This window comes from Hakea prostrata, chromosome 10 (genome assembly GCF_041222555.1).
Source record: "Hakea prostrata isolate BN-2017 chromosome 10, UWA_Hpros_2, whole genome shotgun sequence".
NCBI lineage: Eukaryota > Viridiplantae > Streptophyta > Magnoliopsida > Proteales > Proteaceae > Hakea > Hakea prostrata.
The window spans coordinates 26,644,960-26,717,048 of NC_142609.1; the positions used below are offsets into that span (position 1 = coordinate 26,644,960).

Genomic DNA, 72,089 nt, shown 5'->3' on the forward strand with positions numbered 1-72,089 from the left:
CATTCCGACTTCAAACGAGGAAGTTATGGCCAAAGCAGTCTGTACAATTCCGTACTGACTTGCTTGGTCGACTGGGCCAGTCTACCAAGCACTCGACCAAAGGAGTCAGTAGCTTCGTTTTTCGCCCGAATTGATTCGTTTGCTCTCTGATCTTTTAGGCATCTTCCCTAATGTTGTATCTATGATTGTTAGGAGTCTATTTGCTAAGTTTGGAGTTGCTCTCTTTGGTTTTGGATCATATTCTTCGATAATCAGGTAAGGACAGTTAATTCCTTAACTACATAGATTACTTGTTCTCTGGTTTCTACCTTATGAAACTATGAGATTACTTACTTGTTATTATAATTTAATTCTGATCTCTTCTTGTGAGATCGGTAGCACTTGTTTATATTATCTTTTTCATTTTTCATGTTATATGAATTACCTATTATTGCCTAATCTAATTTTGCTTTTACATTCTCTTGTATATGATGAACTGTTGGTTGTATATGTTATGACTGATTTGAGAATGTGTTTGCTTAAGTTTGGTTTGGGATTGGGAAGTTGTCCTTTTGACACTTCTGTCCTTGGACATCGGAGGGAATAGTATGGGATGTTCTCCTAAGATGCCCATCGACGCTTTCCCGAATCAATGGATGTCATACCTAGGGCTGTCTAGTAGTGTTTGGCTAGGATATACCCCTTTTATATCAGACCCGAATCAGAAGGGTATTGAGACCGAACGACCCGTGGTAGCAATGGGGATTCGTGGGCGCTCAAGACCGGTGAAAAGATCCGTGAGAGGACATGGATCACATTGTGGATACTCGAAAGAGGCCATTTATTGGAGGGTTGCATATGGCTAGACTTGGGCTCATGGGCCCTCAAGACCGGTGAAATGATCCGTGAGGGGACATGAGAGCTTCCCATTTTCCATATGTGGATAACCAATAGGGTTGATGAGTCCGTAGTCAGGGACTATTAGGACTCTAGTGGAAAGGATACCGGAAAGGATCGTCAGGGACGAGGAATGGAAGTATCTGGACCTAAGTTGATGTAACTGAGTAGATGACTTGCATTGGGCTAGGCTTTTCCCTGACATGCGCCAGTACTTATGCCAAATGGTTGTGAGAGAGTGTGTTGACTTAACCCCCTGCCATGGTTTGTCTTGAGGGATGAAGGACCCATTACCAACCGGCTGCTCAAGACCGGTGAAATGATCCGTGAGAGAATCCAAGATATCTTAAATGGTTGAGGATGTGAGCGGACCTTTCCAAAGAAGTACGGTGCTATGACTTAAAGCATGTCTACCATAGAGACCAGCATACATAGAGTTAGATGCATACATTCATTACTTGTTTCATCTTGCATTGCATCATGTTATGTTTTGCCACATGTTATCTATGATGTTATGGATTAACTTGCCTTGCGAGTTTCTTGAAACTCATTCCTTTTTGTACATTTTCTTGTTAGATTATCCTGCAGTCTGAGAGTATTATGATGAGCGATGCAGTGAAGCACAAGCCGATGAAGCATATTACACGCAAGGTGCGGCAACGATCAAGCTTACTCTGATGATCCCTCGGCGGATCAAGCTGCGTACTACTTTTGAGAACGGCATAGAGTTAGAACGGATTCATTGGATTGATGAAGTCCATACTTATGAAGACGTTATCTATAAACTTGAAGACGCTTAATCTTAGTTTATTTCTTAGTACATTTGTTTCAGTTGTAATCCCTTTTGATTTTCATACTACGTTCCGCTATTTTTGGTAAAGTGAGTTTCCGCCTCACTTTACTCCTTTTTGATATCATTGGATATCTGGTATCTTTCCGCACTCGATTATCTTGATTGTTCATTTCTTGTTTTGAACCTTGTTTATAATATTAAAACTTGATTTATTTCCTATTTATGATTATGTTATTGTATATGTGGGAGGATGATTTCCTCGATACTTGATCTTGGGCTGTGGATCACACTCCCGGGTATGCCAGTTAGGGTACCGGCTGGGGGGATGTGACAGAGTGGTATCAGAGCCCAAAGTTCAAGGAAATCCTAACCACAGAAAACAGTAACAAAACATTCCTGAGTCATAGATCCAGAAGTGACTCATCTACTCTTAGAAGTGAATAATAGAACACTTGTATTAGAAACTTGTTTAATGAAGCATAACTGAATATACTTGAATAATGCACAATAATTATATTTGAACAAATATCATATAAGCAATAAAAGAAAAGTGCATAACACACAATAATAAAGGGAAACAAAATAACTTCATTAACTTTAAGAAAAGTTTACATATGAAAAGCATAAAGGGAAATCCTAAGTACAATCTATCTAGGTGATCTCCTCTGATCTCTGTATGCTCTGAAGTCCTCGGCCATCAGAGTAATATGTGACTCTATCCTATCTTGCCGTGACTCCATCCTCTCATATATCTGCTCCTGTCTGACCTCCATCCTCTCTAGCATGGAAGTCATCAATCTCATCTGAGCACCTAAATCAGTAGTCTCTAGAACTGTATGTGAAGGGCCTCCTGTCTCGAAGTGTGGTGACCTGGGAATCTCATGATGCTCAGGAACAGCCTCATGCATCTCTGTATCCTCTGCCTGATCATCAGAATCTAGAGCAGCATCACCCTCATCTGCTGGAGCCTCCATCTCATCCTCATCCTCATCTGTATCCTCCTCACCATCTGGACCCGAGGATCTTACAGTCTGAGTGAGCCTCATCTGCCTGATTGTCCTAGTCCCAATGGCATATCCTAGTGATCTAGTAAGCTCCACTGTATCCTCCAAACTAACCCCGAAGTGTCGGAAGATCAATGTCAGTAATCTCCCGAAGCAAAGGTTCCTCATACCAGGACGTTCCACCAGATCTATCATGACCTGCTGGATGATGTAGGACAGGTCTATTTGAAAACCTGTGTAGATGCGATAGATGATTACGGCCTCCATCACTGAAACCTGATCGTGATGTCCGGCCTTCAGCATGATGTTTCGGCCAACAATGCAACCGATGATCCTAGTTGAATCTGTCATCTGTCCACTGCGTCTCGGAAGGAAGCACCCTATGTCATCCCAGAGAGTGGCGCATATCTCATGAAGCTCATATGGCATCAAGAATCGGTCTATCTCTGCTGCCCTGACGGGTATCCATAAGCACTGTCGTGGATAGTATGGTACATGGAGAATGTGTGCCAGATCCCTAATAGAGAAGCGGATCTATGTATCTCTGACCCTGCTCTCGATAATGAGTCTGAAAGGACGACCCTGTCCTCTAGCCTCCTCGATGGATGTAAGGTTGCTGAAGAACAGACCTCACTAGCTCAGGATAGACGGGTAAGTCTGCCGTGAATAGATGAGTCCATGCCTGAGTGTCGAATCGTTGTCGAATCCGGAAGACCCGAAGCTCTCGCAAGTGAAGAAGTCTCCCGTACTCTATCTTGCAGTATTCGAAGTAAGCCTCGTACAGGAACTCTGCCTGTGGTGTGTCGAAGAGATCAAGTCGGTTAACCTCTGCTCTAGGTTGAGCTGGAACTCTACCTCTGCCTCGCCTAGCTCCAACTATCCTGCCTCTGCCTCGTCCACCTCTCTGCATGGTGTGATGTCTGTTGAAAAAGATGAGAGACATTGCATGTTAGTATTATTTCGAAAATTCTGCTAGAAGGGCATTTTCGTAATTTTCATCAAAATTGGAAATTTGGGGAAAATGTAATTTGAGCATACTAGCATGTGCACAATACTTGGAATTGCATGTCTATGAAAGTTATTTGAAGAAAATCGATCAAAATCTCAGTCTAAAGTTGAAAATTCAGCAAGAAGGAATTTGGGGATTTTGCATTCTAGGTCAAATTGGATTTTTGAAAATTTTGAAATTGGTAAGATCAAAGTACATGTTCATATTCTCAGTATCATTTTGAGTGTGTAGCAATTGATCTCGTGCGAAAACTCCAAGCGGTTTGAAATAAATCGAAGTTTTTCTAAAGTTAACGATTTCGGTACGAAAGTGATATGAGAAGTGCAAGATTGTTGTAGAACTTGTTGTTTAAGCATAGTATTGTGCTAAAAACCTAGGGAACATGTTTCTAAGTGTTCCTAAGCATGATTCCTTGCATTAGACACAAGCAACACATGGTTTTTGAATAAATTTCAAGTTTGAGAAGATGAAAATGAGATGGGAATGAAGATTTACCTTGTGTGAAGTTGTTGAGTGTTGTAGTGTTGTTGTTGAAGCACCAAACTACTTGGAAAATACTTAGGAATGCCTTGGTACCTCTCCTCTAGAGTCCCCTCTCAAGTGTGCAAGGTTTGAAATGAGTTTGTTTGGGTTTTTGGCACTTAAAACCCTGATTTTCGCGTGCTGTGAGCTTTGGTCGATTGACTGGTCGACTGGGCACTCGACCAAGAACTCGACCAAAGGACCCAGTAGCCCTAAGTGCTGTTGGATTTTGGAGAAATGTGATTTTTGTCCTATGATTGATTGTTTGATGACTAAATGGATGTATTTAAGCATGATTTAAGAGTCTTAATCATTTGGACTTGTGGATTATGTCGAACCTTCAAAATTCGTGTTTTTGACATTTCGGTTTTTGCAGAATGGTTACATTAAGAAGTGGTCGTGGTGACTCCAGTGGTCATGGAAGTGGTGAGATACCAATTGGTGGTCATGATCAGCAGACTAACACTGATGACCAAGGTACTCGTGATGTTCCCGGTGCTCCGAATGCCAGAAGTTTTCGTGATATTGCAAATATTATGGGTAATATGATGCAGCGACAAGCGGCTCGGTTCAACCGAGATGTTGACCGGTTTCATGACTCGCACAATGAGACTCGTGCTAGTGTCAATGGAAATCCTAATGCCGCAATTCGAATGCGGGTGGATTAAGTTGGAACTCCTCATACTCGTTTGATGGAGAGTTTTACGAAGATGCAAGTTCCTAACTTCTTTGGAGTATCCAAAGATATCTTGTTTCCTAACAAGTGGCTACGTGAGTTGGAGAAAACTTTCCGTCATTTGCAATGTACGGAAGCCCAGAAGATTTTGTTTGCCGAGCAGAAGTTGCAACATGAAGGCGACGCTTGGTGGACTTCCACCCGGCTTGTTTTGGAAGGTTTACATCTTTGGCGTTGTGTCGTGGGATTTGTTCAAGGAAGCTTTTTGCAAGAACTACTTTCCGGAAGGCTGTGAAGGATGCGAAGGAAGCTGAGTTTATGGCTCTTACTCAAGGATCTTTGTCGGTGTTGGAATACCAACAGAAGTTTGAAGAGCTTCACTTCTTTGCTCCAGACTCTTTGAAGGTTGATATTGCTAAAGCAAAGAAATTTTTCAAGGGATTGCGACCTGCAATCAGGGCATACCTCACCATTCAGCCTATTGAAAGTTATTCCCAGGTGGTGTATGTCACGCCCTCACAGCCGGTACCCTATCTGGCATACCCGAGAGTGTGATCCACACCAAAAAGGGGGGGGGGCGAGCCCCCACCCCCAAAAAAAAAAAAAAAAAAAAAAAAAAAAAAATCATAACATGAGTGCGGAAGATAAATCATAGATTCAATAAAGAAAGAATGAATCATAACTGAATCAGAATAATAGATATAATCAGAGTATCAAACAGACAAGTAAAGTGAAGCAAAAATCCCACTTTACATCCAGCGGAAAAGTAGCTCTAAGGAATAAACTAGACAAAATCTAATCCCAGTAACAAGTACATTGGGTAACTAAATTGTTCTCCACTTTATAGACAACATCCTTGTAAGTGTAAATCTCATAAATAGCACAAGGACGCTTCCACTCAATGGTCGGACTAAGCATCGTACGGAGCATAACCACTCGCGGGATCTTCAGAGTAATTGTGGTAACCGCAATCACCTTCCTGGAGATATGCCTCTTCGCCTTGCGCTTCTTCATAGGGACCGTCATAGTACTCGGTACTGCGGGATAGTCTAACAACATTGTACAATAAAGGAATGAGTTTCAAAGAAACTCGGTAAGGCGATTAAAATCCATAATAACATAAATGGCGAGAATTCAGAACAAACACAAATGCAATATGATATGAGACAAACAATGAACGAATGAATCTAACTCTATGGATGCTGGTCTCTATTGGCAGACATGCTTTAAGTCATAGCACCGTACCTCTTTAGGAAAGTCCACTCACATCCTCAACCATTTAAGATATCTTGGATTCTCTCACGGATCATTTCACCGGTCTTGAGCAGCCGATTGGTAATGGGTCCTTCATCCCTCGGGACAAACCTTGGCGGGGGTTAAGTCAACACACTCTCTCACAACCATTTGGTATAAGTCTTGGCGCATGTCGGGGTAAAACCTAGCCAAATGCAAGTCTTCTACTTGGTTACATCAAGTCGGATCCGGGATACTTCCATTCCTCGTCCACGACGATCCTTTTCCGGTATCCTTCACACTAGAGTCGGCGTATCCTATGGCACCAACCAACTCGGACTACGGACTCATCAACCCTATTGATCATCCACATATGGTAAACGGGAAGCTCTCACGTCCTCTCACGGGTTGGTTACCGGTCTTAAGCGCCCGTGAGCCCAAGTCTAACCATATGCAACCCTACCAATAAATGGCCCCCACAATGTGATTCCTGTCCTCTCACGGGTTGGTTACCGGTCTTGAGCGCCCATGAATCCCCATTGCTACCACGGGTCGTTCGGTCTCAATACCCCTCCGATTAGGGTCGACATAACAGGACATCCTAGCCAAACACTACTAGACAATCCTAGATATGTCATCCAACAGTTTAGGAAGGTGTCCAGAGGGCATCTCCGGAAACATCCCATAATATTCCCGTAGTAGTCCAAGGACAGAAGTGTCGAAAGGACACCTCTCCTTTCCAAAACATACTTAAGCATACACATGCATCAATTCATATCATCACATATATGGTAACCTCATATATGGAAAGAAATCAATAATTACAATCACTTGTATAACATTGGTAAATAAATCATACATGAATCAATTCAATATGAATAAGTAATGCTACTGTAATCAAAGTTATGCAACAGTAGTATATCATTGTAAGAATCTAATTTAGGAAACATATTAATGATATTCAAATATAGAAACTATATTCATGCTATCTATGTAATTAAGGAAATAACCATCCTTACCTTTTATAACTCAAAGGAATCCTAAGAAATCAAGTAAGATCTTGGCAAACTTGAGAAGAAGGTCCTAAACAAGTATATACAACATATTAGGAAAGATCCCTAACAGCAAAGATATCAAAACATCCGAAGCAGACCAAATCTGGAGTTCTTTGTACTCATTGGTCGAGTGGATTGGTCGAGTGGTCGATCGACCAATCAGTCGACCAATGCGACGATAACCTATAAAATCGAGTTTTAAGATATGAAATCCGAATTTGGTGGTTCAAAAGGATACTAATCAAGGGGTAGACTACATCGGTAGTATTCTAACATATAGGGGACCTCAAAACACCAATCAAATCAAGATATCAAGATCCAAATTAGGAAACAAAAAGTTACCATAATTAACTCAAACATGGATCTTGATGAATTTGAAATAGAAAACAAAGACAAGAACAATAGGAGGATGGATCATTGCTTTTGGTAATGAAAACATGAGAACATACATAGTCTTCATGGAATAAGGCTTAGAAGCATAAATCTAAATAAGGAAATAAAACCTACCATATATGTAACTATCATGCATCATGAAGAACACATAGTATGGTAGAAGAGAACATCTAGAAATCTATAGATTATGGATCATGGAAAGAAACACAGTAATTACTACTAACATGATCAATCAAAAGAAGATCCAAAGAGATCGGAATTCAGATTAGAAGTTTAACAGAGATTAAATCATGGTTTGATCATGAATCCTTCAAAAGCTTGCAATGATCATGGTTAAGATCATTGTTCTAGCCTTAAATCCTTAGGATGATCATGAGAACATGTTCGAGAGATGTTTGCAACGAGAGAATGCAGCATCTCTTCTACTGTCTCAACTCAAAAAGGAAAGAAAAACAAAGATGGAGGAGAAGAAGAGAGAGTAGACATACCTTTTGATGCAAAAAGAAGAGTTCCGACGAAGATCCGTCAAGAAAACACCAAGGATGCAAGAGAGATGACTTGCGAGAGGTCTTTGGTTCGTTCCGAGAGGTTTGGAGGCAGCAAATACGAAGTGGACTCGAGGTTGGACTTAAATAGAGCAAGAACAACCTAATTGCCAAAGACAGACACTCATTGGTCGAGTGGATTGGTCGGCAGCCCGATCGACCAATCGATCGACCAATCTTGGCTGACAAGACCAAAACGAGGGAATTGAAGGTCCAGATCAAATCCAATCCTAAAGGGGTTTTGCACACAAGTCAAGTGACTTACCTAATAGGTAGAAATGCCTTCAAACCAAGATAGAGAGCACTCCAAGTCCATCAACTAATTAGATCTTCATCGAGGATTCGGTTTCCATAAATAGAACCTCATCATCAACTTTCATGGATTCAAAGCCGGACACCAAGTCCTCTCTTGGGATGGCCCAAAGCTGACTTCTTACTTTACTTCGGGTCATCGGACCTACAAACAACAAGGTTTCCGGGTCAAGGTTAGGGCTGGGTTTCACATTCTCCCCCCTTAAAGAAATTTCGTCCCCGAAATTGAAAGCGTACTGTGCTTCCAAAGAGGTAAGGAAACTTCTCCTTCATATCTTCTTCCTTCTCCCAAGAAGCTTCTTCAGGGGGTATGGTTCTTCCACCGAATCTTCACCAAAGGAATGGCGCGATTCCATGTTGCTTGTCCTTCCTATCCGGGATTTCGGCCGGTTCTTCATCATAGGTCAAATCAGCACTAAGTCCTTCGGGTGCTTGCTGCAAAATGTGTTCCGGATTCTCTATGTATTTTCGGAGCATCGAAATATGAAACACATTGTGCACACCAGCAAGAGGCGGAGGTAATGCTAATCGATACGCAACAGGTCCAACCTTTTCCAAAATCTCGAAAGGTCCAATGTAACGAGGGCTAAGCTTTCCCTTAACATTGAATCTCATCACACCCTTCATTGGTGAGACCTTGGGAAAGACTTTCTCTCCAACTTGAAATTCCAAATCGGTCCTTCTCTTATCGGCATAAGATTTCTGTCTTGGTGGGCGGACTTAATCCTTTCTCTTATCATATCTACCATAGCACTTGTAGCTTCAATCATCTCTGGACCTAAGACTTTTCTTTCCTGTCTCGAGTCCGGTACAAAGGTGTCCTACAAGTACTACCATACAAAGCCTTGAATGGAGCCATGCCTATTGTGGCTTGATAAGCTGTTGTTATAGGCAAACTCAACCAAAGCTAGGTGTTCATCCCAATTGCCACCCATATCCACCACACAAGATGCTGAGCATGTCTTCCAATGTCTGAATTGTCCGCTCGGATTGTCCATCGGCTTGTGGATGATGAGCTGTACTCAAGTTCAATTGGGTTCCCAAGGCCTTACTGCAAACTATTCCAAAACCTTGAGGTGAACCTAGGATCACGATCCGAAACAATACTCAATGGCACACCATGCGGACGAACCACATTATCCACATAAAGCCTGGCTAGCTTATCCGAGTATGAGTGATCTTCATAGGAATGAAATGGGCTGATTTGGTCAACCTATCAACAATCACCCACACGGTGTCATTGCCTTTACTTGTCAGAGGCAAGCTAGTCACAAAGTCCATGGAGATATCTTCCCACTTCCAACTAGGAATAGGAAGAGGCTGAAGTAATCCAGATGGAGGTTGTCGAACGGCTTTCACACGTTGGCAAGTCTCACACTTGGCAACAAAATCATCAACATCCGCCTTTAGACCAATCCACCAGAAATGTTCCTTCAAGTCCTTGTACATCTTGGTGCTTCCCGGGTGTCTGATAAAGTGACTGGTGTGCTTCCTTCAATATTTCTTTCTTAACTTCTTCGTTTGCGGGCACACACGGTCTTCCTCTAAACAACAAAGCACCATCCATGGATATACCAAAGTCGGGGTCCGACTCGGGATTCGAAGAAATCTTCTCAACTTTGGTCAAAAACTCTTGATCGGAACTCTGTGAGCAACAATCTTATCTCTAAGACCAGATCTTGCCGTCATGGCGAAAGAATAAAATCAGAATTCTCAGGAACGATTTCCAAATCAAAACTCTCAATAGAAGACCACAATGGTAAACTCAAAGCATTCAAATCCAAAGTCTTCTTCTGGTTCTTCCTACTAAGAGCATCGGCAACAACATTTGCTTTCCCAGGATGATCTTGAATATCACAATCATAATCGGAGACTAGTTCCAACCATCTCCTTTGTCTCATGTTCAACTCCTTTTGGGTAAAGAAGTATTTCAAACTCTTATGATCCGTGAAAATGGCAATCTTCTCACCGTAGAGATAATGTCTCCAAATCTTCAAAGCGAAGACAACGGCGGCAAGTTCTAGATCGTGAGTGGGGTAATTCCGCTCATAATCCTTCAATTGCCGAGAAGCATAGGCTACGACCTTGCCATGTTGCATCGAGTACACAACCCAAACCAATCTTTGGCGCATCGGTATAAAGCTGTCATACCACCGGAACTATCGGGTATAGTCAAAACCGGGGCACTTGTCAATCTATCTTTCAACTCTTGGAAATTCTTCTCACGGGCGTCGGACCAAACAAACTTCTCTTCTTTCCTGGTCAACTTAGTCATAGGAGCAGCCAACCGAGAAAAGTTCTCAATAAACCTTCGGTAGTAACCCGCCAATCCAAGAAAACTTCTTATTTCCGTTCTTGACTTCGGTCTCTCCCAATCAGCCACGACTTGGACCTTTTCGGGATCGACACGAATACCTTCGGCTGAAACTACATGACCAAGGAATACCACTCTCTTAAGCTAGAAATCACACTTGCTAAACTTAGCGAACAACTTCTTTTCCGCAACCTTTGCAAAGTGAAACTTAGATGACTCGCATGCTCTTCTTCGCTCTTCGAATAGATCAAGATGTCATCAATGAAAACAATCACAAACTTATCAAGCACATCATGAAATACTCGGTTCATGAGGTCCATGAACACCGCAGGAGCATTGGTCAATCCGAAGGGCATGACTCTAAACTCGTAGTGACCATACCGCGTTCGGAAAGCTGTCTTGAAGATATCACTAGACTTCACTTTCAATTGGTGATATCCGGACCTTAAGTCAATCTTTGAGAACACAACTGCACCCTTCAAGCTGATCGAAGAGATCATCGATTACGGGCAGCGGATATCTATTCTTGATAGTCAACTTATTCAACTCACGGTAGTCGATGCACAAGCGCATACTACCGTCTTTCTTCTTGACGAACAAGACCGGAGCTCCCCAAGGTGACACACTAGGCTGTCCGAAACCTCTATCAATGAGCTCATTCAACTGATTTTGCAACTCTTTCAACTCGGTAGGAGCCATCCTATACGGAGCTTTAGATACCGGAGCAGCACCGGGGACGAGATCAATAGAGAATTCGACATCTCTGTCCGGAGGCACTCACGATAGATCATCGGGGAAGACATCAACAAAGTCCGGAGACAACTCGACTTCATCGACTCTTTTCTCCACTATACCCTTGCCTTCGGATGAAGCATCATCCACTAGGGCATAGACTTGCATCGGTGCGAGACAGACACCTTCTTACAAACCCTTCTCTTTTCACCACTGAAATTCAAAGACCGGACTTCCACAAATATGGAGCTGAATCTTCTTTGAGGAACAAAGGAACACGGCTTTGTGGGCTGTCAACCAATCGATTCCCAAAATAACATCGAAGTCCTTCATGTCAAGAATCACAAAATTGGCTTCCAAGTTCTTCTCACCAATCAACACGGGACATTTAGATAACCCCTTATCTAGTTTCACAACGAGGACCAATGGGTGTACTAATCAATAAACAACTAGACAACTTCTCGGGGATTAGGTTAGTCTTCTTGATGAATGCGAGATGACATGGCGGATGAGATGCACCCGTATCAAATAAGACAAATGCGAAATAGAAGCGACTAACAATGTACACTGTAATCACATCATGGCTTGGATCCTGCTCGATCTTGGAAATACTGAAAACTCTACCGAGAGGGGGGGAGCGGGGAGCACTCTTCACCAGGGGGAGGCTGCTTTGGGCGGGGCCGCCGGACGAGGCACGAGCAAAATGACCAGCTTGCTTGCGGTAGAAGCAAACGGGATTCTTTGGATCCAACGGGGGTGGCTGCAACGAGAGGGCTTCGAACAAAAGGCCTTGCACTTGCACTTGCACTTGCACTTGCACTTGCTGGTGGTCGGTTTCCGCCATCTTGTTTAAACTGGCCGGGCTGCTGAAAACCCGTGTTCGACCTACACTCTTAGCCCGAAAGGTAGGAGTGGGGTAGGGTGTAGGTCTCACAAAGCGACGGTCATTGCGATCCACCAAACCAGAATTCCTTGTTGCCAAGGCTTTTGCACACGAGCACTTTCCTTCTCTGTTTCTTCCAACTTCTTCGAGTTCTGCACCACTTGAGCATAGCTCACTATAGGCTGGGACTGTGAGGTAAGCTTTAATGGCGGGCGCGATCCTTTGAAGAACTTCTTTGCTTTGGCGAGGTCTTCCTTCAAAGAATGCTGGAGCAAAGAAATGAAGCTCCTCGAACTTGTTGGTACTCCAACACAGACGAGTTCCTTGAGTCGGAATCATAAACTCGGCTTCCTTCGCATCCTTCACCGCCTCGGGAAAGTAGTTCATACAAAAAGCCTCTTTGAATAACTCCCAAGTTACAACTCCTGCATGCAAACCTTCCAAAAACGGGACGAGTGGAGATCCACCATGCATCGGCTTCTTGTTGCAACCTACGTTCGAGCAAACAAAATCTTCGAGCTTCCGAGCATTGCGGATGTCGGAAAGCCTTCTCCAACTCACGAAGCCACTTGTTAGGAAACAAGGGGTCCTTGGTAACTCCGGTAAAAGTGGGTACTTGCATCTTGAGAAAACTCTCCATCGGGCGAGTATGAGGAGTTCAGCTAAACCTCCCGCATTCGGGGCTGCGGCATGAGGATTCACATTAGCACCAGCCCGGGTCTCATTATGCGAGTCATGAAACCCACCAACATCTGGTTGAGCTGAGCTGCTTGCTTGCTGCATCATATTGCCCATAATATTGGCAATATCTCTGAAACTTCCAACATTCGGGGCACCGGGGATCTCATGAGTACCACGATCAGCATTTGGTATCTCACCACCTCCATGAGGTACTTCACCACCTCCATGACCAGGTACTTCACCACCTCCATGACCCTTTGGATTCACCACGCCCACTTCTCGGAGTAACCATTATGCAAAACCGAGAACATCAAAATACCGAATTTCGAAGATTCAACATAAACCACAAGTCCAAATGATTTGAAAACTTAAATCATGCTCAAATATATCCATATAGTCATCAAACAATATTCCATAAGGCAAAAATCACATTTTCCAAAAATTCAACAGCAAATGAGGTCACTTGTGACCATTGGTCGAGTGATTGGTCGAGTGACCCGGTCGACCAATGAGTCGACCAATGAAGCGAGAATGCGAAAATTCGCATTATAAGCCTCATTTCCACATTCCAACCTCATTCTAACTTCTTCCAAAGGTGAGAGAGCTCTAGGGAAAATCTCCAAGAGTTCCCACAAGTGTTCTTGAGGTGATTTAGTGCTTCAACAACAACACCACAACACACCATCTTCACAAACAAGGTAAATCTCTCATTCTTTCTTCCATTTTCATCTTCTCATGCTTGCATTTCAATAAAACCATGCTTTACTTGTATCCAATGCTAGAAATCATGCTTAGGAATGCTTAGAAACATATTCCCTAGGTTTTAAACACAATGCCATGCATAGACAACAAGTTTTAACACATTGGTGCTCATCTCGCAAAGTTTTATACCGAAATCGATATCTTTAGAAAAATTTCGTTTTCTCTCAAACCGCTTGAAATTTTCGCACGAGATCAAATGCTACATGCTCAAGATGACATTGTAGATAGGTCCATACAATTTGATTTAACCAATTTCAACTTTTCAAAAATCCAATTTTGACCTAAATTGCAAAATCCCCAAATTTCTTCTTGCTGAATTTTTCGCTTTAATCCAAGTTTTCGATCGATTTTCATCAAAACAACTTCATAGACATGAAATTCCAAGTATTGCGCACATGCTAGTATGTTCAAATCAAATTTCCCCCAAATTTGAAATTTTCCGAAAAATTACGAAAATACCCTTTTGGCTCAAATCTTGAAATAGCACTAATTGGAATTGTCTCTTGTCTCTTTCACGGATACACCATGCGAGAGGGGAGGACGAGGAGGGAGGTAGAGGTCGTGGTCGCATCGTAGGTGCTCTTAGGGGAGAGGTCGGGTTCCTTTCGAGCCTAGAGAGGAGGTTAGGAGGCCAGGACATGTTTGACACACCTCGGGCCGAGTTCTTGTACGAGGCCTACTTCAGCTATTGTAACATCGAGATGGGCGTCTACTTCACTTACGCCAGCTCGGAGCCTTTAGGATTCGGCGAGAGGTTCGACACTTTGCGGTGGACTCATCTCTTCACCGAGGATTTGCCGGTATACCGGAGCTAGTGAGGTTGTTCTTCGGCAACCTTACTTACACGGAGGAGGCTCGGGGCCGGGGACATCCACTCGGACTTGTCCTCGGGGAGCGGGGTCTTCCCGGACTCGGATTCGCTTCTCTACCGGACAACGGCTGAGATCTTGCGGGTTCCTTACTATCCACGGCGGTGTGTGTGGATACTGCGGGAGCGGATCTGGACAACCATCGATGCCGTACGAGCTTCGCGAGATATGCTCTACGCTATGGGATAGCCGTCGATGCTACACACCGTGGACTAGCGGACGGATGACGGGTTCTGCACGTATTATCGGTCGCATAGTCGGCCGAAACATCATGCCGAAAGCCGGACATCACCATCGGGTCACGGTGATGGAGGCCTTAGTCATCTACCGCATCTACATGGGCTTCGAGATCGATCTCTCCTACATCATTCAGCGGGTCATCTTTGGACTTGGTTCTGCGGCCTAGCATGCGGAACCTTTGCTATGGGAGGCTTCGACTTTGATCTTCGGGCATTTCGGGGTGAGTTTCGAGGATACACCGATGGACACTAGATCACGGGGATACCCCATTGGGACTCGGACCATTCGCCGGATGAGACTACATCGGTCGGAGAGATCTCCTGGTCCCGGAGGGTGAGGATGATGATGAATCGAGAGGATGAGGATCGGGGATCGAGAGGATGGAGGAGAGGATATCGGTCACTGATAGTGATGATCGGGCCGGAGATGATGCGAGATATGCGCGAGGCTGAGCACTGTGCATCACGAGTTTCCTTCATCACACTTCGAGGTAGGTGGCCCTTCACATGCGGTTCCGGAGACTTCGGATCTTGGTGCACGAGATGAGATCGATGACTTCCATGCTAGAGAGGATGGAGGTCGGACGAGGAGCAGATGTACGAGAGGATGGAGTCACGACGGGATAGGATAGAGCATCGGGTGACTCGGCTAGCGAGAGGAGTTCGGAGCATACGAGAGATCGGAGTAGATCACCTAGATAGAGTTGTACCTTAGGATTTCCATTTATGCATTTCAGATGTAATCCTTGTAAAAACTTTTGAAATTAATGAAGTTCATTTTGTTCCTCTTTAATTATTGTATGTTATGCACCTTTCTTTTCCTTGCATTAGTGCCATTTGTTCAAGTATAATTATGGTATGTTATTCGGAAATGTTCTGTTATGCCTCAAAGGTCAAGTTTCTAATTCGGTGTTCTATTATTCACTTCTAAGAGTAGATGAGTCATTTCGGATCAATGACTCGGGAATGTTCAGTTGTTGTCTTTTGTGGTTAGGATCTCCTCGAACCTTGGGCTCCGATACCAATCATCCGCCCTCCCGGCCGGTACCCTATCGGCATACCCGAGAGTGTGATCCACGGCCCGAAGATCCGGGTATCGAGTGATCAACCTCCCACATAAACAATAACATAATCATGAACAATCATAACATGAGTGCGGAAGATAAATCATAGATTCAATAAAGAAAGAATGAATCATAACTGAATCAGAATAATGGATATAATCAGAGTATCAAACAGACAAGTAAAGTGAAGCAAAAATCCCACTTTACATCCAGCGGAAAAGTAGCTCTAAAGGAATAAACTAGACAAAATCTAATCCCAGTAACAAGTACATTGGGTAACTAAATTGTTCTCCACTTTATAGACAACATCCTTGTAAGTGTAAATCTCATAAATAGCACAAGGACGCTTCCACTCAATGGTCGGACTAAGCATCGTACGGAGCATAACCACTCGCGGGATCTTCGAGTAATTGTGGTAACCGCAATCACCTTCCTGGAGATATGCCTCTTCGCCTTGCGCTTCTTCATAGGGACCGTCATAGTACTCGGTACTGCGGGATAGTCTAACAACATTGTACAATAAAGGAATGAGTTTCAAAGAAACTCGGTAAGGCGATTAAAATCCATAATAACATAAATGGCGAGAATTCCAGAACAAACATAAATGCAATATGATATGAGACAAACAATGAATGAATGAATCTAACTCTATGGATGCTTTGGTCTCTATTGGCGGACATGCTTTAAGTCATAGCACCGTACCTCTTTAGGAAAGTCCACTCACATCCTCAACCATTTAAGATATCTTGGATTCTCTCACGGATCATTTCACCGGTCTTGAGCGGCCGATTGGTAATGGGTCCTTCATCCCTCGGGACAAACCTTGGCGGGGGGTTAAGTCAACACACTCTCTCACAACCATTTGGTATAAATGCTTGGCGCATGTCGGGGGTAAAACCTAGCCAAATGCAAGTCTTCTACTTGGTTACATCAAGTCAGATCCGAGATACTTCCATTCCTCGTCCACGACGATCCTTTCCAGTATCCTTCACACTAGAGTCGGCGTATCCTATGGCACCAACCAACTCGGACTACGGACTCATCAACCCTATTGATCATCCACATATGGTAAACGGGAAGCTCTCACATCCTCTCACGGGTTGGTTACCGGTCTTAAGCGCCCGTGAGCCCAAGTCTAACCATATGCAACCCTACCAATAAATGGCCCCCACAATGTGATTCTGTCCTCTCACGGGTTGGTTACCGGTCTTGAGCGCCCATGAATCCCCATTGCTACCACGGGTCGTTCGGTCTCAATACCCCTCCGATTAGGGTCGACATAACAGGACATCCTAGCCAAACACTACTAGACAATCCTAGATATGTCATCCAACGGTTTAGGAAGGTGTCCAGAGGGCATCTCCGGAAACATCCCATAATATTCCCGTAGTAGTCCAAGGACAGAAGTGTCGAAAGGACACCTCTCCTTTCCAAACCATACTTAAGCATACACATGCATCAATTCATATCATCACATATATGGTAACCTCATATATGGAAAGAAATCAATAATTACAATCACTTGTATAACATTGGTAAGTAAATCATACATGAATCAATTCAATATGAATAAGTAATGCTACTGTAATCAAAGTTATGCAACAGTAGTATATCATTGTAAGAATCTAATTTAGGAAACATATTAATGATATTCAAATATAGAAACTATACTCATGCTATCTATGTAATTAAGGAAATAACCATCCTTACCTTTTATAACTGCATAAGGAATCCTAAGAAATCAAGTAAGATCTTGGCAAACTTGAGAAGAAGGTCCTAAACAAGTATATACAACATATTAGGAAAGATCCCTAACGACAAAGATATCAAAACATCCGAAACAGACCAAATCCGGAGTTCTTTGTACTCATTGGTCGAGTGGATTGGTCGAGTGGTCCAGTCGACCAATCGGTCGACCAATGCGAGACGATAGCCTATAAAATCAGAGTTTTAAGATATGAAATCCGAATTTGGTGGTTCAAAAGGATACTAATCAAGGGGTAGACTACATCAGTAGTATTCTAACATATAGGGGACCTCAAAACACCAATCAAATCAAGATATCAAGATCCAAATTAGGAAACAAAAAGTTACCATAATTAACTCAAACATGGATCTTGATGAATTTGAAATAGAAAACAAAGACAAGAACAATAGGAGGATGGATCATTGCTTTTGGTAATGAAAACATGAGAACATACATAGTCTTCATGGAATAAGGCTTAGAAGCATAAATCTAAATAAGGAAATAAAACCTACCATATATGTAACTATCATGCATCATGAAGAACACATAGTACGGTAGAAGAGAACATCTAGAAATCTATAGATTATGGATCATGGAAAGAAACACAGTAATTACTACTAACATGATCAATCAAAAGAAGATCCAAAGAGATCAGAATTCAGATTAGAAGTTTAACAGAGATTAAATCATGGTTTGATCATGAATCCTTCAAAAGCTTGCAATGATCATGGTTAAGATCATTGTTCTAGCCTTAAATCCTTAGGATGACATGAGAACATGTTCAGAGATGTTTGCAACAGAGAATGCAGCATCTCTTCTACTGTCTCAACTCAAAAAGGAAAGAAAAACAAAGATGGAGGAGAAGAAGAGAGAGTAGACATACCTTTTGATGCAAAAAGAAGAGTTCCGACGAAGATCCGTCAAGAAAACACCAAGGATGCAAGAGAGATGACTTGCAGAGGTCTTTGGTTCGTTCCAGAGGGTTTGGAAGCAGCAAATACGAAGTGGACTCGAGGTTGGACTTAAATAGAGCAAGAACAACCTAATTGCCAAAGACAGCACTCATTGGTCGAGTGGATTGGTCGGTGGCCCGATCGACCAATCCGATCGACCAATGCTTGGCAAACAAGACCAAAACGAGGGAATTGAAGGTCCAGATCAAATCCAATCCTAAAGGGGTTTTGCACACAAGTCAAGTGACTTACCTAATAGGTAGAAATGCCTTCAAACCAAGATAGAGAGCACTCCAAGTCCATCAACTAATTAGATCTTCATCGAGGATTCGGTTTCCATAAATAGAACCTCATCATCAACTTTCATGGATTCAAAGCCGGACACCAAGTCCTCTCTTGGGATGGCCCAAAGCTGACTTCTTACTTTACTTCGGGTCATCGGACCTACAAACAACAAGGTTTCCGGGTCAAGGTTAGGGCTGGGTTTCACAGTGTAGAATGCCAAGAAGCTGGAAGAAACGGAGAAAGAGAATGCTAGAGTGCAAAGACCCTGGCAGCCAAGGAATCCTGGATTTGTGGATCGAACTGATCGACGTTTTGTGAGACCTACGCCTTACCCTACCTCTGCTCTTCGGTCTAGGAGTGTAGGTCGAGAGACATGAATTTCAGCAACTGAGGCCGGTCCGGTCGGTTTGGTGGGAATCGGCCGCCGTCAAATGTGAATGCTAGGCCGTGAATGCTATTCCTAGGCCTTTGGATCGGAAGCCTCCGGTTGCACTTTGTTTGTTGGGCCCAACAATCTGTTTGCTTTTTCTCGAAGCAGCCCTGGTCATTTTGCTCGCGAATGTCCAAAGCGGTCCTGTTCAGCCGTCTGCTCTTGTAGTGAAGAATGCTCCTGTTCCTCCTTCGGAAGAGTGTTCGATAATGCGGTACTGAACAGGATGCGAATCATGAAGTGGTTACTGGGTACCTTATTTGTTGCTTCTATTCCTGCATTTGTGTTATTTGATACGGGTGCATCTCATTCTTTCATATCGTCTGCATTTATCAAGAAGATCGATTTGGAACCTAAGACTTTATCTAGTTGTTTATCAATTTGTACTCCTCTTTGGACTGTTGTGAAAATAGATAAAGGATTAGTTAAGTGTCCTATTTTGGTTGATGGGAAGAATTTGGAAGCCAATTTGGTACTTTTGGAAATGATGGATTTTGATGTCATTTTGGGTATTGATTGGTTGACTACCCATAATGCGGTAATTTTGTGTTCTTCGAAGAGAATTCAATTTCGGATTAGTGGAAGTTCAATGTTTGAATTCCAAGGTGAGAAAGGAAGAATTTGTAAGAAGACGTTGTCTGCACTGATGCAAGTCTATGCATTAGTTGAGGGTTTGCCATCTGAAGGAAAGTTTAAGAAAGGAAAGAAAGTAGAAGAAGTTGGCGTTGTATGTGACTTCGTCGATGTTTTTCCTGAAGATCTGTCAGGCATACCACCTGATAGAGAAGTGGAATTTTCTATTGATCTAATCCCTAGTGCTGCCCTAGTATCCAAGGCTCCATATAGAATGGCTCCCATTGAGTTGGTTGAGTTGCAAAAGCAGTTGAATGAACTCTTGGATAGAGGTTTCATCCGACCTAGTGTTTCACCTTGGGGAGCTCCTGTCTTGTTTGTTAAGAAGAAGGACGGTAGGTGGCGTCTGTGCATTGATTACCATGAGTTGAACAAGTTGACCATTAAGAATAGATACCCACTGCCCCGAATTGATGATCTCTTTGATCAGTTGAAGGGTGCAGCAGTGTTCTCGAAGATTGATTTAAGGTCTGGATATCACCAGTTGAAAGTGAAGTCAAGTGATATTTTCAAGACAGCTTTTAGAACAAGGTATGGTCATTTTGAGTTTCGAGTTATGCCTTTCGGATTGACTAATGCTCCTGCTGTGTTCATGGATCTCATGAATCGAGTCTTTCACGATGCGCTCGATAAGTTTGTGATAGTCTTCATTGACGATATCCTGATTTATTTGAAGAGTGAAGAAGAGCATGCAAGGCATCTAGATTTCACTTTACGAAGACTAAGAGAAAAGAAGCTTTACGCTAAGTTTAGCAAGTGTGATTTCTGGCTCAAGAGTGTAGTATTCCTCGGCCATGTGGTTTCTGCTGAAGGTATTCGTGTTGACCCCGAAAAGGTTCAAGCAATTACTGATTGGGAAAGACCAAAGACTGTAACGGAAATAAGAAGTTTTCTCGGTTTGGCAGGCTACTACAGAAGGTTTATTGAGAATTTTTCTAGGTTGGCTGCTCCTATGACTAAGTTGACTAGAAAGGAAGAGAAGTTTGTTTGGTCTGACGCTTGTGAGAAGAATTTCCAAGAATTGAAGGCTAGATTGACAAGTGCTCCGGTTTTAACTATACCTAATAATTCCGGTGGTTTGACAGTCTACACTGATGCGTCGAAAATTGGTTTGGGTTGCGTTCTGATGCAACATGGTAAGGTCGTAGCCTATGCTTCCCGGCAGTTGAAGGATTATGAGCGGAATTACCCCACTCATGACTTAGAACTTGCCGCTGTTGTCTTTGCTTTGAAGATTTGGAGACATTACCTTTATGGTGAGAAGATTGCTTTTCATGGATCATAAAAGTTTGAAGTACTTCTTTACCCAAAAGGAGTTAAATATGAGACAAAGAAAATGGTTAGAATTGGTCTCTGATTATGACTGTGACATTCAGTATCACCCTGGTAAAGCGAATGTGGTTGCGGACGCTCTTAGCAGGAAAAGTCAGAAGAAAGTAATGGACTTGAATGCTCTGAGTCAACCTCTGATGTCTTCAATTTAGAATCTTGGTTTAGAAGTTGTCCCTGAAGGTGCGGAAGTTGTTTTGTCTGCTATGTCGGCGAGATCCACCATTAGAGATCGAATTGTTGCTCTGCAAGGTTCTGATTTGGATTTTAAGGAGAAGATCGAGAAGATTTCTTTGAATCCTGATTTGGATCCTGACTTTGGTATATCTATGGATGGTGCCTTATTGTTTAGAGGAAGACTTTGTGTGCCTGCTGATGAAGGAATCAAGAAAGAAATTTTAAAGGAAGCGCACCAGTCAATCTTCACGATACACCCTGGAAGCACCAAGATGTATAAAGACTTAAGAGAACATTTTTGGTGGATTGGTTTGAAGGCCGATGTTGATGATTTTGTTGCCAAGTGTGAGACTTGCCAACGTGTGAAAGCCGTTCATCAACCTCCATCTGGATTACTTCAGCCACTTCCTATTCCTAGTTGGAAGTGGGAAGACATCTCTATGGACTTTGTGACTAGTTTACCTCGGACAAGTAAAGGTAATGACACTGTGTGGGTGATCATCGATAGGTTGACCAAATCAGCCCATTTCATCCCTATGAAGATCACTCATACTCTGGATAAGCTTGCTCGACTATATGTGGATAATGTAGTTCGTTTGCACGGTGTGCCTTTTAAGTATTGTGTCTGATCGTGATCCTAGGTTCACCTCAAGGTTTTGGAACAGTTTGCAAAAAGCCTTGGGAACCCAATTGAACTTGAGTACAGCTCATCATCCACAGTCTGATGGACAATCTGAGCGGATGATTCAAACTTTGGAAGATATGCTTAGATCTTGTGTAGTGGATATGGGTGGAAATTGGGATGAACACTTAGCTTTGGTTGAGTTTGCCTATAACAACAGTTATCAAGCAACTATAGGCATGGTTCCGTTTAAGGCTTTGTACGGTAACACATGTAGGACACCCTTGTACTGGACTGAGACTGGAGAGAGAAAAGTCTTAGGTCCGGAGTTGATTGAATTTACTAGCGCAATGGTCGATATGATAAGAGAAAGGATTAAGTCTGCTCAGTCAAGACAAAAATCTTATGCTGATAAGAGAAGGACCGATTTGGAATTTCAGGTTGGGGAGAAAGTTTTCTTGAAAGTTTCACCTATGAAGGGTGTGATGAGATTCAATGTTAAAGGAAAGCTTAGCCCTCGTTACATCGGACCTTTTGAGATTTTGGAAAAAGTTGGATCTGTTGCTTATCGATTGGCATTACCTCCGTCTATTGCTGTTGTGCACAATGTGTTTCATGTTTCGATGCTTCGGAAATACATTGAGAATCCGGAACATATTCTACAGCAAGCCCCCGAAGGACTTAGTGTCGATCTGACCTATGAAGAAGAGCCAGCTGAAATTTTGGATAAGAAGGATAAGCAATTGCGGAATCGCACCATCCCTTTGGTAAAGATTCGTTGGAAGAACCATACCCCTGAAGAAGCTTCTTGGGAGAAGGAAGAAGATATGAAGGAGAAATTTCTTCAACTTTTTGGAAGTTCAGGTACGCTCTCAATTTCGAGGACAAAATTTCTTTTAAGGGGGGGAGAATGTGAAACCCAGCCCTAACCTAACCCTGACCTTGACCCGGTAACCCGGTTGTTTTTAGGTCCGAAGACCCGGAGTAAAGAAAGAAGCCAACTATGGGCCATCTCAGTAGAAGACATGGTGTTTGACTCCGAACCCATGGATGTTGTTGATGGAGTTCCATACTTGGATGTCTGTGTAGATTTGGAAAGGAAGCTGCGGTTGTCTGAAGATGAGATTAGTTGAAGGACTTGGAGTATTATCTGACTTGGTTTGAAGGTATTTCTTCACACTTGACTTGTTACTGGATGTGTATGCAAAAGCCCATAAGGTTTAAAGCCCATTTGATCCTCCAAATCCACGATTATTCCTTCTTCTTTATGCCTTGGTCGATCGACCTGGTCGAGTGGGCCACTCGACCAAGCACTCGACCAAAGGAAGGTGAAATCCGAGAAATTGTAATTTTAGGGTTTTTCACTCTTATTTAAACCCTACTTCTTATTTCCTTGTTACGGCTGCCTCCTAAACACTTTGTGAACGTGAGAACACCTCTCCGAAACTCTCTCTGGTGATTTAGAAGATTCCTCTGAAGATCTGAAACCTCTCTTCTCTGTTCTTACAATTCAAGGTTAGTATCTCTTCGAATTATTAATTTTCTTTTCTTGATCTTGTTCTTGATTGAGATCGGGAAGTTGATGCTTGCATCCTTGCAACCATCCCTTCGTGATCTCCTTCGTTTCTTTGAGATCTATGATCATCATCATGATCTCAACCCTAGCCGAAGATTTTCTTGAAACCCTAACCCTTCTTTGGAGTTCGGAAACTCTTGTTAACCTCCCATGCGAGGGAAACCTCATGGGTAATATTTCTAGTAACCTAAATTAGTTTTCCTATGATTTTCTTATTGCCTTTGGCCAATTATTTAATTTTCTTTCATTCTGTGATCTCAACCTTTTTATGGGAACCATAAGGTTGAAACCCTAAATTCTTGGGTTAAATCAAGAACCCAAATTTTCCCCATGACTTGATGTTTTTATCTTCCTATATGATTCTAATACATCCTAGGAAGTTCCCCTTCGAATTTCGGATCATTCCGACTTCAAACGAGGAAGTTATGGCCAAAGCAGTCTGTACAATTCCGTACTGACTTGCTTGGTCGACTGTTTGGTCGACTGGGCCAGTCTACCAAGCACTCGACCAAAGGAGTCAGTAGCTTCGTTTTTCGCCCGAATTGATTCGTTTGCTCTCTGATCTTTTAGGCATCTTCCCTAATGTTGTATCTATGATTGTTAGGAGTCTATTTGCTAAGTTTGGAGTTGCTCTCTTTGGTTTTGGATCATATTCTTCGATAATCAGGTAAGGACAGTTAATTCCTTAACTACATAGATTACTTGTTCTCTGGTTTCTACCTTATGAAACTATGAGATTACTTACTGTTATTATAATTTAATTCTGATCTCTTACTGTGAGATCAGTAGCACTTGTTTATATTATCTTTTTCATTTTTCATGTTATATGAATTACCTATTATTGCCTAATCTAATTTTGCCTTTACATTCTCTTGTATATGATGAACTGTTGGTTGTATATGTTATGACTGATCTGAGAATGTGTTTGCTTAAGTTTGGTTTGGGATTGGGAAGTTGTCCTTTTGACACTTATGTCCTTGGATTCTCATGACACCTCCCAATCCCGAATCATACCTAATCAAACACATTCAGATCAGTCATGACATACACAATCAACAGTTCATCATATAAAAGAGAATATAAGGTCATGATCAAATCATTTAAACAATATAGTAATAAGAAATTCATATAAGTTAAAATAATAAAAGAAACATAAACAAATGCTACTGTTCTCACAGTAGAAAATTAGAAATATAAAGTATAACAACAGTAGGTAAACTCATAATTTCATAAGGTAGAAACCAGAGAGCATGCGATCTATGTAATTAAGGAAATAATTGTCCTTACCTTCTAACTCGTATAGGAACTTAGTAAATCAAGTAAGACCTTGACTAAACCTGAGAAGAAAGTCTTAAACAAGTGTATACAACATATTAGGAAAGGTACATAGAAGGAAAGATATCAAAACAATCAAAACAGACCAAGAAAGAGGTTGTTGTACTTATTAGTCGATTGATTGGTCTACTGACCCAGTCGACCAATGAGTCAACCAATAGAGACAGTAGCCTTCAAGAATCAGAATTTTTAGAATATGAATCCGAATTTTGTGGTTCAAAAGGGTACAAAATAAGGGGGAAACTTCAATGGAAGCATCCAAGTCTATAGAGGACATCAAACCATTAATCAAATCAAGTTTCCAGGTTACAACTTAGGAACCAGAAGGTTAACCTAATAAGGTTAAACATAGATCATGAAGGAAATATAGTATGGATCAAGGATAATGAACTAGAGGATGATAGGTTATGATTCTAGTAAAGAAAACACATTGATTGGCTGTTAACCAGGGTCAATAACATATATCCAAGAAATTAGGTTAAACATAAATCATGAAGGGAATATAGTATGGATCAAGGATAATGAACTAGAGGATGATAATTTATGATTCTAATAAAGAAAACACATTGATTGGATGTTAACAGGGTCAATAACATATATCCAAGAAATTAGGTTAAACATAGATCATGAGGGAATATAGTATGGATCAAGGATAATGAACTAGAGGATGATAGGTTATGATTCTAATAAAGAAAACACATTGATTGGATGTTAACAGGGTCAAAAACATATATCCAAGAAATTAGGGTTTCATCCTTTTTGGCTCTCATGAAAAGGTCATGATCACAGGATGAAAGGGAAGTAAATTGTTGGCCAATTACAACAAGAAGAATTATAGAATATCAAATCTAGATTATCATAAATATTACCCTTGAGGTTTCCCTCACATGGGAGGTTACCAAAAGGTTTCCAAAGAGATCATACAAGGGTAGGGTTTCAAGAATTAATTAGCTAGGGTTTCACCCTTTTGGGTCACATGAACAGGTTAAGATCACTGGATGAAAAGGAATGATTGTTATCAAGAATGTCACATCCCCCCAGCCGGTACCCTATCTGGATTACCCGGGGAAGTGATCCACAACCCAAAAGATCAAGTTTAGGAACAATCATATCCATTTAGCACAATAACATAATCAAAAGCAAGAACAAATCATTGTATTATAATAAGTTAATAATAAAATTCAGGAAAAGATCTCAAAAGAATCACTAAGAATATCGAAGTGCGAAAACATGATACCAAATCAAAAGACAACTGTAGAGTATAGCGGAAATATACTCCACAACATATGCGGAAGGTAGATCGAAATCTAAGTAAAGCTCTAAGCTAATACAAGTAAAGTACAACCTAACCCTAATGAAGAGAGGGAATGATTGTTATCAAGAAAATAACAAGAAATCATAGGAAATGTAGTTTAGGTTAATAAAAACATTGCCCATGAGGTTGATGACCAAGTACAACCTAACCCTAATGAAGACATGGGGGAGATCTTAGTCTGAAAATCAATCTCAAAAGGTCTATAACAAAGGGGTTAGGGTTTCATCATACATAACCGATGGCTCTCATGGAAAGGCTAGGGGTAATCAAGATTCACCCTAGGGAAAGAGAAACAAAGAATGCACAATCTGAAAAGGTGTTGGGAAGTTTCCAACAGATAAAAGAACATTAGGGTCTCAGATATGGTTACCTCTCATAAGAGTTGGTTACCTCCCATGAGAGTTTCCCATATTTAACTCTCACAAAAACAACCCAAGATAGATAAAGGAACATCTCATTAGTATTACAAAATCAAGAATGGAATTAGGAAGGGTCTACCAATGAGAGAAAATAAGGTTCTCAATTCAAGTGAAAGGAAAGAAATTCTAATCATACGATTAGGGATTTACTAACAAGGATCCGTGTATCCCACGGAAAGACTAGGGAGAATAAAGATTCACCCTAGGGCAAAGAATTTACAATCAAGAAAGGTTTTGGGGAGGGTCCAATGAATTAACAGAAATAAAAGGGTTCCCAAATTGGTTAACCTCTCATGAGGGTTACCCAAGAATTTCCCCTCAAAATCTCTCCCTTTTGGCTAGGGTTGAGATCATGACGATGATCATAGATCTCAAAGGATGGAATGAGATCATGGAATAGATGGTTGCAAGATTGCAGCATCTTCTTCCTGATCTCAATCAAGAATAAGAACAAAGAAAGAATAATTAGAAATTCATAAGAGATACTAACCTTGAATTGTCAAATCAGAAATGAGAGGCTTCAGATCTGCAGAGGAGCCTTCGAAATCACCAGAGAGAGTTTCGGAGAGGTCTTCTCATGTTCCAAAAGTGTTTAGGAGGCAGCCGTAACAAATAAACACGAAGTAGGGTTTAAATATAAGTGAAAAACCCTAAAATTACAATTTCACAGGTTTGGCAAACCATTGGTCGAGTGGTCCAGTCGACCAAGCAGAACAGCAAGGTTCAAACAGGGATTCAGAGGGCTATACAAGGTCAAATTGGGTGAGGTTTTCTTCTACAAGTCAATAAAGAAGTCTAGTTTCCAGAAATACTTTCAGATCAAGCATGGGAGTTCATTAGGTCCATCAAATAAGCTCACCTTCTTCGATGCACAAGCAGGATTTGCCAGACATAGTTCAGCAACTTCGGACAAGGATTTGGAGGGTTATATGGGGTCAAATTGAGTGGGGTTTTCTCCTACAAGTCCATAAAGAAGTATAGTTTCGGGAAATATATTCAGATTGGGCACAGGAGTTCATTAGGTATTTCAACTAATTCACCCCTCTTCGGTGCACATATTCAAAACTAACACTGACAATGCTCTCAAGTGAGGGGCATTATCGTCAATGTCCATGGGCTTGGGCTCCGACACCAATTCATCAACCAAAAGGGTCAACAAGCAACAAGCTAAGATCAAATCAAGGTCCAACTTTAAGGTGTAACATTTAAACTAACCATTCTTTACCCAAAACAGATAGGGTGTCCTAACTAGGTTTGGGCCGGATTTCACAAATGTGCAGGGGGTTACAAGGCCTAATGATGTTACCTTTCTATGCGTGCTTTCAGCTTGCAGCCATGCTGGTTTGGTGGAAGATGGATGGCGATTCTTCACCATGATGAAGAGTGATTATGGCATAGAGCCTGGGATGGATCATTATGGAGCCATGGTGGACCTTCTTGGACGTGTTGGCAAGCTTGATGAAGCTTGGGACTTCATCCAGAAGATGCCTATTGAACCTGGAATTAATGTGTTTGGGGCTATGTTGGGTGCTTGCAGGATTCACAAAAATGTTGAGTTGGGAGAGAAGGCAACAAAAAGACTGTTTGAATTAGGCCCAGAAGAAGGCGGTTATCATGTGCTTTTGTCTAACATATATGCTAATGCTTCAATGTGGGATAACGTAGCCAAAGTTAGGACACTGATGGAGAAAAAAGGGTTTCAAAAGACTCCAGGTTGCAGTTTGGTTGAGTTTAGAAATGAAGTTCATACATTCTACTCTGGCAGCACAGACCATCCGCAGTCCAAAAGGATATATGCAAAGCTCAAAGTGCTAATAAATGATATCAAAGGTGCTGGTTATGTACCAGTAGCAAATTCCATACATGATGTCGAAGATGATGTGAAGGAACAGTTGCTCAATACCCATAGTGAAAAGTTGGCCATTGCATTTGCACTCATAAATACAAACTCAAGTACCCCCATCAACATTCGTAAGAACCTTCGTGTTTGTAGTGATTGCCATGAGGCAACTAAATACATCTCACTTGTAACTGCGAGAGAGATCATAGTGAGGGACATGCACCGGTTCCACCATTGCAAAAATGGAATCTGCAACTGTGTTGATTATTGGTGAAGTTTGTTGGTAGATGACTCAGAGAGGCGTGTCCACTGTTTCCTAAGGTCAGAAACCCTCTCCCCTGTTTCCATTTACATGTTCTATATAAGGTGAGTTAGTTATTTTTCTTCCCTCACCCCCCCCCCCCTTTCATGGTTGGGGTGTCTCAGTGGCATCAGACATACTTGGATTATCATACTGGAGCTTTTCAGAGTTAAAAAGGCCAGAGTACTAAGAGTGTACAGGCGGCTCACACTTTAGAAGTCCATATAGCAAAGGGCATAGAAAGAAATGCATTTCCAAATTATTGTAAGAATTATTAAAATAAAAAAGTTATTACTTAGAGTTTCTCTCATCTTCATGTATAGATATATTTGCTGATTAACCAGTTGTAGATTATCATCCTTAACATCTCCCGCTTATTTGTTTATTGTTGAAGACATTCTGCATCATAATTTTTTTTTTCTTTTATCATTTACTGATTTGATCAATTTCTTTTTTTCTGGTTATTAATTCAATGTTGCTCTTTTATGGCTAATAAGGTTACTCTTCACTACTTGTGCAAGATGAATCTTTTCCATAGAGAATGAAAAAAAATCACTTGAAAAGAAACATAATTCAAACAGACTTTCCTGTAATATATTACTAGTTACTAAAAACAGAGGATCTCAAAGCTTTGAATGGTTTTCACATGAGACTTCCAACAATACTCTATTCAATATTAACAAGGTTAAGATCTTAAGAAAAGCTTAAAGGGGGAGTTCCAACTTCCAAGTATTCTGTAGAGTCATGGTTGAATGATCTCATCTCCTAAAGGGATTCTTCCCTTTATCACAACTGTGATATTTCACGAATCGAAGGATCTCTTCTTTACTCAATTTCTGATTTTGTTTTTAATTATAAAGTAGAAATTATAATAAGTGAAGTCGGCTCTGAAGAATATTTGGAGATAGAGTTCAAAGTTCAGATGAACACTTACAGATGATGAATTCTTCTAAGATTTGTTTGTTTGGGGAAGTGTTTTATTTATAATTTGATTTACAACAGACTTTTTAAAATACAAATATACGGAATCTATTCTCCAACATTGCTGTATTGGAATTCAGATATAATACAAGTTGAAGCTGACCTTTGGACTGCCATGTTTACTGACTATTATCATAGAAAAAACACCTCTCTCTGTCGAATGTAGTAACAATTCATTTCCTCAACTGATCTAAATGGTGTGATGGAACTGCCAAAATCTTTAATTGGTTGATAAAGCCGGCATACTGATCCACCCTCAAACCCTTACCTAATAATAGTGTCATCTCACGAGGGGTTACAGGGCAGCTCAGCTAGGTTCTTCAGTGAATAAGTTGATTCTTTATAAACTAACATTTCTGCAAACTCCCAATCCATGACCCATTCATCTTCTCTGCAGTCATACCACAGGCATGCAGGGTTTTGAAGTTCAGAGTACTTTAGGATTTAATGAATAATAAGGTACCAAATCCCCAACCGACACATATAGCTAAGCTTTCTTAGATCATTCACCTAAGTCTAACAATAATAGTTGAATTATAGATAAACATTCTATATACCAAATCCTGATGGGATCAAACCATCATCCCCTAGATAATATCTAGGTGCTCTCCCGGTTGAGCTAAGGATTCACCTAATAAATCAAATATGTTAGAATAATCGTACTTTAGAACACTTGGATGAACACAACCAATAATGAGAACATCAAACAAGATTATAAGCAAAACAAAGAAAAATAAATTAAAGTTTTACTTTCTTAACAAAGCAAGCAAGAGATAGATCCTATCTAAATGCTGCCCAATCTTCAATTGCCCAAGTATTATCCAACAATGGTGCACTGGGAGTACAAGTCGTTCCAATGTAAAAATATTGTAAATAAGCAACACTATGTTTCAGTAAATGTATTGTAAATAAGATATAGCTCTTCACCCTTCAAAGAGGAAATCTATTGTTATTTAGCATTGGAGACCATTCTAATTTTTGTGCAACACATTGAGCACTATATTTCAAATATGAACCTCATCACCAGTGGTAGGGAGGGCAGTGATAGTTTCCATGTTCACCTGACTTGCCTTTAGTTGCCAGAATGATATGGAGAGAGGAACTTGGACTTCCAGCCAAAACAGATCAATTTTTCGCTTTATACATTGACCTTCATGAGAGGTCAGACCGTAAGAGAACAACTACCTAACCAATTTTTATCCTTCATAAGAAATGACGAGCCAAGATCTAACATTGAAAACAATACAAGTGGAGATCACTGTTGTCAATAAAGAAACCATTGAAGTACTTCTTTCTTTCTGCTGAAATTGTGGGCAGCTGTGGACATAATTAAGTTGAAAAGATCAATTGGACAGCAGCCAAAAAACCTAGAATTTTTTGAATACCCTAACCAATGTTCACATTGTTTTCCTTCTAAAACAGGCAAGAGATCCATTAGTAAAAGAGTCATCAGAATAATCGATTTCAATCTCACATATTGGTCTACTTAATATATCTGATTGCATACAGTAAGACCAACTGACCAATGGTCTTTTAAATACAAAACGATTCAATGGTCAATTAAAAGGTAATCTAATTTGAGAAAAAAGAGATTACTAATTAAAAAAATCAGTCAGACTAGCCAACCACCAATCTTTGACCCTTTTTTTCCCTTAACAAGAACACAAAATTTTTTCAAACTAAGAAGGGGGAAAAACTGAATTAAGAATTTTAATCACTGGATTATTCGATTTGTTAACATCAAACACCTAAACTATGCAAACCCATTTCTGAAAATTTTAAATATAAACAGCACTGGGAAAATGTACAGCAATAGAACTGGAAATCTTAAAAAACATACACCACCAAAAGAAACATGTTTGTCATGAGAATAATCATTTTGAAAATCTCAAAGAGGATAAGCATTGCGAAGAGATAAGCTGAATGGAAGAACCAAAGGTTGATTGTGTAAAACTGATAATGCCCTATCCTTACAGCTTTATTGAACCACAAGGTGGATCCTTCCCTGCCAAATTCTCAGACATATTTTCGAACACATAATAGACACAATCTAGTGATGGAGAATTTGCTCACTCTCTCCCTGTAGAGTCCTCACGAGTTGATTTTGTATTACCGTACAATGGGAAAGACTAAGCTACAGTTTTGAGGTTAAGGTCAGAACTCACCCGAGAAGCAAATCTCCTCCACTTCAACAGTTGTAGAGCAGCGATGGCCTCTGAAGCTTTATCTCCGGATAAAATCAAATCCCTAAAAAGAAGGAACTGAAATAAAATCAGTCTGAGATATTATCCTTGAATTCTATGAACTGATCTGGGCTAGCCTTCATCCTCACCTGCAAATAGCGCAAACTTGCCATCTCTGGCACCGATATGGCCACCTGAAAGTGGAGCATCAACAACCCATCAATGATGAAGGAGACGCTGGATTTGAAAAGAGAGAACTGAGATAGTACGAGAGAGAAGAAGAGCCAAAGATTAGAGAGGACTCAGAGGAGAGTTATCGATTTGCAGAGTCATCGAATGGGTTGGGATGGGTTGGGGCTCTTTTTTCTCGGGCACAGTTTTCTTCAATTTGTTTCTGAAACAGAGATGGAAGAAACTACTTGAGAGAATCATGGGAGATCAGGGTAGAAAGAGAAATCAGCATTTGCATCTTCAGAGCTTCTTCTTCGAAAACCAGGTTAGAAGACGAACTGAGGATTCGCGCGCCTGGTGTTTTCAAACGATTTTGAAAATCATATGGTTGGTTTGTCTGGTCAAGAAGCTCTGGTTCGGTTTATTGACGGCAACTCAAACGGTATGCTCACTCAATCCTTGCTACCATAATCAACGGCTAGGATTAAATTGATGCCATCGAATGGTCCGCTTAACCGTCCAGCGCATTTAAGGCGCTGGACTGAAGCAAAATCGTGGCCCGAGAGGTAATAGCCGTACAGTCTGAACTGTGGCGCGTGCTTGTTTCTCCATCTCTGGCAACGGCGACCTGGATATTCTTCCCGGCTGATTCAAGCAAACGAGCAGGTGGTGGGTTTCCTCTTATATGATCTCCATATTGTATAGGTTCGAAAGCCTCACATAAATTATGATTAGCACAGCCATGGTTCATCTAGTGTTCCTTCTGAGCTTCAAACAGACTATTGCAGCGAGAGCTATCATGACCAATAATACCGCAATACGCACAATACAGAGGTAGACGTTCGTATTTAACCTTAACCACCACCGTTTCTCCATTTTTCCTTTGCACCTTGAGGGAACACTGCAGTTTCTGGTTTATATCGATAGCGGTTCGAACTCGCAATATCGAAGTTGCTCGCCGAATTGCAAACCAGCAATAGCCATTGCTTTTTGAGGGATGCCAATCATTTTTGCTAATTTGATTGCAATGCTCGGTTTTGCTATTTCCTGAGGCACTTCATGGAATTGTAACCAAAAATCACACCAATTGAAGTCCCATTTCTTCGCATCATTCCATCATTCAAGGATGAGCAAATTACTTGCAACCGCCCATGGGCTCTCATGTAATACATTTTGTAAATCTAACTCATACTCAAATTTGAAGAGAAATGTAGAATCAGAAAAAGGGATTACCTCAACTGCAGCCACAGTATTCCAGGCTTTAATCAAACCATCTGTAATCGCTTGAGGGCGGAAACGTTTGCCTTCCAAAAAATTTCCGGCGAGTGTATTGTGTGGGGAAAAATTAAGTCGTTCATCCTCCTCATCTTCCAGAATAAGCGTTTTGTTGTTACTGTCCATTAATGGCGGTGGAGTATTTGATGATGAAGCCATTAATAATAGGGATTATCAGGGACCGGAAGAGCTTGGCAACTAGCAGAAGCAAAATCAGTCGGCTGAGAGCTAACAGACCAAACGCATAGCACCGAACTACACTTTACAATACAATAGTTTGATGATGGCTCTGCGTCGCAAACGCGACCCGTATAAGCGACTCCAACAAGGGTACTGACTAACCAAACCCACTGCATAACAAAATATCCGGCCTAGTACACATCATAGCATACATAAGGCTACCCACTGCACTGGAATATGGAACTCTTTCCATCTTGGTTTTCTCCTCTGGAGTCTTAGGACCCATATCAAGGCTCAAATGCAAACCCTTCTCCACTGGAGTATCAATTGGTTTGCAATTGTGCATCTGGTATCTCATCAAGACATTGTCAATATAGGTCTCTTGAGATAAACCCAGTAATCTCTTTTGCCTATTTCTGACAATCTTGACACCAAGCACATAGCTTGCATCACCCATGTCCTTCATATCAAATACAGAGGACAACCATTTCTTAATGGTTTCCAATAGCTCCTTGCTATTGCTAGCCATAAGTATGTCATCTACGTACAGTGTCAGAATGACATAATTATTATCAGATCTCTTGGTGTAAACACAGTGGTCTTCCTCAAGCATGGAAAAACCATTTTCCATCATAGCTTGGTGGAAGCGCACATTCCACTATCTAGATGCTTGTTTTAAGCCATATATGGACTTCTTAAGCTTGCACACTTTGCGCTCAAGTCCATTTGCTTCAAAACCTTGAGGTTGATCCATATAGATCTCTTCCTCAAGTTCTCCATTGAGAAAAGCAGTTTTTACATCCATCTGATAAATCTCCAAGTCCAACTGAGCAACAATAGCTAGTATGAGGCGAATTGAGGCAAACCTAACCACAGGGGAAAAAGTTTCCTCATAATCAACGCCCTCTCGTTGGGTGTAGCCCTTAGCCACTAAACGAGCATTGAATCTCTCAATAGATCCATCCGCCTTTCTTTTGATCATGAGAACCCACTTGTTCCCAATTGCCTTTCGGCCTGGCGGCAAGTCAACCAAGTCCCAGACATGATTAACTTTCATCGACTCCAACTCTTCCTTTATTGCTTTCAACCATTCATTTGAGCTTGACCCCGCAAGAGCTTCCTGCACGCTCTTTGGTTCATGCTCATCGACTGAAGTCATCACACAGTCGATCTCTTCAGGAGTTACCATGTAGGCTTCATCCTCTATGTCAAAAAGTCGACGAGGAACTAGCCCGCGCTCACTACGGTGCAAGTGCATGTCAGATCGCTCACCGTCTAAGGTAGCTATCACATCTGCACTCCCACTCCCACTAGGATATCCTGGATGAACCCTAGGTTCATTATCCAGAATCTGAATCCCTGGAGTGACAAGACCACTATCTTGTGTCTCAAAGAATTCCGATGATTCTTTGTTAACTCCTGAAAGAGATGGAAAATCATTCTCCAAGAATGTTGCATCCCTAGACTCAAGTTCCGTTCTCCTCTCATTCTCATCTAGTCTAATGAAGACATGGCCCTTTGAGGGTTCAGAATATCTCACAAAGATACACTTTCTTCTTTTGGGTCCAAGCTTTCCATATTGGTGAGAAGTAGAGTGAACATATGCTGCGCATCCCCATGCGCGCAAGTAACTCAAATCTGGCTTCCTTCCGATCCACAACTCATATGGTGTGGAAGGAACCGATTTGGTTGGAACTCTGTTGAGGATGTAGGCTGCAGTCAGCAAAGCATCTCCCCAATAAGAGATGGGTAGATTTGCCTGCGCCATCATGGATCTCACCATGTCTAGCAAGGTTCTATTCCTCCTCTCAAGCAACCCCATTTTCTTTGTGGAGTCCCCGGAATAGTAAGTTGTCTAGATATCCCCTTTTCATCACATAACCCTTTGAACATATCGGAGAGATACTCTCTACCTCTATCCGTTCTAAGAGTTTTAATATTTTTATCTAACTGATTCTCAACTAAGCTCATGAATTTCTTAAAACATTCCAGAGCTTCTGACTTATGAAAAATTAGATAAATGTGACCATACCGTGTATAGTCATCTATGAATGTGATGAAATAAACCTGTCCTTTTCTAGTATGCACATTCATGGGTCCACACACATCTGAATGGATAAGTTCTAAAGGAAGAGAGGCTCTCAAAGCCTTTTCTAGTTGCTTTTCCTGCTAGACATGACTCACAGGTTGGCAAATCAGATAGTGAACCTTGGCCTAAGAGACCTTCTCTTGCCAATCTGTTCATCCTATCTAAGCCAATATGTTTTAGTCTAGTATGCCACAAATTATAATCAATACACACAGTATCTTGGCAAACAAAAGCACTACTAGAATTAAATGAATAATCAATTGTATCCAATACAGTGAAACCATTCAGAAGAAAACCATAACCATAAACCGCATCACCCGGGATACAAAACCAAAGAATTGTTTTCAAATACAACTCTAAAACCATGTCTCATAAACCACTCTTGTTTCTGTTCCCACCTCTCGTTACTTTGCCTAGACCTCTCGAGGTTGAGCTCTCTCCTTCTTGCGCTTGAAGCCTCGCACCCTTACTAGTGCTTGCTTCAAAGAGCAACTACTTCAGTGTGAGGGACATCGGCCAACATCAGATCCTCCTCTAACTCAAGGTGCTTGGCAGCTTGATCAAATGTCTTGACCTCATCAACATGAGTCAAGAAGATCTTCATATGCTCCCAAGTATTTGGCAATGACCTAATGACTGCGGAGACTTGCTCCTCATCAGTCTTTTGGCGCCCACATGCGCTCAACTCACTAATCATGTTAGACATGATGGTTATATGCTGCCTCATGGTGTGAACCTGGCGCATCTTATAACCGTCAAAGGTGAGTCCGAGCTGGCGGCCTCTTGTGGTGGAAGTCCCTCCATACTGGAACTTCACAGCCTCCCACAAAGACTTTGTAGTCCTATGCTTCTCATAACAAAGCATCAGGTCATCCCTCATGGAGCTCAGGATTGTAATCCTGGCTACCCGGTCTTTCCTCTTTCAGGCATTGTAAAGCTCAAGGTTCCTGCAATACTGTGCAGTGGTACCTTCCTCAAGTGGGGATATGGTCTAGTTTACGATTTCCAGCATGTTCTGTTCTTCTAGGAGATACTGCACCTTTCGGTGCCAAAGGTCATAATACCTCTTATTCGGTTTATCTCCTTTCGCGAAGTTAGCAACAATGCTCTTGGTAGTAGCCATTTATTCTAGAGACATTACATACTAGGATGAGTTCAACTATTCTAGCATAAAACACAACTCAAGCGACAACAAATCACACTAGCATAGTCAACATATGGGATAAGCATTTAAACCAAAAGAGATGCTAACAAACATTCAATCAAATTCTCATGCAAACCCACATAGACTTATACACTAGTTTCATTCTGTGCAAGAAACATGATTGATAGACCCAAAATAAAAAAAAGTTTTATTAAAATAAAACATGCAATCATGTTAAAGCTATGAGGTGGTTCACACAGAACACTTCTACCTCATTAGCTCCCACTAGGCCCTTAATGCCCAAACATCACACAGATTGTCGGGTCATTGATGTCCAATAAGTTAGAAACACATTCTGAACTGGACAGACCAATATCTAAAAAAATCCATCTCCCAGACGGACTGCTGCTCTGCCCAGACGGAATTCCATTTGCCTTTTATGCCCAGACGGAAATTCCGTCTAGCATTCTGTGACCAGAAAACGGCGTTTTTTCTGGATTTTTCATGAACGAAATTTTTCCAAAAAACGGTAAAACATGTTTTTTCACTCAAAAAATCATCCAAAAACACATGAAAAAAATCCAACAATAAATTTTAAACAAAAAATTATCATCATGGATTATCAATTCATGCAAATCTTCGTTAGGGAAATACACAAGGATCTCCCACTTGGATCCGAACCAAAATAAGGGTTTCCACAAACCCTATCAATTCTCCCATGGGTTTCTTATTAAACCCTTAATCCTCCCATTGGATCCATACAATTAAAATAAACAATGGAGAGGAACAAAAAAACATGGGAACCAATGGCTCTGATACCAATGTTGGTAATACTCCATATATATCAATATTGTTTAATTGACGGGAAAGATTCCTTACCTGGATTCGCTTTCCCTTTTCATGAAGTATTCGCAGCGGAAGTCTAGATCCATATTCTCGTTCCACCACCAAAGCTTTACCGGGGAGATTCCACAATCACTAGGAAAGGGAATGATATCCACAACCCAAATGCCGTGGATTAATGGAATGAAGATCAAAAGCAAGGAAAGGAAAAAATTTCCAAGCCTGCGATTCTAAGAGAGAGGAAGAGAGAGATGGAGCCGCCGTTTCTCAGAGATAAATCTCATGCGAATGAATCACACACTTACTCACTAATGCGGTGGTTACTAAAATATATAACCCTATTTTGTAACTGCCCTAATAGTGAATTTCCAATATTGCCCTTGGATATTTAAATTATTAATCATATTAATAAATTCCAACAAGCTTGGCAACTAACATAAGCAAAATCAGTCGGCTGAGAGCAACAGACCAAACGCATAGCACCGACTACACTTTACAATACAATAGTTTGATGATGGCTCTGCGTCGCGAACGCGACCCGTATAAGCGACTCCAACAAGTCAACGAAATTTCTCGAAGAAGTTTCCCGACGCAAGCACGGGATGCCAAGATTTAGACACGTGTCCACCAGAACGGGTCTTCAGTTTACCAACTTTCAAAGTCCTACGCCCTTAACTCTTTCTGGTTTCCCGTTAAGACAATAAAACCCTTCTCTGATCGGGAAGCTGGAAACACCCAGCCATGGATGGTCGTTACCTTGAAACCGAGCCACCAATCCCTATTTCGTCCACTGATGACGGATTTCTCCCTCATCCGGCTCTCGATCACGATTATTTAAATGACGATCTCAACTTATCGGCAGGTTTCGCCGAGAATCATCTAGGGTTCGATGGTGATCTTGCTGACATTGACTTCGATTTCGATGATCTATTTCTATCCCCTGAGAACGAAATTTTTTTAATCGGAGATCGGTCTGATTCTCATTCATATGAGAATTCCAAGGCTAGTGATGGATCGGGAGTTTCTTCCTTTACTGAGGGATTTGATGTCGCTGCGATTTTGAATTCTCCCTCCCCAGAAACGGCTAGCTGCAATAGAGGATTGTCTGGTGCCGCTTCCTCTGAAGAATCTGCTGGCTGTGAGTCGGGTTTTGATGTCCTGAAGGGTTCGAATGCGTTGTCGCCAGATTCTGGTTGTTGCAATGCAGGTCAATCTAGGTGTGTTTCATCGTCTCCTAATTCAACAAATAGCACTTCGGACATTTTTGTTGATCAGAAGATTAAGTCGGACGGAATTGCAAACGGGTACTTGGCGAAAAGGAAGAAAGCCAAGGAGGATTGCAGCACTGACCCTAGAAGTAGTAAGTTCCATAAGTCTGAGAATGCAAACTCTGTGTGCTCTAGTGGTTCACTGGATGAAGAAGAGGAGAAGAAAAGGGCCAGGTTGATGAGGAACAGGGAGAGCGCACAGCTCTCTCGGCAGAGAAAGAAGCATTACGTTGAGGAGCTTGAAGAAAAGATAAGGTCCATGCATTCTACAATTACAGATTTGAATGGTAAGATATCGTATTTCATGGCTGAAAATGCCAGCTTACGGCAGCAATTAAACGGTGGAGGCATATGTCCGCCACCTCCCAGAATTTATCCACCTCCACCAATGGCTCCTATGGCTTACGGTTGGCTTCCTTATGCTCCGTTCCCTGTGAAATCACAAGCGTCTCAAGTTCCGTTGGTTCCTATTCCAAAACTGAAACCACACCAATCCACGACCAAGGTTAAGAAAACTGAGAGTAAGAAGGTTGAGACTAAAACTAAGAAGGTTGCTAGTATCAGTCTTCTGGGTGTTGTGTTGTTTTTCATGTTTCTGTTTGGATTTCTGGTTCCTTTAGTAAACGTTAGATATGGAGTAAATGAAGGAGTAGTGAGCAATGGATTACAGTTTTCTAACAAAGGGGTTTATGTTAATCAGCATGGGAGGGTTTTAACGGTTACTGGACGTGGTAATGAGTCTGATCACAATATAGGAGTAGGATTGGGTACTGAGAAGTGTCTTACTGGAGTTGACAGCGAATGTGCACGTTATAAGAGGGACAGGCCTGAACGGGTAGAATCAGAAGTAAATCAGAACAAAGGAGAATCACGGCATTTGCCTACAAGGAATGCTAGCGAGCCTCTTACTGCATCACTCTTTGTTCCAAGAAATGACAAGCTTGTGAAGATCGATGGAAACTTGATAATTCAATCTGTTCTGGCTAGTGAGAAAGCCATGAAATCGACTCATGCTGCTACTAGATTAAGGGACAAAGCAACTGCAACTTCAGCTGGTGAAGCTAAAGAAACTGGGTTGGCAATTGCTGGCAAATTGCCTTCTGCACTTGGTGTTTCTCAAGCTGGAAGGAATGCTGAAAGACATCCTAGCATGTACAGGAACCAAAATGATCGCCAAAGAGCTCTTGCTCCTGGATCTAGAAATCCTTACAAGGATAATTCAAAGTTAAATAGTGTTGATGGATCGCTGCAGCAATGGTTCCGGGAAGGCCTTGCAGGTAATGGTTATAGCCTGTATCTACATTGTTTATGCAAGTCATATATTTATTTTGATAATGCTGGTGGTTCTTGGCATGCATGATGTTCATTAGTAGCTTCTAAGACCTGTACCACAGCTTGATGGTACTCTAAAAGATATGTCAATCCCTGTTTTAGGCACTGCAGAGTGTTATAATGTGACCAGTAACCATTCTTGCTTTATGTAATTATTGGCTGTTTATACTCGAAGATTTTTGATAGAGTAATTGATCCCATCTATGCAGATTCTCAGATTTATTTATCTGGATCCTGTGTCACCTCTTGTTTAGTTTTGTAGTCTTGGATTCTATTGAAGTTTTGATGATCTTTCTGTCTTTTCCTTTTCATGGTTGATTAAAGAGAAGCTTCCTGATGGAGGATCCCCAATTCTTCCACGTGGTAGGATAATGTGGCAATTTTAAACCCCCAGATTGATAGTTAAACAGTTTGAATAGGTCACATGTCAATTTCATAACCCCCACAAATGTATTACCATGTATTCCCTGATTAGTCCATGCACATATGCTGTACTCCAAATAGTACGATGCATCATTCCTTTTACTGGATTTTTGAAACCCTATATTATCATGTGTCAGACATGTTATCATGGGGCCTAGAGGTCCAAAGAATAGGTCTCTTCCAGTGTGCTGCATGTTAGATCTGGTTGCAAGTAAGTGCCACTATTTACATGGGATTAAGGGGTTTATCCCTTTGATGTATGCAAAGAAGAAGACGTTCAAAGAGGATGATATGAAATACAGGTATGACAACCTCCAAGGGCCATAAGTTAAGCCAAGTCACCATAACTGAGTAACCCTGATGTAGATCTAGCCACTAATTAGAGCTTTTGGATTTGGTGCGTAGCTGTCAGCTCTTTGACGTCCAATTGAAGCCCCTAAGTTTGCTATACCATCAGCTAGGGTTGCTGCCCAGCAGCACTACAAGTCATTAGTATTTTCTTTATACTCAGATTCCCCCCCCCCCCCCCCGGCATTAGTAATTTCGCTTGGCTATGGTAAACTTGTCGGTGGCAAACTTGTGACTCTATGCAATTTTTCATTAGGGGCATAATTGTCCTTTTAGTTCATTTATTTTCAGTAATTTAAAGCTCTGTAACAGCCCACAACTTGGGTTGAGGATTCCCATTAAGAGTTGTTGGTCAGTTAAGTTACTTTAAGAGTTTGTTAGGCTGTCAAGCCTTTCGTAGGAGTTCAGTTTGTCACACCCCTACACATCGAGTCATTGAGTTTTAGATAGTCTTGTCTTGGTCTTTTAAAGGAATTCCTTTCCTTTTTCCTTTCCAAGTTGTAAGGGTGTTAGCCATTTTGTGAATACTCTTTTGATGGAAGAATAAAACATGGAGTTCCAGTTTATGTGATTCAGCTTTCGCTTGGGTTTTCTCCTTTCTGGTGTTTAAGTTCATTTCAGTGGTTACTTTGTTTTTAAAGTCCAAGCAGCTAGGATCCAGGTGTTTCAAGTCCTAGGTGGACTAAAGTCTCTTGGTATTTCAGGTTACTTAACCATTAGGTTGTGGATTCTGTCTGCTATCCTTAGACATCACCTCCTTCATTGAAGTACTGCCAATTCCATCAAGTTTAGTATACTCCCTCCTCTCTCATTCCCTTTATTTTGATTTTTTGGATTCAAAAGAGTCCCAATCAATCCCTACTTGTTGCCAACCCCAAAACTGCAACCAGCCACCAGACCAGCCTGAAATGCCATTGATTACCTCAAAACAATAAACCTGCAACTGCAGATTTCATGGACTGTTAATGCTCAGTTTTGACTCCAGACTCATAATTTCCCTCAACTAACTTTTAAAATTTATGGACTGTTAGAATCACTTGAAACATCAGTTCACTCCTTGGTCCCACACCAATACTATTAAGCCCTTTTGCAATCTGAGTCACTGTTTGTTTGCAAAGGTGGGGTGGGAAAAAAGGGGGAAAAAATAAACATGTGGGCCCCAATGTAATGGGGGTGAAGGAAAAGGAAGGAAGGAAAGAAAGGAAGCGATTTTTTGGAATAGTGTTAAATGTGGGTTCCACTTTGTTGTTTTCCACACTTCTCCACAAAATCCCACCTATTTTGTGGGGTTTTGAAAAAGAATGGGGTTGGAAAGTTATCATGCCACCTCAGTAGACAAGTTTTCTTAATTTAAGGAAGTTTGTCTGCCAACTTTCCCACCCAGTGAACCAAACAAGCTACACTTTTGAGATTTCGTGAAAAAGTTTGTTCGCATCCCTTTTTTCCCACCCCACATTTATTCCAGCAAACAAACGGTGCCTAAATCTGCCGTCATGGTCGATACCTTCTATCCCCCCTTATGGTTTTTATTTTGTTTAGGTATTCTGATGCAGATCCAGCACCGACTTAGCCTATTTTCCTTTGAAATCAATTCAGGGTTGATAGGTATGGGTTTTGTGGCCTTTCTTTAATATATGTTTGTGGTCATAGGGCTATTCTGTGGGCACAAAAGTTCCACCATTTAGGTCGAGTACAAAGATAGTTTAATTAATTGCTTTAGTTAGTGTGAATTCTGCTTTCTTTTCTTATGTTTTATTTTAGTTTTAAGAGTTTAACTCAGTATAGGTAGGTTTGTTTCTGTTTTCCTAGTTTAAATCAGTTTCTAAATCCTAATTTCAGTAGGACTCTTATGTAAGGCTATAAATAAGCCACCCCATTGATTAGATTAGATAAAAAAGTTGAATATCGAATGAAAGCTTCCCTTTGAGCACTTAGTTTGAAGATCCAATAATTAGTAATTTGGTTCCATCAATTAGTTTGTGATAAGCCCCTGGTAACTCGAGTATACAAATGGAGGAATAGGGGGGAAGCATCAGATCATCGCCAACAAATATCAGAGCCAATCCAACCAGCAAATGACAAATGGCAGATTAGTATTGGGCAGCACCCACAAACACGCTGAGGCAGAGGCATGTAGAAGATACATGTGGCAGGGAATGATTGGAGAGAGTGTGAGTTTGTTAGGATTGTGGGTACATAAGAAAGGGAATGTGGAATGTGTGGGGGAGGGAGAAAAGAATGGAGTGGAGAGCAGGGTCTCTTGGGTAGGATTTTGAGAATTATTTCTTTGTAGTTATGCTGTTTTGAGTTGATAGCAACAGTATTTCAATCAGTGTTTATGTAAGCTTCGTTAATGGCAATCAGATTTTAATGGAAGTAGCATTACAGTTGTTGCCTACTGAAATTTTATTGTCTCAATAAGAAAACAGGGTCCTAACAACTTGGTATCAGAGGGCGTCATCCAAGGGATGGTTAGGAGCAAGATGGAATCAAGAGTCGAAGTTCTAGAATCGAGCATAAAAGAGCTACAGGATCAAATGTCTGAAATAGACTCCAAGCTAGACAGAGTCAAGCAAAGCCATTTAGCTTTTGTGAGTGAACTGAGAACGTACCTGGCGAGGGGCAAAGCAGTGGAGATGGAGTAAAATTCACCAGAGATTATGAGTGGGAGAAGGGGGGAAAGCATGCAGACTGCTGTTGGGGACAACCTCTGAGAAGGGCAGCGGTGACCAACAACGATAGCCAGTCGTGATTTCTGCCCAAGGTACCTTGAACTACTTGTTTTCAAAGGTGAGGACCCAAACGGGTGGACAAGTTGTCACATCCCTCCAGCCGGTACCCTATCTGGAATGCCCGGAGGTGTGATCCACAGACCCAAAGATCAAGTTTAGGGCGATCATATCCCACATAGCACAATAATATAATGAAAAGCAAGAACAAATCATTGTATTTAAGTAAATTAAGAAACAATCAAGTATGAATCTCAGAAGGATCACAAAAGAATATCAGAGTAAAGAGTATAGCGGAAATAAACTAAAAAATTAATGCGGAAAGTAGATTGAATCTTTAATGAATCCCAACTGAGAACAATAAAGGAACTAAGAATCAATCTAAAGCTAAACAAAATGAGTATCTATGTCCATCAAACAAAGTCTAGACTCAGATGTCTTCGGCTCCAATACGGAATATTAAAGCTTCAAGATCCGGCTAATTCTGGTACGCTCCGTCATCATACGGGTATGCTTCACTGTATTGCTCATAGTTGCCAAAATCTTAGAAACCATACGAGTCACACGTCGTGGCCTCGTAGTTAGGGATCTCGTAGTCATCAGTACCTACAACACAATCTAAAGAAAACATGCCCCCTGAAGGGAGAACTCAAAAGAACTCAGCAAGCAGTTTGAACACAATTAACAATTACAATAGTCACAATCTCAAGAACATGAACAAGGCATAAATGCAAATGATATGAAATAATATGCAAGTATGCGTGTAACTCTATATATGCTGGTCTCTATTGGCAGACACGCATTAAGATAAATCACCATACTCCTTTGGGTAGGTTTCAAATAACTCTCCCTTAACCTTTCCTGTCTAGTGGGTTCTCTGCGGTAGTTGGGTCAAGGCATCCTTCTCGGACATTCCATGGCTGGGGTTTAGGTTAGCACTATCGCTCACCACCATTGGTATGAGTATTGGTGTGTGTCAGGGTTAAACTTAGCCCAATGCAAATCATCTACTGAGTCACATCTACTTTAGGGTCTGATATGTCCATTCCTCACTTCCCGCGATCCTTTCCGGTATCTTTCCCTATAGAGTCATCGTCTCCTTCCCGGCTACATAGACTCTTAACCCTATTGATCATCCACATATAATAAACGGGAAGCTCTCGTGACCCCTCATGCTTCTCGCCTTCTTGAGCACCCACGAGCTTAAACTTATTATGTGCGACCCTACCAATGAATGGCCCCCACAATGTGATTTACGTCCTCTCATGGCTCTGATGCATGTCTTTTGAGGAATCTCCATTGCTGCCACGAGTCACTCGGTCTCAATACCCTTTTCGATAGGGTTAGATATGACAAGGTATCCTAGCCAAACACCTCTATACATGTCTTAGGTATGTCAACCAGTAATTAGGGAAAGCGCCAAGGGGCACCATAGGAAAGTGTCCCATACCACCTCCATTGGTGTCCAATGACAGAAACGCCAAAAGGGTATTCCCCATTCCCCAATCACAACTTAGGCAATCACATCACATAATGATTCCATAAATATCATAACAAAGTCTAACTCACAAATCCCATCATTCATATTCAATTCAAATATGTAAATCACATCATGAATAGCCTATTGTAATTTTAGAAGTAGAACAATATAGAAAAGAATCTAAGGCAGTGGCTATCATATTCAAAGGAGATCTAACAACATATAGAATGCAATAATCTCAATTGTGAGTGAACGTATTCACCTCATAGTCAACTTCGTAAACTCCAAGTAAGAGATCAAAGAGCAAGTCCAAAATCACCAAAATAACCCTAAACAAACATGTATAGAACATAAGGAACACACCCTAATGATTGGAGACGAAACGGAGTTAAAACAGGGCAAAGTTGCTGTCCTGGCACCCTTTGGTCGATTGGATCCACCAAAGGGATTGACCAAAGCTACTGTGTGCGGACAGTAACTTCCAACTTTGGTTAGAAACTCTTCGAATGACATTGGAACACTCTGAAATTAATAGGAAAATTCTAAAATAACATATAGAGACTATCTATGATCTAAACATCAAACAAGGTCATTGGAATAGAAATCTAATAAATCACCTAATAGGCTTGATCCACGAATTTGCACGGAAAGACTAGAATGAATGGGGATTCATTCTAAAGATAAGAAAATAGTAGATCATGCATAGAAAACAACCTAGGGATAGATCTAACATAGATTAGAATCAAATAACTACAGGAAGAATAGATCATGGTCTCATACTAGGTTAAAACATCGAAATCACACCATATTGTCTACGGAGAGAATAGAGTGAATGGGTTGAGATTAGGTCATTACAGTAGTATAAGACCTTTCCTCACAATCAAAACAAAGAGTAGAAACAATAGAGATAATAGATCAAAAGAGAATAAAAGCGAATACTAACCTTTTAGAAGAAGATCAATAGAGGAACTTTGCTTGGATGCTTGGAATCAACCTTGGGCTTGAGGAGGAGGCTCTAGGGTTCTTCTCATGTTCTCTAGAGGCTTAGAGGCAAAGTGGTATGAATTAGATTGAGGTTTGAAGATATAGGGCTCCCAAAACCTAAAATTTTCCAAAATAGTCAATTTTGCCCCGAGGGATGCTTTGGTTGGTTGCCTTGGTCGATTGGATCGACCAAAGGGATCGATTAAGGTCAAAACTGTTGAATTTTGGTATCCAATAGCCTCAAGCTTCACCTGGGTTCTTCATCAACCTTGGAAAGGGTCTTACCTAACTTTATAGGAACTTCCGAAGGTGTCAACACTGTACTCAAGGTCCACTTCCCGAGTCCATCGTCAATTAGGCTACATCTCTTAAAATCATACAAGGTTTCCATAAAGGGATCTTCACTATCAATCTCCATTGGTTCTAGGTCAGAGCCAATGGGTTCAACAGAGAGGGTCCACAGCTGTCTTTTACCTTGACTTCGGGTCTTCGGACCTACCACATAGATTTCTGGATTAGGGTTGCTGTGGGATTTCACACAAGTAGGGTGGAGCATTACTTCGGGATACAAGGGCTGAGCGAAGACGAAAGCTGCATGCAACACTCATTTGCTTCGAGGGTCCAGCGTTAGGATGGGTTCAGTTTAGGGAACGGCCGAGCCCTTTTCAATCGTGGGCAAGAACTCAAGGGGAACTGCATCGTTGGTTTGCATCACCGTAGGCGAAGTCTCCTCAGGAGGCGTTGATGGACCAACGGCAGAGCACCACTGTCACGGAGTATCGAAGCCAGTTCGAACTTCTTGCGTCTGCCGGTGGAGTGCAAGAAGAAGAGTGGTTAAAAGGAGTGTTTATGTCTGGTCTTGGGAAGGAAATTAGGGCTGAAGTTCGGTTATTTGAGCCCAAGACATTAGCCCAAATTATGGATTGGGCCCAATTCATAGAGGCGAAGAATGTGGCGCTCCATGGGTCAAAAAAAATGTCAAGTGGGCAGCCCATAATGCATTGGGGATTTGGCTCAGTCGAACGAGGGGTGAGTATTAGCAGTAGCGTGTTAGGTGGACCACAAACCAATAACAACCCAGGTCCCTTGAACCAAACCGGAATTAACCTAACTATTAATGGGCGAAATGACAAGGGGGTGACAGGGGTTTTGAACTCTTCTGCTGCTTCGTCCTCATTGAATGCGGCGACTTCAACTCCTGCCGGCAGCAACAATCGATCTAGATGGTTGACGCCAAAGGAGATGAAGGTGAAGATGGACAAGGGAGTCAATTTCTTGTGCGACGCACCATACTCAATAAGGCATCAATGCCCATTTAAGCAATTGGAAGTTATGTTCCTCCTCGAAGGAGATGAGACCGAGGAAAATGAAGAGACAGATTGGGTGATCGTAGAGCAAAGGGATAAGGGTTGAAGACGAACTGATGGGAGTAGAACTCTCTCATAGTTCACTGGCAAGGTTCGATTCATCCTGCAATATGAAGTTCAGAGCTTGAATTGAGGCGTTTGCGGTGGTGGTTTTGGTGGATTGTAGTGCTATACACAACTTTTATCTCCCAAAAATTGGTGGAACCACTGGGGTTGAAATAGAAGGGGGTGAGGCCATTCCATGTGGTACTGGGAGATGGGAAAAGTGTGAAAGGGCAGGGGATATGTTGCGGGATTCCAATCGAAATTGAAGGGGTCATTTTTTTACAAAATCTACTTCCATTAGAAGTCGGCAGCGTGGATGTAATTCTGGGAGTTGAGTGGCTATTGTTTCTGGGCGACATCTGCAATAATCAGAGGACTCAAACCCTGCAGTTCAAATGGGATGGGCAATAGGTGAAATTGAATGGGGATCCTTCACTGCTCAGGTTGGAAGTCACTTGGTGCTAGGGGTGTAAATGGATAACCGAAATCCGCTTTCGAATTCGCATCCGCTTAGGGGTATCCGAATCCGTCCGATTATTAATAGGATGCGGATATGGTATACCCCTTTCTTACCGAATATTATCCGTCCGATAAAATTATCCGATTAAGTTACTTATTTAGATTTATTATTCTTGTTTTTATAAATTTTACCTATGATATGTGATTATTTTTCTAAATTTTCTACTAAAATAGCTACCAAAGTTGTTAAATTCATAAATTTCAAACCTAGCCCACACAAAAGGTAAATATGAAAACAGGTAGTCAAAAATTTGTATTCAATCTATATTCATGTTTGTTTAGAAGAATCTACTTAAGAAAATAACTATCCGATTATCATTCGAATCCGACAGAATCCGTCCGAAAACCGATAGGATATTATCTGAATCCGTCCGAATATAATAGGATGCGGATATGGATATACCACTATCCGATCTGAATCCGGTCCGTTTACACCCCTACTTGGTGCTAGACATGGAGGACTATTCATGCTTAGAGGAGAAGGGTTTTGGCTGAAGCTTATGAATGACAACTCAGCCACAAGGCCCACAAGTACCCACTATAATGAAGGAATGCAAAGGTTACTGAGAGAATACGGGACCCTAGTTGCTAGTCCCATTGGATTACCTCCTCAGTGAATACACGATCACTCAATTCATTTGGTTGAGGAAGTAACCCGATAAACATCAGGCCTTATCATTATCCACACTCTCAGAAGAACGACGTAGAAAGGCTGGTTGGTGAGATGTTGGGAGTAGGATTAATAAGGCCAAACATAAGTCCTTATTCCAGCCTTGGTTTACTGGCATGAAAGAAAGATGGCAGCTGGCGATTTTGTGTGGATTATCGCGCACTCAACAAGCTGTCCATACCAGACAAGTTCCCTATACCTGCAATAGATGAATTGCTCGATGAGCTAGGAGGTGCAAAAATATTCAGCAAACTAGATCTCAAGTTAGGTTACCATCAGATTCGAGTGGCGGAAGGGTACAGAAAAGACAGCATTTCGGACTCACGATGGCCATTATGAGTTCCTCGTAATGCCATTTGGGCTATCAAATGCTCTGGCCGCCTTTCAGGCGCTTTGTGAATGAGGTATTCCGGGTTGAGAAAATTTGTGTTGGTGTTTTTTGATGACATTTTGGTGTTTAGTAGGACCATGGAAGCACATTTGCAGCATCTTCAGGTTGTTTTCAGCTTGCTAGTACAACATAAGTTGGCGGTGAACAAGAAGAAATGTTCTTTTCTGGGGCTAACAGGGTACTATCGAAGATTCGTTAGACTACAGGAAGATTGCCGCTCCCCTTACGAATTTATTGAGAAAAGATGCTTTCCATTCGGAAACTACTGCCACTACAACATTTGAAGCTCTACAATTAGCAATGACTACTATTCCGGTGTTGGCTTTGGCTGATTTCTCTAAAGAATTTGTAGTGGAAACATATGCATTTAGATTAGGCTTAGGAGCTGTGTTGATGCAAGAGGGCCATCCCATTTCTTACTGGAGCCAAATGCTCTCACCACGAGCCCGTGCCAAGTCAGTTTACGAAAAAGAATTGATGGCAGTGGTATTGGCAGTACAAAAGTGGCGACATTACCTGTTGGGGAGACATTTGAAAGTGTGCACTGATCAAAGAAGCTTGAAATACTTGATGGATCAGAGATTAATGGCAGCAAATCAGCAGAAGTGGATCATGAAGTTGTTGGGATTTAACTTCAAAATCATTTACAGGCCCGGTTGTGAGAACAAGGCACAGATGCATTGTCGCGCTGTATAGAAGAGGAAGTGCAACTCTTCAATCTGACAGCAGCAGTTTGGGAAGAAGGGGAAGGTTTAGAAGAGGAAATTCGTACTTATCAGCGATACAAAGGTATGGTTCAGTCACTGTTGGGTGGCTCGACAGAATTTCCAAATTATCAACTGAAGAATGGGACTCTTTTCTATAAAGGGAGATTGGTAATTCCTGAAAACTCGAAGTTTATCCCTAAACTTTTGGCTGAATTTCACGCTTCACTGTTTGAAGGACATTTGGGATACCTGTGTACTTATAAAAGGTTGGCTGCTGTGGTGTATTGGGTAGGTATGAAAGGGGCTGTTAAAGAATTTGTTGCTGGCTGCGACACATGCCAAAGGAGTTTGCATCAATCAATGAAACTAGAGGGATTGCTTCAGCCTTTACCCATCCCAGATCAAATATGGGAGGACATTAGCATGGATTTCATTGGTGGGCTGCCAAGAACTCGTGGAGGGGACACTGTTTTAGTGGTGGTTTATCGGCTCTCTAAGTATGGTCATTTCATCCCACTCACTCATCCATACACAGCTAAGGATATTGCTGTCGTCTTCAGCAAGGAGATAGTTCGATTGCATGTTTCCGATAGAGATTGAGTCTTCACAAGCAACTTTTGGGGGGAGCTGTTCAACCTAGCAGTTACAAAACTCAGGTTCAGCAGTGCCTACCACCCCCAATCGGACAGCCAAACCGAAGTGGTTAACCGCAGTTTGGAAATCTATCTTCGCTATTTCTGTGCTAGGCAGCCCCGTAACTGGACTACATGGCTTCATGGGCGGAATATTGGTATAATACCATATACCATTCAGCCACCAAGTTAACCCCGTTTCGAATTGTTTATGGACGTGCACCCCCAACACTACTCAGGTGGGAGGGAGACTCCTCCAAGGTGGATGAGGTTGATGTTTATCTTCGGGAACGTGATAGCCTTTTAGAGGAGCTGAAACACAACTTGCAAGTTGCACAAGACCGAATGAGAGCTTCTTCAAATCAGCATCGCAGAGAGGTTTCCTACCAAGTAGGGGAAGAGGTATTTCTCAAGCTCTAGCCGTATCGGTTCAAACGATTGGCCAAGAGGCCTAATGAAGAGCTCATCCATAGTTACTACATCCCCTATCAGATTGCAGCTCAAATTGGCCCCGTAGCTTACAAGCTCAGTCTACCACCCGGTTCTGAAGTGCATCCAGTTTTCCATGTCTCAAAATTGAAGAAAGTTAGGGGAACCAACATCAACACTCAGCCACTCCCACCATGTTTAACTGAGGATGGGGAATTACAGCTCACTCCGGAGGAATTGGTGGATATTCGTTACTCCCCTCACGGTGCCCCTGAAGTGTTGATAAAATGGAAGACCTTACCTTCATGTGAGAACACCTGGGAGGAATTCTTGGGACTGCACAAGGAATTTCCAGAATTCCACCTTGAGGACAAGTTGAGACTTAAAGGAGGGAGTGTTGATAAGCCCCTGGTAACCCGAGTATACAAACGGAGGAATAGAAGGGGAAGCATCGGATCATCAGCAGCAAATATCAGAGCCAATCCAACCTTTTCAAATGACAAATGGCAGATTAGTATTGGGCACCACCCACAACCACGCTGAGGCAGAGGCATGAGAAGATACACCATGTGGTAGGGAATGATTGGATAGATGAGAGTTTGTTAGGATTGTGGGTACATAAGAACGGAATGTAAAAAGTGTGGGGGAGGGAGAAAAGAATGGAGTGGAAAGCAAGCTGAGCTTGCTGGGGAGAGCAGGTCTGTCGGGTAGAATTTTGAGAATTATTTCTTTGTAGTTTTTCTGTTTTGAGTTGATAGCAGCAGTATTTCAATTCAGTGTTTATGTAAGCTTCGTTCATGGCATCAGATTTTAATGGATGTAGCATTACAGTTGTTGCATAGTGAAATTTAATTCTGTCACCATAAGAAAACGGGGTCCTGACGGTTTGCAGATCTAAAGCCTAGAAAGGTCCTAAGTGAAATCAAGCTTAGACTCTTGACTGTGGCTGCATAGGATATAGCCTTCGGTCTCTATCTTCAGGCGTATTCCATCCTCAAGGCTCTATCAAAGTATTTGGTTGCCTACACTTTATTCCCCTTTTCATATCACCTTCTTTTCTATTTTTCTTGAATTTTCAGACTTCTCTAGAAACCTTAAGTTCAAGGTCAGATCGACACCATCTAACCGTTAAATCTATCCCAAACTTTAGGAACATCATCCCTCCAATCCTAGTGACCTTCGATCCCAATTTCAGTCCAAACGGACCAACCAAACTCTAATCTTCCTATCCTTGTATTGTCACTGTGTTTTCCCTTCAAAAAATTAAGATATCTCCCAATACACCCATCCAAAATTATTGGCTCTTGAAGAGATTATCGTAAGAAACAAAATATAAATTTCTTTCAATTTTTATCCCATTCTCCTAAATTGCATTTGGTTATGTGATTCCATGTTTCAAATCGGTTAAATCATGAATCTGATCTTTTAATAATTATTAAATGATTCACGTTGTAATCAAGAATCACGTGGAGTTCTGAATTTTGCCTGAAAATTGGAATTACTAGCATTTCATGTTTTGAAGTGAAATCCATGGATTCCTCCAAATTGACCTTGAGTATAAAAAACCCTTGACTCATATAATCATATGATAATTTCCAAGACAAACTGGTTCGTAGGATCAGGGTAACCAAACAGTTAACTTCAATGAACTATGATCCTATGGATTCTCATTCCCTTTCTCTTCTTCCTCTTCTTCCTCCTACCTTGCAGCAATTTCTGGAGATTCCAACCCTAAATTTCCCTTGAACAATACCAAACCCCTTTAGGACTTAGACTCCCTTCCCCCTTGATGTAACCTGGCCCAGCCCACATAAAGTCCATCGAGATTTGGGCCACCCATTGGCCCACCAAGGTGCTGGACAAATTCTGTCCAGAGGTATTTGGTCATTTTACCCCTTTTTTGGAGACCTAGTAGGGCTGGTCAGATCCAGATTACTATAAGGAGTCCATATCTACTTCTATGTTGAGTTTGGGTTTGTTTGGTCAAGTTATTGAAGAGTCTCAGTCTGGGTGGGAGACTTAATTAGAGAGGCATTTCCTTAGAATCCACTCTTTTCAAGGATTCTAGATCTACATTTATTTTATAATAATAGTTTGGATCCTTGATGAACTATGAAAGAGTCCTTGTTGGAGTGAGAATCCATGCCCAAGTTAGAGTGCTCAGTTGGAATCCAATTTTCAAGTAGGGTTCCTTCTGAAAGTTGGTTGCTTATTTTGCAATTTACTTTTGAATAGGAGTTTAATTGTTTTATTAAAGTTATTGACTTGTAATAGGGAATTCTAATTCAAATTGGATTCCTTAAGTGGATTTCAAGTTAGTTTTTTTCTTAGTTTAATTTTTCTTCAACCTTAAGGCCACCCTAAAACCATAACCTAACACCTCTATCATCCTTTTTCTATTCTTTTTTGTATTTTTTACGCTTCAGACTTTTTCTTAAACCTAAAATTCAAGCTACGACAATCCAACTGTTAAATCTATCCCAATCTTTAGGAATATCATTCCCCTGACCTATTCTCCCAATTTCAGCCCAATCAAACCAATGCAAACCCTAGTATAACCCTAATCCTAGTATCACTAAAACTCTCATAACTTCCAGACCCCTCAACCAAACCATAAAGCCTTTAAGTTTTTCTTCCCCTACACCTTTGCTACATCCTTTCCAAACCCTAACCAAGAGTCCTAAGCCAAGTCGGAAACCTATTTCAAACGCTAGCTCAAAGAATAATTCTACAAACTAAAATTCTGATAAAACAAAATTATTTTCTTCAAATTTCAGATCTAAATCTAACATGGCCAAACCTTAAAACCTTCCCTCACTTAACCCTAGACTTCCCTATTCATATCCCAAGGTTTGGAAGTCAAAACCATTAAACCTAGGTCATAATTGAGCATATACTGTTGTCTGGTAAGAATGTTTTGAGAATTGACTAAACAGCAAGTAATAAACCCTGACCTAAGCCTTTCTAGGTTCTCCTTCCCTCAACCCTAAGAGACACTCGACTTTAACCCTAACCCTAGTGCAAACCCTGGAAATCCTAGAATCTTAAGAAACCCTAATTTTCAAAACCCTAGACTTAGAATTTAATTCTGAAAATAAAATTACTGCAGAGGATTAGACTTGGGATCCAAAACCCTAACTTCTAAACCCTAGCCGAATCTAACCCCATCACATTCCCAACCCTAAAACTCTCTTTCCAGCCCAAGCCCCTCAATCATAGGGTATTACAAATCCTAGAAGACTGCTGACTCACTTGAAGAGGATTCTGAGGGTGGATTTAGACCTAGGGCGTGCATCAATTTACTAAAGCCTAGATCTTGGTTCACATCACATGAGCCTAGATCCTGATTCACATCACATGCTCTTAATGGACCTTCTTTGCCTAGTGGTCGAGGATGATTGGGTTGACATCCATTGATCCCCTTCTCTCTCTCCAACTCTAAGATCATTGTCGATTTATATAATGCAAGTACACTGACTTCTTTAAGTTTGGATAATTGAGACAATTACACAGTTTGGTGTGTATCAACATCAAGTTTCGATAGGTTTTAGGGATTATTTTAGGGTGAGAATCTGCATTTAAGCTAATTAGAGTATAAAGAACACATTGGCATATGCATTTTGCTAAAAAAATCAATGTAGATATGCCATTCAATGTACATAACATCATGTAGAGTTGTCCGAGAAGTACACTATAAACTTAACTACTTAAGTAAAAAACATTCAATATATAACTTCTAAGTACAAAACATCAAATACAAAGTAACTGAGAATAATGGAAAGTACAACTCAGTGCTAAGAAGAGTGCCCCATGGATCTATCCCATCAGCTGAGTAGTACTGTGTCTGTAACATCCTCTTCTCCAACCAACGAACATATACATCCCATGACATTTTATTCCTATGGTTGTCCTAATCAACAACGACAATTTTATAAGTTTAGTCATCAATATGCCTAAGATAACCTATCTAAGGGAATATGCAATTTGAATAGGGAATTCCTGATGGAGGGGATATTTGTCATGGTATTTGGGGAAACATGAAAGAAACAAAAAGATAAAAAAAAAATTGGGAAAACTATAAGAACTTGTAAGAAAAAGTCCCTAGTTTCCACGAAATTTCCCATGTTTTCCATGAAATTTGGGTATTTTTTTTCTCCTGAACTAGCTGGTACAGTTGGGTTGAACCAGTTTTCGAGGTTTCGACGAAATTTTGACGGTTTCGATCGAAACTTTGGATTTTTTTGGTCACCCAAAGTTTCTTTTCGAGGTTCCAAAAGTGCGAAATTTCGATCAGAATTTTGCATGTTTCGATCGAATTTTGTATAGTGGCATGGAGCATTAGTAAGCTCTCATAATTGAGCCATTGTTCACTTCCCCCAAGATAATTACATATTAAATATTTGATGTTTGAACAACATTTTAAATAATATGATAATTTACTAAACCTTGCATTTCCTAGGCTGTTGTGTTCCTTACATGCATAGCCATCCGATCAGCTATCTATGACAGGCCTTTTGAAAATACTTAGCCTAGAAAAATATTCAAATCTCAAACATTAGCTGAGTATTCAAATTTCAATCTATGTATTTTCAAATCCCAATCTCTTATAAATTAGTGTAATAATAATATCTTCTATGACAAGTGTGGCATCCTTGACATTCGGCTCCAATCCACTCACCACTCTCTCTAATGATTCCAATAACTCTAGTCTAGTCCCAATGTTATACTTGTATTGAATTTTCATATTAAAAATAGTATGTGACAATCACGTTAGCTTCCTTAAGGGAATGGAGTTGCTGTATTTTGGCCTTGTAGTGTCCAGCTATTTCTTACCCAGGTCATGTCTCATGTCTGACTTGTTAACTGGGGCTTTTCCATGGTACTGTAGCTTTTCTGCTGTTGTCCTTCACTGACCTCTTGTAGGGCCAACTAGCTTGGTTCTAAACAAACCTTAGTTTTTGGTCCTCTTGCAAGTCATACAAGTCAAAAGTAAGCATCTAGGGAGGAGATCCAGTTATAGAATAATTGAAAATCCATGTTGCCAAGACTAGGGTTGTGGAGACAAAATTATATAGGTGAGCACAGGTGAATTATGTTGGCAGCAAGCAAATATATCTCCTGGTTGAGACCTCCCTGCTCTCCGTTAGATCAATTAAAGATGTTTCTTCGAGTAGGGTATCTTTTAATAGGCTGGTTCTGTTCATGATCTTGGTCAAACCAAAATCTTAAGATGAGATCTTGATCGAACCAAAATCTTGTGCTGAGATCTGTATCAAACCAAAATGTCAACTCAGTTGAGATCTTGGCCGAGTTATGCTCTCTTTTTGGTGACTTACACTAGGTTTTACCGTGTTTTTTTCAAAAAGCTAGATATCTCATGAGATCTTACGGGTTCTTGAGCCATGCTGTTGTATATGGAATCTTGTATTGGAATCACTGTGGTCCACCCCCATTCCTATTCTTATTAGGAATATGGATCCGGGAGTATACATTGATTTTGAGGAGGGGATGTGTTGCTGCCCCTGATAGGATCTTCTGGGATAGTGAGTATGCCAGCTATGTCAGTCATAGTGGCTTTAATCTCAGCCAAGGCAAGTTGCTGATTTATTATCTTCTGCTGAAGCTTTGCATCAGAGCATTATTTAAACTTCCAGAACATTTTAGTTAAACCTTTGAAGTTGATCCATCCATAGCTTTGATACCACTCTAATGTAACCTCAAATCGAAGGCCAATCAAGGACCAAAAAGACCAAGTTCTGGTCCCAAAATGCAACCAGCAGTGCCCAGTTCAAATCCAATTGTTTAGGGCATTGCAAGGGCTGTGATGGTCAAATTAGAAAAAGACATCAAGTGAGTGCTGTTAGATAACGTAGAATCTGGGTCTGCTGCAAGCTTGGGCTGAATTGGATTAAAATGCAGGAGGAGGTTGAAGGTTTTTATGGATGGCAAGGAAAAGGGGTTGGAGTCTGAAGATTGGTCTGAAACTTTAAGGGGATAGAGGGATGGGTATTAGGATACTTTTGATGGATGAAGGTCAATCGCTGGTGGCTCGTCTTGCTACGCCATTTGATCGGAGGAGCGAGCAGGAAGAAGAGCGGCTGCGTCTCTGCTGGTCATAGAATAGGCAAGCACAGGAAGCATCCAGGTGGCCATGGTAATGCTGGAGGTATGCGTCACCACACCATCCAGGTTACTTTGGTAAGGTGGGTATGCATTACTTTCACAAGTTGTGCAACAAGATTGCCCAATCATCAACATTGACAAGCTCTGGTGATGATTCCGCAAGAGACGATGGATAAGGCAACCCAGGGAATTCACCTATGATTGATGTTACCCTGTTTGGTTTTTTCAAGGTTTTGGGTAAAGGGGTTTTGCCTTCAGTTGTCAAGGTGAAGTTGGTTTTGAAGATTGCAGAATAGAAAATCAAGGAGGCTGGAGGTTGTTCTCACAACTTAGAAGGTTAATTCTTCTTTTAGTTACTGCTGGTTACGTGGTTAAGGTTTTCGATTTTGAGGTTCCTCTCAAAATCTGATAAACAGAGCATGAATTGGATTTTTTATATTGGGTTTTGTTTTCTGAGAGTATGGATTGGATAGTTTGTATTGGGTTTTGATTTTTAAGTTTCAGTGAGATCTTGCTCATGTCTTGATTGCTTTAAAAAAAGGTCAATTCCTGGTGTCTGTCGTGAGATGATGACAAGTTGCAGTTTTAGGGTTAATGGAGGTCTGTAATGGTGATCAAATGTAGGTTGATGGTGATGGACCTACGTGCTGGTGATGGGATCAGAGTCAGCTTAGGGAATAGGAATCATGGGCATGAAATATAGGAGAATTATGAGGGTAGTATTCTCAGTTCTGGGACAGAAGTTAGCGTTTGAATGGCGCTTATTGGGATTAGAAGAAAGAGAATTTGAAGGGCAAAAGTAGGGGGATGGGCTAGTTCTCTGTTACCTGAGTTAGTGGAGGCTGGTGGATATAGACTGATTTCACAGTCAGTGAAGGCGATAGCTCTGAACCTAGGCACCTTGTAGTCTTCATCCTAGAATTTAGGAATTTTATTCGACAAATGGTCAACTCTCCTTTCGAGATCTTCAGACAGGACATAACCAACAGCAATGCAAAAGCGAAATTTAATAAATAAATTGCAGTTATATTGGCCCTCCAATTTATTTATTTATTATTATTTTTTTTTTTTGGGGGGGTGGGATGGGTGGGTGGGTTTATGTGGGCAGCAATGCCACTCTGAGTGCTTTAGCAACGCCTTATAACCCACTACAAAAGGAAAACAGCATTGACTTGGGTCTTATATGTGGATCCTGACAAGGACTTATTGGAACCCAATCATGGGTTCCTATTTTAAATAAAGGACTTACTTAATCTGGAAGATAAAGATGGACAAGACTACCCTATGGTTGGGCTGGATTTACTACCGTCCCTTCCCCCTTGAAAATTACGAGTTGATAAAAAACCATGGGATGCATCCACCTATTGTTGTGCTGCTGGGTAGTGGCCTAGGTGCTGGGCAGCCAGTCTTCTCTTAGCCTTGGCCCTCCACTTACTGGGTATCTGAAAATAACATGTAGTATTATGTTTATTTTGCAAGGTCCAGATACTCAAATGTTGACAAGAATGGTAGTTTATTTATTTTCTTCTCAATTCCTTGGTGCAGGACCCGTATTGAGTTCTGGTGTTTGTACTGAAGTCTTTCAGTTCAATGTCTCTCCAACTTCTGTCAATGCGGGTGCTATTGTACCTGCAACTACAGTTCCCAATGCTACTACAGAGAATTCTTCTAATTCTGTTAAGAGGAAGCACAGACGGATCCTGGATCATGTTTCTATTCCCCTTGCTAAATCAGAAAACAAAACTGGAGAACATTTTGGGAGAAACCCGAATGGTGAAAACTTCCAAGGCAATAACTCTGTTTCTCCATTGATTGTATCTGTGCTAGTTGATCCTAGAGAGACCGGTGATGATGGTGATGGAGGAGTAATCACCTCAAAGTCCCTCTCTCGGATTTTCGTTGTGGTTCTTCTGGACAGTGTCAAGTATGTTACTTATTCGTGTGTGCTTCCTCTCAAAGGATCTGGTACTCATCTGGTAACTACTTGAAAATAGTTATTAGGTTATCTATATTGAATTATTTTTGTTGTTTGGTAAGCAGGTTATCTATATTGAATTAATCTTTTTGATAATTTGACGTCTGTTTGTATATGATAGCACATGACAAAGTAGCTGCTACTACTGTTCACTATTTTATTATTAGCCTCATGTTCCAAAAGTCCCTCTGGACTTCAGTTAAGTGGCACTGGTGATGTTTTCAATCCTTGGTTGCAATGACTGTTAGAAAACTCATTCAACTGGGGCGAGTAACCAAGATTAATCCTTAAATTACTCACTTTTAACTACAAATCTGTCTCCAAATTCTTTCTGTTGACCTTTTAGATTGCCCTAGATCTTTCTTGTTAATGTACGATTAGTGTTCATGAGGTTGCCCGTGCCTTATTAGTGGACTTGCTTGTTGGGGCTATTTATCTCTGAGCCTTATTTATCTTTTTTATCATGCCTTGCCCATTAAGAGATGCTTTTTGGTCATTAAGAGATACTTTCTCTAAACTAGAGAAGCATTTTAAATTGGTTCATGTTAGAGACAGGATTGGTTGAATTTCAAATAACCACATAGGCAAAGAACTCGAAGGATTAGTGATGTTGAGCTATGGAAGGGTAAAGTACCCGAACTTTCCCATATTCTCCTTGGGAGAGAAGTTGTCATATAGAAAAAAACATAGGAAGAGCTGCCAAATCGAGGCTGTAAGAGAGAGGAAACAAATCACAATAAAATCAAAATATAATACTTGAGCAAATCTCCTTTTTAAGTACTGGAGTTAACACCATATAACCCCCTAAGAATACGAGATCCAATCCATACTTGCCCATACTTCCCCTCAAGCTGGAGTCTAAGACATTGTAGTAGGTACAATTTGTTCACTATTTTGCCCGATATTGCACCGTTCTAGTATCAATTATTGCATCCATTTGGGAGAGAGAGACTTGTTTTTTTTTTTTTTTTTTTTTTATACGAAAAAAGAAATAATATTACATAGACTTTTAGTGTCTATCATTGTTACAGCCTTCTTATAATCTACTGCGGAGTTTTGAGCAAAATACATAAACCATTGTAGGAGAGACTTGTCTTTTTGAAGACCAATAAACAACATGATATATCATGCTCTTCAGCAGAGGTAAAATATCATGTTGTGGAATAGTTACTTGTGAAGTCAGTTGATTGACATTCCTCCTTTATGATTTTGTCTTGCCTGCTGAGACACCAACGCTATTATATTATAATAACCAAGCAGGCTTATATATTGCAGCCAATCCCATCATTCATAAGAGAACAAAACATGTTGAGATTAATTGCCGTTTTGAACTAGGGCTTATTCAACCAATAAAGAGTTCCACATTTGCTCTGTTGGCTCTTAGGTAGGACCAATTCTATTGCCTCTTGTCCTAGTTGTGCATTCAAAATCTCTACACTCCAACTTAAGGGTCTTATCATGACAGCTTGTGCGATTGTGTATATCCATCTCGAACTCTATACACCCTTCATGTATCAACAGGATGTACACTTCATCCAAATAAGACTAAGAAATTCTCTCCCCATTATTCTATATTCTATAGAAAACTCTTTCTATATATATATTGACTACTGCTCAGCTCTAAAGAAAAAAACACAGATGCATTGCATCAAATAATCGTTGTCGTTATTTTGTTAACAAGAAAAATTGTATGGAAGTGTCGGGCAAAGTGTCTTTTTTTTTTTTTGGTAAACGCCAATTTAATGGAAAGAGGGGCAAGAAAAGCCCAAGACATCTTGATTACAAGCTTTAAGAAGCCAATGAGTGAAATTAGCCCACACAGTTCTACTTGCCATGGACTGGGCCTTCCTAGCTAGATTGTCAGCCACAGAGTTGGCCCATCTAGAAATGTGATTAACTACCCAATTTGTTTATGAGGAAAGTAGAGCTTGAATATCCTCTACCACACACATAGCTTCCGTTTGGCAGGGGAGACTATGATCCACAATACCACACACCAGAACTTCTGAGTCACATTCAAAGAAGATTGAAGAAATAGCTTTCTCCTCCGCCCAGAGCATCGCCTCCCTCAGAGCCACTGCTTCCCTTGTGAAGATACTAGAACTTGAACAAGGAACCAATGTCGCCCAGATACAAGTTCCACTTGAGTTCCTCAGGATGAATCTGATGCCTGCTCTGTCTTCCTCTGCTGAAAAGGAGAAGTCTAGTATTCATCTTTAGCGAGTGGCCGATTGGAGTTTCCCATCGTTTGGAGATCAGATTTACAGGGTAAGAAACTGCCTTTGATAATTCCCAGAACTCCTTATGCTTCTTCCTTGTCTTCTCTACGATTGCATCAGGGCTCCATTTGATGCCTCTGAAAATTAGGTCATTCCTTGCAATCCAGATGTTCCAGCAAGCAAAACCAAAGAGACTTAGCATTTTAATCTTAGTCTCTTTATCCAGGAAGTGTAATTTCTCCCAATTACTAAGAACATCTGAGAGAGAGATTTGATTATGAGCTTCAATGCATCCTGAAAGTCCCAGCCCAAACCACAAAGCTCTAGACATATCACAGTCAAACAGTACATGATCAGCTGATTCTACCACTCCATGACATCTTCTACAGATTGGATCAACGTTGATTTGTCTGGTAAGTAGATTCTCTCCAGTGGCAATTGCTTGATTCAGAAATTTCCATAGTAGGTTTCTAATCTTTGGATAGCATTGCACTTGCCAAATCAGTTTCCATACCTTTTGAGGAATTTCATCCCACTTGTGTTGCCAAGAAGAGGAAGGAGCCAAACTCGCACGAGAATCCCTTCGGTTACATAGAAGATGGTATGCACTCTTAACCGAGAAAACTCCATTTGCCGATCCTCCCCAAACTACTGAGTCACAAATTGGGGTTTGTCCAATTTGTATTTTGGAGATCGCTTCCACTTCATGAGATGTAAATAACTGTTGTAACAACTGTCTATTCCAGGACTTTGATATGGGCTCAATAAGATCGGAGACCATCCCACTTGTGTCGCCGAGAAGAGGAAGGAGCCAAACTCGCACGAGAATCCCTTCGGTTACATAGAAGATGGTATGCACTTTTAACCGAGACAACTCCATTTGCCGATCCTCCCCAAACTACTGAGTCACAAATTGGGGTTTGTCCAATTTGTATTTTGGAGATTGCTTCCACTTCATGAGATGTAAATAACTGTTGTAACAACTTTCTATTCCAAGACTTTGATATGGGCTCAATAAGATCGGAGACCCATCTAACAATAGTAGAAATAGGCCTGGGAGATTGAATTTTGAAGGAAGGAAGCCTTGGAATCCACTTGTCATCCCAGATTGAGATGTTAACCCTATCTCCCACAACAGAAAGTAGATCCAATTGTAAGACCTCTCGGCCTTTCAATATGCTTTGCCAGGCCCAAGATGTATTAGATCCTTTCCTTGCCTCTAGAAAGCTGCAATTAGGATAGTAGATGCCTTTAATAAATCTAGCCCAAAGTGAATTTGGCTGTGCCCAAAGTCGCCAAGCTACTTTAAAAAGAAGAGCCCAATTATGGAGAGTAGGATCCCAAAATCCTAGACCACCTTTCTCCTTTGACTTGCATAGTCTAGACCAAGACATCCAATAGGTCTTGTGTTCCTCTTCGGTCTGTCCCCAATAAAAGTTGGAGATTGCTTTCCTTGTTTCATCTTGGACTGCACTAGGGAGAATAAAATGTGAGCCCGAGTAAGATGAGATAGCTGAAGCTACCGATTTTATCAAGACCTCACGCCCCGCTTGAGAGAGTAACTTGGCCTTCCATCCTTGTGTTCTTTTTTTCACTTTTTCACCAACATCTTTAAAATTTTCTGATTTTTTCACTCCAAAGTCTGATGGTAATCCAAGATACTTGGAGGGCCCTTCACCATATTTAATTTTGAGCACCCTAGAAAACCATCTTCTGAAGCGAGCTAGGGTGTTGGGGCTGAATGTAAAGGATTATTTACCTTCATTAATAGCTTGACCACTAGCTTGATAATATACTTCCAAGCATGCCTTCAAATGACAGATCTGTTGTAGATTAACTTCTGAAAACATCAAACAATCATCAGCAAAGAGCAAGTGAGATATACAAGGAGCTCTATTTTTTTACACTGATTCCTTTGACTAGATCATGATGTTCTGCTTGGTTCACAATAGAACTGAGGACTTGAGATCCCAGGATGAATAAGAAAGGGGATAAATGATCACCTTGGCGAATACCCTGGGAAGGAGAGAAGGATCCTTTCACCAACCCATTGATCAACAGGGTGTATGAGACTGATGAAGTACATTCCATCACCATATCTACCCATTTCTGACAGAATCCCACTTTTAGCAGGGTAGCCCAAATGAATGGCCATTCCAGTCGGTCATATGCTTTTTGCATATCAAGTTTCATGTCAAGAAATTTTTTTTCCTTTTTTCCGATGTTTCACATAATGAAAAACTTCGTGGGCCATGAAAACATTATCCGAGATAAGCCTATCAGGAATGAAAGCAGACTGGTTGGGAGATATAATACCTGTTAGAGCATCCTTGAGCCTATCCGCAAATTTTTTTGAAATGACCTTGATCACCTCACCACATAAGCTGATCGGTCTAAATTGACCGGGGGTGTAAAATCCAGCTTTTACCTAACCTTGACCCGACCCGGCCATTTTTATGTTTGTAGGTCCAAAGACCCGAAGTGGTGGTAGGAGGGACTTATGGGCCCTACTGGTTGATGACATAATGTCGGGATTCCAGTTTATGGACATTGATGATGCTGCTCCTTCCTTGAGCACATTACCAGTGCTAAGTTAGAATCTGCGCACTGATGAAGAGCGAGACAGTTGAAATAGCAAACGGACTCCTGTGCATAATCCGAAGGTACTCCCTGAAACTAGACCTCTTGAGTGAACTGTAGGTGAAAACCCCATGCAATTTGACCTTGTATAGCCCTCCAAGTCCGCACCTAAAGTTGCTGAACTATTCTGTAAAATTTCTGCAGAGATTGTTTTGGTCGATACTATTGGTCGATACCATCGACCAAAGGTATCGACCAACAAGTCTGCTGAGCCCAGATTTAAAGATTCTTGGAATATTCTTTTCTATTTATTTATTCCTCGAGACTGGAGCCCTATTCTCGCGTTTTTAACATCTGGGAACGTGAGAGAGCCTCCCAAGAACTCCTCCTTGGTAGTGGTGAAGCATCTTCTTCATCAATCATTGCTAACCACTCATTCCTACTTTCTTGTTCCACTTTAAAGGTATGACTCTCTCTCCTAATCACTTTCTCACTCATCTTTTCTCTATTTTACTGTTGGGACCATGGCCAAGGTGCTGCAACCTTGCATACACCTTGCCATGAACCTTCTAAACCCCATACAATGATGTTTTCACCGATATGACTATGATTGATTCACCTCATGATCATTGACTACACATTTCCATGATTTATTGCTTACCAACTTGCTTTATTTACCAAAACTGAGATGAAGCTCATGATTAACCTAATCTATACCTTGCATATGTGCTCCATGTTACTTCTAAACGATTCCCTACCTAATCCCCCATGTTTTCCCCTAAATTGCATTGAGATATAGCCAATGCCATGATCTACAACTCTAAACCTTAATATGTCAATTTGGGGATTTCCAAATGGACCATTGGATTATGAAAGTTTCTTGATAATTAGTGTCCCCATGTTGTGCTTAGACTATCCTCCAAGTTTAATGTCAATCCGAGACCCGGAAGACCAAATCTGGGCAAGAATCCGAAAAGCCAGCTTGCTTTGTCCCGGAATTGATTTGGTCGATACTATTGGTCGATACTATCGACCAAATGTATCGACCAATAGAGTTCTTGTCAAGCAACTTTTGCCCGAGTTCTGATTCGTTTGATCTCCGATTGTTCCGATTTCTTCTCTAACCTTTCATATATGCTTGTTTAGGACTTTAAGACTATTTGGGCCACTGCTTGTGATCTTGGACCATTCTCTTCTCCAATTCAAGGTAAGGATAGTTATCGATGTAATTACCTAGGATATGGAAATCTTGACTTGGTATTCCTAACCTAGTAAATATAGTTTCTATTTCATATTCTTATCGTGTTAGACTTGCTACAAATGTCTTTTAACAGTAGCTTTGTGTTTACATTATATTACTTCAATGTTTTATCATGCTTATCAATTTCAATATATGATGACTTATGTCAATGTCATGAATTGAATGTTTATTATGACGTTGTATCTTGTGAACTGATATGATGAACTTGGGCATGTGATTGCTTAAGTATAACTTGGGATTGAGGGGTACCCTACTGGTGCTTCTGTCCTTGGACATCGGAGGGAATAGTATGGGATGTTCTCCGAAGGTGTCCATTGACGCTTTCCCGGGTTATTGAATGACATGCATAGGATTTGTCTAGATGTATGGCTAGGATGTCCCCATCATATCAGACCCGATTCGGAAGGGCATTGAGACCGAACAACCCATGGTAGTAGTGTGGATTTGTGGGCGCTCAAGACCGGTATCCACTCCGTGAGAGGACATAAATTGCATTACGGTTACCCGAAAGGGGCCATTTATTGGTAGGGTTACAAATGGTTAGACTTGGGCTCACGGGCACTCAAGACCGGTGAAATGATCCGTGAGTGGGACGTGAGAGCTTCCCATTTACCATTTGTGGATGACCAATAGGGTTGATGAGTCCGGTGAGTAATATCCGTGACTCTAGTGTGAAGGATACCGGAAAGGATCCCGAGAGGGGAGGAATGGAAGTATCTGGAACTGGCATGATATGATTAAGTAGATGACTTGCATTGGGCTAGGCTATACCCTGACATGCGGTGATGTGAGAGAGCGGTGACCGAAACCCCAACCATGGATTTGTCCGAGAGGGATGCAGGACCCAATTCCCCCCGGTGATGAGTGACTGAGACTACCTAAAGAAGTATGGTGCTATGACTTAAAGCATGTCTACCATAGATGACCAGCATACTTAGAATAAAGTCATATTGCATTATATGCCTCATATCATCTGCATCATTTTATGATTATCTTGTGGTTTATTTGTGGTGGGATAACTTCCTTGCTGAGTTCTTTTGAACTCATTCCTTTTCTGTTGCAATATTTTGTTAGGCTATTCTACAGGTGATTACTCTGATGGCACCCTCCCGAGGCGGACCCGGATACCTCATACTACCATCCGGAGGCTGGCTACGTTGAAGACTTCGGTGACCATACCGAAGAAGATTACCAAAGCGTACCGGTGGTTAGCCCCGGAGTTGTATGGGAGCAGTCATGTTGGGTCTCCATGGTCCTCAACTTTGAAGAAGATATATTTATTATGGAGGAGACTTATGAGTAGTTACCCCTTCTTTTGTGACAGTATACTTAGAAGAATTGTAATAACTTTAACTTACCTTTATAACTTGAGACTTGTACTTAACTAAATTTTGACCTCACTTCCGTTTGGTGAAGGAGTGGATTCCGCCCACTGCCTTCTTAATTTATTTGATTTGATATTTATTTCCGCACTCTGATTATGTCTGACACCTTATTTCTGAATTCCATGATCACTCATTGTTAGTTTATGATTATTATCTGTTCATGATTGTATTATCGTCGATGTGGATTATGTGGTCCCTGAACTATGGATCTTCGGGGCTGTGGATCACATCCCGGGTATGCCAGATAGGGTACCGGCTAGGTGGATGTGACAGGGGGACTCCGGATTGTCACACTTCGGAATAAGGCAAATGAAGGTTTTGTTCAGCTCCTTTGGCATAATACTAGTTGTGAAAAAGTCCTTAACACAGTTACACACCTCTTCTTTAGTGATAGCCCAATATTTCTGATAAAAGAGAGGAGGGAATCCATCTGGCCCAGGAGATTTAAGAGGCCCCATAGATTTTAAAGCTGAATGGATCACTTCATCACTTGGAATGGCACATAGAAGCCCATTTAATTCATTGTTCACTACAGGATGTACACTTTCTAAAGCCTGATCAAGAGCCACTTGAGAACATCCTTCTGATGTGACTGCCCCCCTTGAAATGAGTTATAAGCATGTCGTCAAGCTGCCCTTCATTAGAAGTCCAAGAACCATCATCCTTTTTAAGCTTCAAAATTCTGTTTTTCTTCCGTCTTGAATGGTTGAAGCATGGAAGAAGGCTGAGTACTTATCACCGAGCTTGATCCACTCAATTCTAGACTTCTGGTGCCATAGCATCTCTTCCCTCTGAAGTTCCTCATCAAGAAGATCTTGAAGTTTTCCTTCCTCCTCAAAGAACTCTTGATAATTTGGCTTTCTTTGAATTTCTTCAATCTACAATTTAAGGCCTTTGATTTTTATCTTGAACAACACCAAATTCCAATTTATTCCATCTCTAAAGAACTCTTTTACAATTCTTAGATTTCTGAAAAATCGGATGATAATTAGTTCTAATGCCCGGATTTCTCCATCCTTGCCTAACCACCTCCTCACATCGGGGATGTCTAGTCCACATCGCTTCAAACCGGAAGGGTCGGCTACCGTGGGTTCTTCCCCAGGCTAAATCCAATAAAACAAGATTATGATCTGAGCAAAAGGCAGATTTTACAAATACTGCTGGATCTTCAAATAGCTCATTCCAACTAGTATTAGCTAATACTCGATCTAGTTTGATCCAAATGTTAGCTATACCTCTTCGCCTATTATTCCATGTGTAGCATGGTCCATTTGAACCCAGATCCATGAGGTTGCATTGTGAGACCATGTCTTGGAACCTCTTTATATCCCTATCTCCATTTTTGTTGCCACCTAATTTTTCATGCCATCCTAAGAAGCTATTAAAATCGCCTATGCAGATCCAAGATCCCATTCTTTGGTTACTAATATTTATTAGCTAATCCCAAACTCTTTGACGTTGGTTTCTAATAGGATTCCCATAGACACAAGAGAGAAAAAACACCTTGCCCTCAGCCAGCACTTCAACATCTATCACTCGATCATTAGCAGCAATGATTTTGACCTTAACTCCATTTCTCCAAAAAATAGCAAGCCCACCAGCTGAGCCCACTGCATTAACAATGTAATAGTCCTCAAAATACAATTTCCTCCTTATTTCCACCATTCTGTTGGTTTGACACTTAGTCTCAACAAGAAATAAAATATCCGGAGTTTCCAAATAGGAGAGATTTTTCAACGCCTAATTTGCCCTGGAACTCCCTAGCCCTTGACAATTCTAGCTCAGAATTTTCATAAATCCCCGTGGGACTGATAAACCCCAATCGCCACGGGTCCAGACTCTAAAAAATGCTCATTTTCTGCAAGAATTTGTTCATCTCCAACAGTAGGTCCCTGCTTCATTTTCCTTGGTCTCCCACGTCTTCCTATAGACATGACTCTAGATGGCTCAGCAATATTCAATGCATTTCTTTTTTTTGAGGTGAGATGGGCCGATGGAGATCTATTGATCTAGGCAATGGGATTAAATCCACTATCTAAACCCATTGGAGTGGGAGAGGGTTTTTGAAAGCCTGGAGGTCCACTCAAAGTAAGGGGGGTTCTATGAATAATATTTGGGCTAACATGGGCTTGGGCTTCATATTGTTCATTGCAGAAAGTAGGTGGATTTTGAAATTGCGGGTTATGGGAATGGGTTAACTGGGCCTGATGTCTGATTGATGAGTGAGGGTTGACTCCGTATTTTTCAGGTTTAAAGGCTAAGTCAACTTTATCTCTGCCATATGGTTTAATAGAGAAAAAATCGCTGAAGAATGGTCTGGACATTTCTGGAGATAGTCCTGGATAGGAAGGGGTAGACGGCTCTAGTTGTTTTTCAAAAAAGTTGCAGGGTTGATCTCGGTTGAAGTGCTACTCTCAGCTGCAAATGAGGGATTCAGAGGAACGTTGGGAACAAATTCAGGAAGGGCTGCTACATACCTTTCATTGAAGGGGAAAGGTTGGAAGCTGGGATCCTCAACTGTTGAGACTTCTGGATCTGGAGCATTGCCATTGGCTGTAGCAGGAGACTCCATCGCAATAGACAGACTATTCCTCTGATGATGTACTTCCTCTTTTTTGACTTGTCCTCCTTCCCCAGGTCCAATTGAGCGTCAGAGTTAGCAGCAGTCGTTGGACGGTCACCTTCCGGAGTAACTTCAGATGCTTCGTACTTGTTTTCCACAGAGTATAGCTTGGTGAAGATGATCTTTGCTTTTTTAACAAGTCTTGCATCAGCATTAGATCCTCGATTTCTTCCCCACACTTCGGTTTGGGTCTATCTCTGGAGAAACTATGTTCGCTGCAACCATGGGTACTTCGATGTATTCTGAGATCCTCAAATTTTCTTATGCACCTTCCTTCCTCATGGCCTATTCTCCCACAGAACGAACAATAGGTTGGCAGCCGCTCGTACTTGACAAGTGCTTCAATGGTTGGTCCCTGAGAGCCATGTGATTCTAATGTGAGATCGCAGCGGTTTGTCAATATTGATGCAAACTCTGGCCTGAAGGTATGAGATTTTTGTGCCAAATTTTATTCCTTCTATCACCATAATCAAGCTTGTTTCTCCCAATTTCCTCACCACTTTCATAGCAATAACTGGGTCCATGAACTCAATCTACAAAGAATGGATTTGAACCCAAAATTTGCAAAGCTTAAACTCTCATGTCTTCCTTTCGTTCCATTGTTCCAGAATGAGAAGATTACCAGCAACTGTCCACGGACCTTCTTTCATTACATTTTCCTTATCAATCGGATGTTGGAACTGAAATAGAAATTTACGCTCTTCCAGGTTTATGATTTCCACCTTGTGGCAAGTATTCTAGGTGTTTAGCAAGCTTTCAATGATGGCTTGTCTTCTAAAAGTTTTCCCTTCCATAACATAACCAACCAATGTGTTTTCCCAGGCTTTTGTAATCCGCAGCATCCAGAGTTATCTCGTCATCTGATTCGACTGAACTGCCTTCTGATTTGGGGGATTCAGATTGTTGAGATGGTGGGTAGGCTGAAGATGAACTTCTAGTATTCGGTACATGAATAGGAACTAGCGTTCCTGCTATCCTCAAGTTTTGCTTTGTTGAAGACATGATAAGGTTATTTTTCCTGCAAAAGGCCAGCACAATGAGAGGAAAGATAACCCACCGAGAACTATATAGAAAACACAAAGTTAGCCAGAGAGGAAGAAGAAAAGAACGCGCTAGAAGCGAGAGAAAAGCACGCCAATACGGTGGAGATGGAATCACACCGGACAGCGGAGAGGAGACCCTTGTTCAAATCTGTTTGTCTCTTACTATGACTGGTTTTTTAAGCTAGCCAGATTTGTGGTTTTGGTACACCGCAAATTAAGAGGATCTGTCTCAAGATAAAGTTATTTCAAACCTGGAAATTGGGTTTCTTCCTGGACACAGAGTTGATCTGCACCCAGGATTTGAGAGGTTCAATAGATGAATTCGCCACTGAAATCTTCCCTCCTCTTCTTTCAGATCCAATCTAAAGAAGTGACAGAATCGAAGAACAGTGAAGAATACATCAATTTCACCAACGAAACGGAAGAAACAAATTGCCTGCTTCCCACCATAGTACTTCAAGTTCGTGAGTGTCGGGCAAAGTGTCATGGAGGTGGAAATGGAAAGGGCCCTTTATAAGCCCCTTGAATGACTTGTATTTCAAGATAATAAGATGCTTTTGATATCCACAAATCAGAAGTATCAAGGCCACAAAACAGGTTTGGCCTGAGAATATTTTTGAATGTGGCAATCTTTTGAATACACTATCCATAGCCAATAGAAGGGGAATGGATCCAACATAACACATTCTGCGCAGGCATGCGTTCTAACAAAGGGTTATTTACAAATATTACATGAAGCTCCAGCATCTAGTAGACAAAACCAAGTAAGCTTAACATTCTAATAGATCTTTTTTAACTCTACCTACCAAATATTGCTGAAATAGTTACATCATTAGCAGATTCTTGCCCACTTGAAGATGACTCGACCCCAATATTAGTTCTGCTGATAGCAAAAGCAGGAGATTTTGGAGATGGCAAATTTGTGGTCTCATTGCTAAGCATAGAAACAACTTCGGACATAGTTGGTCTATCTTCTGCACTCTCTTGCACACACAAGAAGCTAACGTGCACACATCGTATAAATTCACTCTCTGTGCATGAATCAGCTAAAACAGCATCCATCAACTCCAGTATTTTGCGTTTTCTCCACAGTTCCCATGCCTGGAATGGAAGCTAAATTGCATCAACTCCCAACTTCCAGGACAATAAAAAATAAAAAAGGGATGAACGAAATGAATAGTAAGGAAGAAAGCGAGCAAAAGGTGAAGAAGAAAACTGAGGTTTGAGCATATGAAACTTACAAATCCAAGTAGGTTCAAACTGCAATCTGCCTGGTAGAAACAGCTGTTCTTTTTACCACTTAGAATCTCCAACATCACCACTCCAAAGCTAAATACATCGGATTTTACGGAAAAAAGGCCATCCATTGCATACTCAGGGGACATATAACCACTGGAGATATTCACCATAGTTTATCAATATTCTGAAGGGATTTGTTCAGATTCATGTGCATATGTAGCTGGTGATTTGTGATTATAGGTGTGCAGGGTATTGAGTTTGTGTGTGTGTGTATCTCTCTGTCTGTATGTGTGTGTGAGAAAGAGAGAGAGGAGTGATTTGTGATTATAGGTGTGCAGGGTATTGCGTTTGTGTGTGTATGTGTTTGTGAGTGCGTGCGTTTGTGTAAGAGAGAGAGATTAGTCTAAAAAACACCATAATGCTTAATTCCACTTACAATGTCCCAATAACTCGGTTTGTATTGGCTTGGGATTCATTCTCTCCAAAAATTCTTGCTGTGCCAAAATCTGATATCTTCGGGTTCATCT

General features: G+C 41.1%; 4 protein-coding genes and 1 pseudogene across 6 annotated transcripts in view; 2 read left to right on the forward strand and 3 right to left on the reverse strand.

The window, feature by feature from the left end:
- The first annotated feature begins 28,159 nt into the window (after nucleotides 1-28,159).
- LOC149002379 (pentatricopeptide repeat-containing protein At1g11290, chloroplastic pseudogene) lies at nucleotides 28,160-28,897 on the forward strand (annotated as a pseudogene).
- A 922-nt stretch (nucleotides 28,898-29,819) lies between these two features.
- On the reverse strand, nucleotides 29,820-33,791 carry LOC149002380 (uncharacterized). 2 transcript variants are annotated; one of them, XM_089138974.1, is made up of 3 exons: nucleotides 33,493-33,791; nucleotides 32,238-32,282; nucleotides 29,820-32,152 (listed from the first exon to the last, which is right to left on the reverse strand). In XM_089138974.1, exons 1-3 carry the CDS (start codon nucleotides 33,691-33,693, stop codon nucleotides 32,129-32,131), a joined length of 270 nt encoding a protein of 89 aa, XP_088995100.1. In that variant the 5' UTR covers nucleotides 33,694-33,791; the 3' UTR covers nucleotides 29,820-32,128. The 2 variants fall into 2 exon arrangements, with proteins under 2 accessions (XP_088995100.1, XP_088995099.1); XM_089138973.1 differs by having other exon boundaries at nucleotides 29,820-32,166.
- Nucleotides 33,792-38,449: 4,658 nt separating this feature from the next.
- Nucleotides 38,450-60,024, forward strand: BZIP17 (Basic-leucine zipper (bZIP) transcription factor family protein). The gene is made up of 2 exons (XM_089138939.1): nucleotides 38,450-40,335; nucleotides 58,783-60,024. Exons 1-2 carry the CDS (start codon nucleotides 38,532-38,534, stop codon nucleotides 59,223-59,225), a joined length of 2,247 nt encoding a protein of 748 aa, XP_088995065.1. The 5' UTR covers nucleotides 38,450-38,531; the 3' UTR covers nucleotides 59,226-60,024.
- A 1,285-nt stretch (nucleotides 60,025-61,309) lies between these two features.
- On the reverse strand, nucleotides 61,310-62,311 carry LOC149002382 (uncharacterized). Its single transcript, XM_089138705.1, has one exon. The coding sequence runs from the start codon at nucleotides 62,309-62,311 to the stop codon at nucleotides 61,310-61,312; it is 1,002 nt and encodes a 333-aa protein (XP_088994831.1).
- A 7,543-nt stretch (nucleotides 62,312-69,854) lies between these two features.
- LOC149002383 (G-type lectin S-receptor-like serine/threonine-protein kinase At1g11330) overlaps nucleotides 69,855-72,089 on the reverse strand; it is a gene marked incomplete at its 5' end in the record, with an annotated part of 2,544 nt that continues 309 nt past the window's right edge. Inside the window, 3 exon segments of one of the 2 annotated variants that reach the window (XM_089137714.1) lie at nucleotides 69,855-71,424; nucleotides 71,565-71,715; nucleotides 71,999-72,089. The exon segment at nucleotides 71,999-72,089 is cut by the window's right edge and continues 147 nt beyond it. In XM_089137714.1, coding sequence (XP_088993840.1) covers nucleotides 71,122-71,424; nucleotides 71,565-71,715; nucleotides 71,999-72,089 — 545 coding nt within the window. 2 annotated transcript variants of the gene reach the window in all.

What these genes read in the sequence shown, in the direction of transcription:
- LOC149002382 (XM_089138705.1), bottom strand. Translation starts at nt 62,311, where the DNA reads ATGGAGTTGTCTCGGTTAAAAGTGCATACCATCTTCTATGTAACCGAA.
- LOC149002380 (XM_089138973.1), bottom strand. Translation starts at nt 33,693, where the DNA reads ATGGCTTCATCATCAAATACTCCACCGCCATTAATGGACAGTAACAAC. An exon ending in ATACTGTGGCTGCAGTTGAG is followed by an intron (nt 32,283 to 33,492) that starts GTAATCCCTTTT and finishes CTCCACTTTCAG; the next exon opens with GTGGCCATATCGGTGCCAGA. An exon ending in CAAGTTTGCGCTATTTGCAG is followed by an intron (nt 32,167 to 32,237) that starts GTGAGGATGAAG and finishes ATTTTATTTCAG; the next exon opens with TTCCTTCTTTTTAGGGATTT.
- BZIP17 (XM_089138939.1), top strand. Translation starts at nt 38,532, where the DNA reads ATGGATGGTCGTTACCTTGAAACCGAGCCACCAATCCCTATTTCGTCC. An exon ending in GTTCCGGGAAGGCCTTGCAG is followed by an intron (nt 40,336 to 58,782) that starts GTAATGGTTATA and finishes TCCTTGGTGCAG; the next exon opens with GACCCGTATTGAGTTCTGGT.